Source organism: Cupressus sempervirens, chromosome 9, assembly GCF_028749045.1.
Source record: "Cupressus sempervirens isolate cs-2001-9-10 chromosome 9, ASM2874904v1, whole genome shotgun sequence".
Lineage (NCBI taxonomy): Eukaryota > Viridiplantae > Streptophyta > Pinopsida > Cupressales > Cupressaceae > Cupressus > Cupressus sempervirens.
The window spans coordinates 818,097,785-818,169,873 of NC_143126.1; the positions used below are offsets into that span (position 1 = coordinate 818,097,785).

Below are 72,089 nucleotides of genomic sequence, written 5' to 3' on the forward strand. Positions count from 1 at the left end.
GATGATGTATAGGAATAGAGATAGGGGATCTCCTTGTCTTATACCTTTTGAAGTAATAAAGAATCTTTCAGGAGTTCCATTAATAAGAACTAAAATTTTACTTGTTTAAATGCATTGGTCTATAAGATTAATCCATTCATTCAAGAATCCGAAGGCTTCTAGTGTTTTGCATAAGAACCTCCAATCAACCATGTCATATGCTTTTTGAATATCCAATTTCATGAACATGCTTGCCATTTTATTCTTATTGGTTGTGTGTAATGTTTCTTGTATAATGATTATTCCATCTAGAATTGATCTTCCTGGTACAAAACCTGTTTGTTCTTCTGATATAATCTTATGTAAAATTGGTTTCATTCAATTTGCTAAAATTTTGGATATGATTTTATAAATGGTGTTGCATAGAGCTATAGGTCTAAAATCCCCTGGGGTTTTAGGATCATCTTTTTTGGGTATTAAAGTGAGAAAGGTATTATTAATTTATGAAAGTAATGATCCGCCATTTCTTGAAGCTTCAATGGCTTTCCAAAGATCAGTTCTGATAATATCCCAACATTTTTGGTAGAAGAAAGCTTGGAATCCATCTGGACCTAGGGAACTATCAGGATTCATGTTGAATAGAATAGTTCTAACTTCTTCCAAGGATATGGGTGCATTTAATGCTTTATTTTCTTCTACAGAAACCACTTTTGGTATGTTTCCAAGCATTTTTACTTGAGCTCTCATGTTTGAACTATCAAAATTATTTAATAGCTTATTGAAATGCTCTACAAATATCTTTGCTATATTCTCCAGATTTTTAGTGATAGAGCTTGATACATCTTTAATTTTTATAATTTTGCTTTTTGTTATGTTGTAAATAGTGCTATTATGAAAATATTATATATTATGGTCTCCTTCTTCTAGCCATCTTTCTCTTGATTTTTGCCTCCAAAAGAGTACTTCCTTTGCAAGAACGTTTTCCTGTTTTGCTAGTAGGTCTTTTTCTAAGACAGAGGTCTCGTTATTCATACCTTTTAAAATTACTTCTGTGTTTAATTTTTTAAAGCTTTCTTCACTATTTATTTTTTCTTTAAATATATTGTTGAATTGTTCTTTATTCCACTTAAGTATGTTCTCTTTAATCATTTTCATCTTAGATACAAATAGGTACATTTTGGAGCCTTTAAAATTGCCTTGATTTCACCATTTTCTTATGAGTTCCATGAAATTTTCATCTTAAAACCACATTTTTTCACATTTAAAAGGATTTTTTACAGGTTTAGTAGGTTCTCTAAATTCAATTCTAACAGGATAGTGATCACATCCTACTATAGGTAGCATTGATGCTTGTAAATCTAACTCTAATTCCCTTAATTTACCTTTGAAAAAGAATCTGTCCAGTTTCTCAGCTATAAATGCAAAGTGTTTCCTTCTATTATTCCATGTGTATTTGTCCTTGTTAATAAGAATATCAATAAGATTATTAATGTCCATCCATTTTTTAAATTCCATTGATGCTTGGGAACTTTGTTGGACACCTCCAAATTTTTCATCTAAATTTATGATTGTATTAAAATCTCCACCTATAAGAATGTGTTCATTCCTATGATTTTTTATAACTAGACTTATTTCTTCCCATAGCAGTTTTTTATCTATGTTCTAGGTCGGTCCATACATGCCTACTAAAAATAGTTGTAAGTTAGTTTTTATGCTTTTAATTCTGCTACTCGTCCAAGAGTTAGTCAAGTGTATTACATTTAGAATTACTTTCTTAAGATTCCAAATCATTCCTAATCTCCCTAAGACTCCTCTAGATTCAAGTAAATTGATGTTCCAATTACCTAATATATTTTCTAGCTTAATTCCTTCTTCCTTATTCAATTTTGTTTCTTATATCATTATAATTTCAGAATCAAATTGTTTTAAATTATGTTTTAGTAATCATTTCTTGCTAGGTGCATTTAAACCCCTAGCATTCTAGGTAGTGATCTTAATGCTTCCTTGGGAAGGATCTTCCCCTTCCCTGTGTTAAGTAACTGACTAATATTTTGATGTTCTCTTGCCTGCCCATCTGCTTCTTTGAGTTCTTTTAGCAACTTCCTTCTTCTTTTATCTTTCACTTTTCCATATTTAGGGGAATTTATGTCTTCTTGTATCATCAAAATACCCAGTTGCTCTATGTTCTCTTATGCATTTAAAGCACTTTCAGATTGCTTTCCCTCTTTCTCACATTTTTCTTAGTTTTCAAATTCTTACATTATTTGTTTTGCCAATCTTATTTGATTCCTTGTATGAATATCATCTGCTAAAGCTGGACTACACTATGTTCTATCTAACTCCATACCCTCTGATGGGACTCAAATTTGCATTCCCATTTTGAGTGTCATTCCAAACTTTTGAGTCACTTTGTGCCCTATAAATGCATTTTCTTTCTTGTGTACTGGACTATTGTTTTAAGGCCTAAGAGGTGTTTTATGTTTCTAACACCTTGCATTCAACATGTCTATGCATTCTATAATGATAAACTGACATTCTGAGTCATTCTGCAAAGTCCTATTTTGAGCAGTGTTCATTTCTGCATTTTTTTCCTGTGTCAAATAGTGATAGGAGGCTCAATTTGAATTTGATAATATTGTACTTGGTAATTTTTCATGACTCACCACTTTGGGGTTGTTTAGTATGCATATTAGTGGATCTATGTTTCAATTTTTGAGTCATTTTGATATGTTTTGACTAGGTTTTGAATTCCTCAAAGTTGGTTACTTATCTCTGTCATGTTGATGCATATTTCTCAAAAATCTGGAAGCCTTGTTTGACCGATTATAACTTTGACCTAGTTGACCCTACTCAAAAAATTCCTTCTGCATTACATTCTAGAGGTCACACACTTGCTGTGTTCTGGATTTGAGCTTGTGATGAATCTGTTTGATTAGTTTTCAAACACGATTTTGAATGCAATTTATAACTTTTTACTAGTGTCATAAAATGCAGATTGGTTGGTACCTCTATTCGGGATGTTATAACTCTAAATTCATGATTGCTTGGATTAAATGGTTTGTGCCACTACATTCTACTCCAAAAATACTTTAAGAATGCTAGTTGTAAACCTTGATAAGTTCGTCTACACACTTTCCCATGGTCATTCCATTTGAAAAAAAACACTTTTCTGTTGTTGTCCCATGTTTGTAATTTTGGGTACCCCACTTTGTGCGCTTGCCAAATGCATTCCGTTATTCGTCATGATCCCAAATCACAAAATTGTATTCCCTCATGGAAATGAATTATTTCCCCAGTTTTTGAGACCTCAAGTATCTATTTTCCCTATTTTCAAAGCTAAAACCAAACACATTTTATGGTTTTCTGACAAGTTTATTTATAGGCAGTTTTAACTAGGCAACTTTGAACGTCAATATCTTTTGACTGAATAATCATCGTGAGATGAGATCTGGTAGAGTGCAAGATTGTGGAACAAAGTATTAGCATGTCAACTTTGAGAGCTCAGATGTCTGTTTGGGTCAATTTTAAGGCCAGTCGATAGGCCTTGTTATTAGAAAATCATAGTTTGCGAGAACAAGGTAAACAATTTCTAAATGATGGTTTAGGGGTCAAATTTGATTCAAATCAGTACTTGATGTTCATCATATCAGTTTGTAGTGTTAGTTGTTTGAAAATGAATTTTTTTAAGTCGGACCTGCTTTAGGGCCCAATTAATTTCACCAAATAAGTAAAATAGTGTGGATTATAAGACGACCGCAAATGAATGCAAAAAATTCAGCAAGTAAGATTTAAATGAGATTACTGATGAGGACATAAATGTTGATGAAACACATATTTTCGTCAACTATGAGGTTGATGCTAGTGCAAGGAATATTGATATCCTCGAGAAAAGTTAGGAAGCCCTGAGAATGGGTTGGATAGGCAGTTTGCAAAGGGTGCCAAAGAAATTGCATATGATGGTGATTATGAGTCACAAGCATGCCGATAAGGCATGTTATAATAAAGGTAGAATTTTGTAAACTATGACAAACTACATAATGAATTAGGAAATGTTTTTGTAAAGGCCATTTAGGGTATAAATGTAGGAGCCTCTCATAATAGAAAAGTGAGCTCTACTTTCTTGCTCCTTCTCCCCATTTAATATACTCACCATAGTTGAGTAAACACAAAGACATGTTTCCTCGATCATTCAAGCCAGCTGCATGGCTAAACCATGTCATCAATGGATGATTTTATAGTAACCATGCAGAGAGTTTTCTCTTCACAACTTCTCCAACTAATGATTATTAACTGGCCCATGCCATTTGGAAACATTGCTAGTTATGTTAAACCCTGTTGGTAAACGGATTTGTCACTGTAGAAATTTTCCCAACAGAGTGTACGTGGCAAATCATTCACAACAATTGGATAGGCCTTTGATATCTGGCCTTCCTCTGCATTTAGAGGGGCAGCTCCCTCATGAGATGAAATTTTTGTTTTTTCAATAAAAATAAAACTTAGACAATAAAAAGGAAACCACTAAGAGTGCATGCACCATACGACTTCAATGTTTCCATAAAAACAATGTAAATTGTTAATGAAAGCAATCAAGAACTATGCTTGAGAACTATCACTCACACAATGCTAACTCAATGATTCACAAATACTCACACCATACCATGAAAATACTCATATGATGAATCAACACTTCAACAATTTAGATTCATTAGAAAGAGAATGCCAAATGTACTTCCTTTATTTCTTTGCACCAAGAAAGTAAGAAATAATTGATTACAAGAACAACAATTGTACACACTTTCCAAAAATTGCTTTGTTATAAGAGCATAAGTTTTCCCTATCTCCAAGTCCAAAAAGTCCCCTATTACATTGAGTTTTAGGAATTTATAGCTATTCTAGAATAACTAACCTTTCGGGTTCGTAACTACTCAAAAAGTTAGAGTTTGGACTACTCCAAAGATAGTTCGTAACCAACTCTAACTTTCAATGCTTAACTACAGTTAGAAAAAGTTAAGACATTGACCAAAACCAAAGTTAATTCTAAAGTTGACCATTTTACAAAATACACAAAATCCTAAGACAACTTTATTCTAACTTTTAACTACGATCACTGATATTTCCTGAACTCACTCTTTGATCTGTAGGTACTATGAGTAGTTGAGTCAAGTTTGCCTTGTACGCTCTAAATGATTTGATGACTTGAGCCAAAGTCTTATTTTTAATGATGATTAAACTTTGCATCTTTAGCTTGCATAGCTCATGTCTCTTTCTAACTTCATCCAACTCTATGACATAACCTAGCAAGTTTTGAGTACAGAAGTCTAATGCCACTAAGAGATTGCTTAATCTTGTTATAATACTAGCATCTAAACTTTGTTTACTACCAAGTTTGGTGCTTATTTTTGCCTCTATGTATTCCAAAATGGAAGATATGTCTGGATTTTGAGTGTGTTCGCTAATAGGAATACCTTCTACAATCATTGGTATATCCCCCAAGGCTTTCTTTTTCAGTAACTTGCAGGAGTTCAAGAATTGCTCTCCTTCACCCAATTGTTGATTCATGCTATCATTCTTCCATCTAATATTTTCTAGCCATATATCAATTTGCTCTTCTTCTCCAGTGCTGATTAACTTTAGTGATTTGACTATATTGCTGTCCATTCCTTTAATCTCTACTAAATTAGCATCAATTTCTCTCTAGAATGTTTGTTGTTCCTTAAGAGTTGTCAGCTCCTTTTGAATGCTTTGTTGTATATGATCTGCTTTGGAAAATGCAACCTTAACATCCTGAAATAAGCTTGATGCTCATTCTTTCATGCTTTTTACCCATGCTTTCACCATCTTGCCATAAGTTTGACATTCTCCTATGTCTTGAATGGTTTCTTCATCAAACATCTTCTTGGGATCTCCTATGATTTCTATAGATGAGCTAGGATCCAAGAAGGAATCACTAACCATCAATCAAATGCATGAAGAAAGTGTTCAAACTTGACGTTTGAGTTGATTCTTAGCTTGCTTATCTCTCCTTGACTGTTTCATTAGGACAACAACTAACACTTAGAAATTGTGTTCTCTTCCCTCACGGGTAGTCTAGCCTAGGTTCACTTTAGTGATGCTGAAATCATATTCATTTGCCTCATTTATGTCGTTCTCTATAACTGGTTGTGCAATTTCAACAAATAAGTTTCCTAAGGTAGGATTCACTACCAGTCTGGAATTCATTCTAGTCTTTTTTTATCTTTGCACCTTTATGCATTAAATCAGCTACGACATCTAGATTTGGTGCTTCCAATTGAATCATCCTTTTCTTCTTTCTCTCCAAACTTTGTTATATCCAAGAAGTTGAAATACTGGCAGATGGGCTAATTACTGAAGGAGCCTGTAGGACTGTAGATGATAAATCCAAGTTATGTACATTTTCTACAACTGGCTCCGCTTGAGTTGCCTCTATACTTTCGAGAGACAACGAGCGTGAAGGAAATGCTATGGATTGAATCATCTCATCTACAAATGATGGTAAAGTGTTCATTTTGGGAGCTTCATCTATCATCTATTGAATTGGTTTTAAAGTCTTTTCCTTGGGTTTCGATCTCTTCTTCCTAGTGACTGCATTGAGTTCACATGCTAAAACTAGATTAACTCCTTTATCCAGATCTTCACCATCACCTCCCCCTTGTGTGTTATGTAAAGAGCTCAAGGAAGTAGGGATAGAAGATGGAATGGTTGAAACTGATGTACCTTCTTGAGAGTTATTATTATTCTTTGCACTGCCTCTTCTTATTGATTTAGTAGCGGTGACTTCTTTGACTTTATTCTTTAACCAATTTTCAGTTCGTTGAATCACAAAAAGGTCCTTTCCTTTAGGTCTTTCAATTCTAGTAAAGACCAATTAATATATGGCAATTCTAATAATTGTATCTGCTCAAAGAAGAAAGGATTAATCAAGTTTGAACCATCTTCTGTTATGCCTGTCAATAATTTTTTGTACTGTGAGTCTCATCCAGTCCCTTCTCCTCACTTCGAAATCATTTTCACAATTCGCTCAATAATCTTCCATTGTAGGGAAATGGAGATAGTCGGGTCCAAGTGCTAAGTTATTTTTAACATACCTGCTGACATCAAATGGGAAGCGACCATGGAAAGAGTGTAAAGTTATGTTCACCATGGATCTCTCGATATTTTGAGCATCCAAAGAGGAAAGACAACTATAGTGTCCAATGCCAATTGGGAAAGGAATTGATCTTTTGTTCCTGCACTTTTTGTTTACCTGGCCAATTTGCCTATAAACTTCTGAAAGTACCAACCTGTCATCTACGAAGCAAAGCAACATGAGAGGACAATCTTGAAAACCTCTTATGCAGATGTAAGTGAATCAGGGGTACTGTATGAAGAAGCTACCATAACTACTAATGAGACTAGCTGCTTCAGAAGAAATTCGAAGTCCTATATCTCCTTGTAGCTCCTTGGCAATGAGTATAGAAAAAGCATCATTCACCCTGTGGAAGTGTGCATTGCTCTATTTTAACTGCAACTGAGGGTAGTAATTATAAATTTGTGTGGTTAAGCTATATTCCCCATAAGGATTAAGACCATGCCATGACTTCATACTAGCAATTGCATACATTAGGTACGAGGACACGTAAAACCCTTGACTTGCATTGAATCCTGCTAACTAGTGATGGAGGGCATCACTAATAATTTCTCCCCAATCTATAAATTGTTTTCTAGTGGTGATGGTATTAATGTACAAGAACATCCAATCCTGAAAATCTTTAACTGTCTGATTTCCCACTACTCTATTGAGAAAAATTATCATATTAGATATGCCTTCATTAAAGATATTCCTGCATAACACTCTGGGCAACTATGACTGTCCTCGTCTGGGTTGATCTAGCCAACTCCTAGCAATGGAATTTAGACATGTTTTCTTATTTTGATGGAAGTATCCTTGGGCACCTTCTTTAGATATTTCTATGAATTCTTCTCTTACTGGCAATCTGAAGGTGATGGAGATAGATACTGGATCTAACCTTGCAACAACATTACCCCTCAAGGTCTTGATGTCCCTAGAATTTTGATCATATGCATTGATACATTCTAAAACCAATTCTGCACATTGAACTGCAAGTGGGTGTCATCTTGCATGGGCTAGACCACTTTCCAATGTTCGATGTGCCAGGAGTAATTTATCTTCTCTGCTCATCATTTTCTAGAAGTTTGCAACTTCTATATGTCCCATCTTTTTGTCTGATATTTTGGGAAGTGTGATTTTTAATATCACAGGAGGCTCTTTACCTTGAAATTTATACCTCATAGTATCGCTTACCAAGTACTTTGATCAACACTCCTTTAGTCTAATTTTAGATTTTGAAGCACACAAATTCACTTAAAGTGTCATAACAATCAGTTCACTTGCCTTTCCCTCTCTAACTCAAGTCCACTACTTGATTTGAAAGGCCTTTTCAATTGATGTTGTCTTCTTTTCAAAGTTCCCAAGTATATGCAGGCCTTTGATCAATTGATTTTCTTATTGCCTTATTAAGCATTCACATTATAACATAACTAATCCGATAATAACCTATTGTTGAGGCATTTAATCAAACAAGTCAGCAGCTCTATTAGATGAATGCGAGCACTTTCAAATTTGGCATTTTGTCAAATAGTTGATAGGCTTTGTCATCAACAATTAATCCATGATACTGGGCATGCCACAAGTTCTTTCATTTTGCCTGCGGTTCCTTATTTTGGGGATTTGAGACACATAATCCAAATTCTAACATATTATGTCTTGCATGTTAAATGATTCACGTAGTAAGCATTTTGATTGGTGTGTAATCTTCATATCGGTGGCTTCCTTTATATCAAACAAATCAATTGATGTCCTCTGTTTGTTGCGCAAGTAGAAAGGGAATCATGATGTAGATCTGTTGCATGTGTTTCATAGGATCATGCTGAATCAACTCAAGTCTTTGAAGATGTCAATCCATGAACACCATCTTTATACTCTGGCGCTCAAATACACTTCGATTACAACTTCTCTAAGTCAAACACTCATCAATTCCCACATTAAAATCACATCACATACTATTGTCTATTCCATTGCGTATAGATTATAATGACAAAGTCTATAGTGTAGATGCCAAACCATCGTTTCCATTAATGTACACATTCTATAACTTGGTTTTCATCAGAAGAATACTAGCAAACAAAGACAAGTTGTTTCACTCATTCAATGTTTCCAAATACTGATCGACTCTATTAATGAATAGCCTGTCACAAAAGAGGTCACATCCTCCTTGAGGTGATGCCAAGTTTAGTCCATATGAAATTCACTTATAATCCCTTCCCAAATGATTGTGTGAGTGACTTGCTATGAGGATGCAAAGTAGAATTTTTCCACCTTTCCTCTCTCCTCAAGGCTAAATTTGAGGTATGATGATCTTCACTAGTTCATGCCCTCCAGTTCTATGTTTTAGATGCCATGAGTTGCTTAAGACCGGGCTTGAATGGAAAAACACACCTGTCTTGACTTGTCTAAGGTTCCCACTTTTCTTCGCCTGTTATTACTTCACACGATATGCATGCTCTCATTAGTTATGTTGAGTGGAGAAGTGGAAAGACAATTTGTCAAACAAATCATCCACTGGCTGACCACCATTCTAATTGATGCATATTGTCTAAAACCAACCTTGAATGAAACCGTGCGCCCGTGTTGCATATGAAGAATGACAACTTCGTGCCTGTTCTATTTATCAGATGACAATAATCAAATGATTTATCAAAGCTACATATGTGCAAAGAGGACAATAATCAGATGATTCACGTAGCTGATCTATGTCTACGATTTGGTTAAACAATACATGTGCCTCGTCTTGCATGGGATGACTGAACAATATGTATTTCAAATAGTGCACCCATTTATATTTGAAATCTTCCAATATTTCTCACGCTCATCATTTCTTCAAGCAACTCACGTGCCTGGTCAAATGTCTATTTACAACTCACAATGCTATTTCAGGAGCAAATATAGAATAATACTAAGCAAAATATTAGATAGAAAGATGATGAACTAATTATGAAAGTGTATTCCAATAAAATATGTGAATCATGAGTAGATAGTGTCACGCTATGCAATAAAGTGGAGAAACCAGTTGGTACTTTGAGGCATTCTATCAAAAGTTGGTGCCTTTGAAAACACAATCTTCACCTTTAAATTCACCATGGCTGACCTGCGAGTGCCTTCTCTACAAATAAAACCAATCTTTAAAATTTTATCAGTGAACTTTATTTCCAGCCAATAGTTGCTTTCAAGTTGAAGTTTGGGTTGGGAGGTTCGGGTTAGGATTAGGTTAAAAAGTTGGAGTACGTGGAGAAAGAAGATTGTGAATGAGAGAGGGCAAACTCAAACTCAAACCCCAAACTTCTCTCTAGAAGTTGGAGTACATAGAGAGAGGTCGTACGGGAAAAGATAAAATATTGAGGAGAGAATGAAACTCAAACTCAAACCCCGAACTTATTTCTACAAGTTGGAGTATAGGGAGAGAGAAAAGTATGAGGAGAGAGAAAGTTGGTTTAGGTGAAAACTAATCTCTCTCTTTTCGAAATTAATATAATTAATCCTCCTTCTAAAATGTCTAGGTAACAAATCCATGAGTGTACTTGAGGGGCTTGGGAACTGATACATGATAAAGACTCCAACAAGGTTGTGACTTTCACCATGCAAAGAACCAATCAAACTGCACGAATACTTTGCTACCTACTACCGCTACAAGGAGGCCATGCGTGGAAATAGAGAAGTCCACAATGATGTAGAGCATCCTGTAATGGGCACCCCTGGATGTCCCAAAAAACTAAACCAAATTGCTGAAAGGAATTATGTCAAACAGTTTGCATTCAACTTCTTATTTCTCCGTTTAATGTTTTAAACCCCTTATAACTCCAAAAATCAAACGTTTATTATTTGTTGTGTTTCGTGCATGGAATTGGTATCATACAACATAAACAAGAAAGAAACTACAATGATATGCAAAGTGGAAATGAACTGCTGCTAATAAAATGTTATTTTCAGAATTCATAAAACCAAATACATGGCAGATTTATCAACTCACTAATTACTTCAGCAGTATTGACATAATACTCTAGCCCATGCTTACGAACTTGCTGCTACAATACTTTGTCCTCCAATCAGTCCACTACCTTCGTAATACCATTCCCTCCAAGCGGCATAAGCGTCAGACAAGTAGTGAAGAAGATATGAGCAAAATATCAAATCTGCCTGTCGCTGAAAATGCAACTAAACTACCTGATAACGAAGCCAATAACAAAGAATTCCAAAGGCCAAACCCCAAGGGAATGACGTCTAGAATGTTACAAGAGAGGATAGACGTCCTCAAATGCCAAGAATGGAGCTGCAACTCACACACCAATTTTTTCTCATATTCAACCTGCCTAATGAAGCCACAAATGCTTCCTTTTATTCTATTTCCAAGGGTCCGCTCAACTCATATGGGCAATGTGGGATAAAAGATGTGTAATATAAAACATATATTAAAATACCCCTTATGTCTCCCTTGGGTACACATCACCATAAAATAAATATTAAAGTAACACTTTAATATTTTACAATTAAATTAGACGTTACTTTAATAAAACTTCAAGCATTAAAATGTATTAGCAATCGAACTCTAAATAATGCGAGTGATAGCTCATCGGAAAGCTCTCACCGAGGAGTATCGAATCCAATCACCAAAATTGACCTGCACTATGTCCTGTCGACTTACTAAAAATAGTAAGTATGCCTGAAACTGAGTAAATCAACTTCATTTTGGCCCAAACTGGAAATGACTAGGCCAAAACACTCTAAGATCCCATTAAACCCTTCATTAGCCCTCGGGACCATGTAGAACAAGGCTAATGCACACACACTTGGTCAACTGCTAAAATGGGGACATTACAGTCCGCCCCCCTTGAAATTGCTTGTCCTCAAGCAATCTCAGTCCAGCCTGCTGAATAACCTGCTCACTCTCCCATGTAGAATCTTCCTCCGGCAGGTCTTTCCATCTGACCAAATACTCCTTCACTATCATGTTTCTAAGCTTCCTCTCTCTGGTGTCCATAATAGCCTCGGGTACTAACACAAGCTTCCCCTCCTCATCCAAAGGGGGTAAATCTGCAGAAGGCACTACACTCTAACCAATGGCTTTCTTAAGCCTAGACACATGAAACACATTGTGCACTCGATTGCCCTTTGGAAGCTCAAGCTCATAGACGACTTTGCCCACTTTGCGAATCACCCTGTAGGGACCATAAAATCTAGGTTTCAACTTTTCAGCTCCGCTCTTCTTGAGCGATGACTGTCTATATGGTTGTAGCTTCAAGTAAACCATATCCCCTACCTCGAAGCTACGCTCTATTCGGTGCTGATCAACATACAATTTCTGTTGATTCTGGGCCTGTTGTATATTCTCTTTGAGCACTTTTAGGATGTCCTGACTATCTTGTAATAAGTTTTTGGCTTTGGGCACTCTACTGTCCCCCAAAACTAAATCCATGAAGCTAGGTGCTTCATAACCATAGAGTGCCATGAAAGGAGTCATCTTGATGGACATATGATAAGTGGTGTTATAACAATACTCTCCCATATGCAACCATCTGATCCAAGCCTTTTGTTGTGTAGTTACATAGTTCCTCAAATATCCTTCCGCCCATTTATTCACAATCTCTGTTTGCGGATGATAACTAGTGCTAGGTGTAAGATCTGTACCACACAACCTAAACAACTCTTGCCAAAAAACACTCATAAACTTACTATCCCGGTCGCTGACAATGAATCTGGGCAGCCCATGTAACTTGAATATCTCTTTAAAGAAAAGATTTGCCACCTGTGCTGCTGTGTAAGTGGACGGAATAACAAAGAAGTGAGCAAACTTCGTCAAGCAGTCCACCACCACATAGATGCAATCCCTTCCCTACACTCGTGGTAAACTAGTGATGAAGTCCACCGAAATACTTTCCCATTTCCTATCAGGAATGGGCAAGGGCTGTAATAAACCTGCAGGAAATGTGTGCTCTCCCTTATTCTATTGACAAACCACACACTCCCTAACATACCTCTGAACATCATCCTTGAGCCCTTTCCATGAAAACCGCTCTCGAATCTGCCTGTAGGTCTTGAAGACCCCCGGATGTCCAGTTGTGGGTACATCATGAAATGCCTTCAGTATCGCCTCTCTCAAATGTGATGACGAAATCAAATAAACCCTATCCTGAACTCTGATCAATCCATCTATTACCTCATAGCGATCATCCTGTATGGTACCTGAAATCAATCCAGAAGCCCAAGCATCTCCCACATACTCTGCTATAATCCGATCTCTCCAATCTCCTGAAATTTCTGCCAGAGCACATAAATGAGGTCTCCGAGATAAGGCATTAGCCACCACATTTTTTTTACCTTTGACAAACTCTATGTCAAAGTCATAAGCCTGCAATTTAGTCACCCATTTTTGTTGCCGGTCATTAAGATCATGCTGGCTCATGAAGTATTTAATATTGTTGTGATCAGTCTTGATCACAAAATGTCCACCTACCAAATATGATCGAAATTTGGCCAATGCATGCATTATGGCCAACATCTCCCGGTCATAGACAGAATAACTTTTCTCAACTCCCCGGAGCTTCCTACTCTCGAATGCAATGGGATGCTTCTCTTGCATCAATACTGCTCTAATCCCATCACCTGATGCATCACAATGAAGCTCAAAAGGCTTTGTGAAATCTGGTAGAGCTAGAACTGGACATGAAGATATTACCTGCTTGAAATGCTCAAAACACCTCTGTGCTGCCCCTGTCCACACGAAGGCTCCTTTCCTGGTAAGATTTGTCAAGGGTGTAGCAATCTGTGAGAATCCCTTAACAAACCTCCTATAAAAACCACATAAACCAAAGAATCCCTTAAGCTGTGTAAGGTTTGTGGGAGTAGGTCACTCTACAATAGCTCTAATCTTTTCGGGATCAACCTGAACGCCATCTACACTAATGATATGCCCAAGGTAAAGGAGCTCAGTCATGCCAAACTCACATTTAGATTCTTTGGCATACAATGACTCTCTCTCTAGAATAGATAACACCTCCTCCAGATGATGTAAGTGCTCCTCCCAGGTCTTACTGAAGACCAAGATGTCATCAAAGAAGATCAAGACAAATCTCCTTAGCTGCTTCCTGAATACCTGGTTCATATAACTCTGAAATGTAGCGGGTGCATTGGTTAGACCAAATGGCATAACCATGAACTCAAAGTGGCCATAGTGACATCGGAAGGCTTTTTTCTCAATGTCCTTTGCTCTCATCTTGATCTGATGGTATCCGGATCGCAAATCAATTTTGGTGAACAAGCATGCCCCATGCAACTCATCAATCAGCTCATCAATCCTAGGAATGGGATACCTGTTTTTAATTGTTTTCTTATTCAATGCCCTGTAATCGATGCACATGCGCATCGTCCCATCCTTCTTCTTTACCAATACTACTGCTGAAGCAAAGGGGCTCTTACTGGGCCTGATATGCCCCATCTCCAACAAATCCTTAATCGCCTTCTCTATCTCATCCTTGTGTTTCTTAGGATGACGATAGGGAGTAATCATAACTGGTTTGGCTCCCTCCTCGAGCTCAATAACATGTTCCATCCCTCTTTCAGGAGGAACCCCATGAGGAATATCGCTAAATACTTTAGCGTGTCTATCAAGTATCTTCTGGATATCTAGTGGATGACTCTTTTCTTATGGCTCTGGTGAAGTTGGCATAATGTAGCACTCCGCAGCCCACTCTATGTCATCATGACGAAAAAGTCTCTGCATTCTCCTCAAGGACACTACTCTGCAACCTCCATCTGAAAGTCCTCTAAGTACCACAGTTCTGCCCTCATGCTGGAATCTCATCTCCAATTTCGCTAGATTGAGTGTGAACTCAACTAGTGAAGCCATCCATGTCATGCCGAGGATGACATCATAATCTCCCATGTCCACAACATAGAACTCATCCTCCAACTCATAGCCATCTCCAAACCTGATGCAAAGATTAGATATCTTCCGAGTGCATAATAACTTATCACCGTTAGCCACCATGACTCTAAACCCATCATGCTCCTCTGTCTGTAACCCTCTCCTGGCTACCAACTATGCATCTATGAAGTTATGTGTAGCCCCAGTGTCAATAAGAGATATCACTTTCTGCCCCTGGATAGTACCCCTGACCTTAAATGTGATTGCCTTTTGGGCCCTTGTCAAGCGTGCCAACGATCTATCATCCTTAGGAATGTTGCTCTCCTCTATAGTGTTACCCTCATCTGAATCAGAGTGCTGATCCTCCCCTTCTGACTCTGACTCTTCTGCTGAAAAATACTCCATTTGATTTGCCTTAGCCTTGAGAGAACATTTATGAGATAAGTCCCAAGGCTCTCTATAATGGAAGCACAGCTTCTTCTTTCGAAGTTCATTCAAGGTTTCATTGTCTAGTCCTTTTGATCCTTCTTTGGGTTTGCTATACTCTTTCTGAAATGATTTTTTGTCTTTGTCCTTGCGGTAGGAAGAATCTGTTGAATGGTTTTTTCCTTTGTATACCGAAGGGGCTAAATCTCGTGCCTTTTTAGTTGCTTCAGCTAACGTGAGTGGATCATGTCCCTTCACCCAACCTCGTAATGGATCAGCAAGACCATCACAAAATAACACCACCAATCTCCTAGGAGAGATATCAGTAACAAGTACAGACAAGCGCTGAAACTCAGCAATGTAAGCATCCACAAAACCTAACTGTTTTAACTGTGCTAGCTCCTTGAAATGTAACCCGAGATCCTTAGTGCCAAATCTCCCAATCAATGTTTCGGTGAATTCCTCATAGGATGTAATCTGATTATGCCCCAAAGTCACCATGCCATGATGCCACCATTCATGTGCAATGCCATCCAAGTGCATAGTTGCATACTTGATAGCCTCCTCCTCAGGCATAGGATTTAGCTACAAGTATGTATCTACCTTCTGCACCCAAGCTCGTGCAGTCATCTTCCCTGAAGCATCATAATAAGGTAAAGAAAGTTTTCCAACTTTCTTCCTCAACTCAAAGTTTTGATTCCTCCCTCCTGCTTTAGGCATGTGTCTCATCCTCAAGTCCATATAATCTCTAAGAGAAATATCCGCCTGAAACTTTGGTCCACTAGCCTCCCAGTCCCTCCTGAACTGATCCTGTAACTCGGTAATCTGCGATTCGTTTACTGGTTGAACCGGATCTCTGTGTGGGAAAGTGGGTAGAAGAGGTCTTGAGCTCGCAGTCCGTGCTGGGCGTGCAACGTGTCTAAAGTTATCAACCTCATTCCCATTGTTGCCGTGTCCATTATTACCATTAATGTTATTCTCAGGACCATTGTTGTTGCCTTGGCCTCCATGGTTATTGTTTCCCCCGTTGTTATTGTTTCCCTCGTTGTTATTGTTTCTGTTGTTGGCATCACCTGGATTAATATTGACACCCATCTGTCTAGCCATGAGCTGCAACATCATGTCCATTCGCCTATTCTGCTCTTGCTGCATATGCTGCCCCTGCTCTAATGTATCTAGTAATTGTCTGAACAGTACCTCCCCCTAATCTGGACCAACATTCCCGCCTCCGCCTAATCCTATATTCCTATCATCTTGATCACCCATATTATTGTCTCAATCACAGAATATCTCCTCTGTGTCTGTATGGTTGGATTCAATGTCCACTTGCACGGATGTACTAGACTGTTTGCTTTGCAAGTCTGAAATCCTATTTTGTCTTGCTCTGGTATCACGAAAATTATAAGACCCCTGTCGCATGCTCAAACATAAATGCTTAGCCTGTGTTTTTTTATTTATTTCTGATTTTAGTGTTTTGACATTTTGTCAAACACTTTTTTCCTCTATCTGGCTATTCCAAATTCCCTATAAGACCTCCACAGGATGGTAGGACTTATAGCTCTGATACCACTGTAATGGGCACCCCTGGATGTCCCAAAAAACTAAACCAAATTGCTAAAAGGAATTATGTCAAACAGTTTGCATTCAACTTCTTATTTCTCCGTTGAATGTTTTAAACCCCTTATAACTCCGAAAATCAAACGTTTATTATTTGTTGTGTTTCGTGCATGGAATTGGTATCATACAACATAAACAAGAAAGAAACTACAATGATATGCAAAGTGGAAATGAACTGCTGCTAATAAAATGTTATTTTCAGAATTCATAAAACCAAATACATGGTAGATTTATCAACTCACTAATTACTTCAGCAGTATTGACATAATACTCCAGCCCATGCTTACGAACTTGCTGCTACAATACTTTGTCCTCCAATCAGTCCACTACCTTCGTAATACCATTCCCTCCAAGGGACATAAGCGTCAGACAAGTAGTGAAGAAGATATGAGCAAAATATCAAATCTGCCTGTAGCCAGAAATGCAACTAAACTGCCTGATAATGAAGCCAATAACAAAGAATTCCAAAGGCCAAACCCCAAGGGAATGATGTCTAGAATGTTACAAGAGAGGATAGACGTCCTCAAATGCCAAGAACGGAGCTGCAACTCACACACCAATTTCTTCTCATATTCAACCTGCCTAATGAAGCCACAAATGCTTCCTTTTATTCTATTTCCAAGGGTCCGCTCAACTCATATGGGCAATGTGGGATAAAAGATGTGTAATATAAAACATATATTAAAATACCCCTTATGTCTCCCTTGGGTACACATCACCATAAAATAAATATTAAAGTAACACTTTAATATTTTACAATTAAATTAGATGTTACTTTAATAAAACTTCAAGCATTAAAATGTATTAGCAATCAAACTCTGAATAATGCGAGTGATAGCTCATCGGAAAGCTCTCACCGAGGAGTATCGAATCCAATCACCAAAATTGACCTGCACTGTGTCCTGCCGACTTACTAAAAATAGTAAGTATGCCTGAAACTAAGTAAATCAACTTCGTTTTGGCCCAAACTGGAAATGACTAGGCCAAAACACTCCAAGATCCCATTAAACCCTTCGTTAGCCCTCGAGACCATGTAGAACAAGGCTAACGCACACACACTTGGTCAACTGCTAAAATGGGGACATTACGCATCCACGATGACAGGGGGCTATAGTCGGCAACAACATGAAAGCTATAAGAGCTCAATGACATAGTTCAATGGGCAGTCCATGTTGTGGAAGCCAACTAGCTTCTATAGTTAGGAGCAGACATGACAGGGCAGGAGCAAATTATGCCAATGCAAAATACAGAGCTCAAACACAATATAGAATCCATGCACAACTATAATGTACTGACAACCCCATGTTTTTAGCGCAAAGTTTGATTTGTAATTCAGGAAGGCAAAAGTGTATAGATCCACGATAGAACAAAGCATCCACAATGAGGAAGGTTTGTAGGAAATATCCCATATTCATTGCGGGAGGAGTTTTTTATACTTTAAAAGAATAAACGCCACATGATTAAGTATCCACAAGGTGTTCACTTGAGAGACAAGTCACTGCTCATGTGGAGGGGCTTGCCATGGCTAGTTGGATAATGAAGTCAATAAAGAATTTGACTAACCAAGCACTAGAAAGGATTGCTACGTAGCAAGAGGTCAGAGGTAGTTCATGAGATCAAAAGCTTGGATAATTTGGGTCACGATTGCTACGATTTTGCATAAGTTCAGGAGGTTTCAAATTAAAGGATGAGATGCTACACTAGGATTTCAAATTGAGGGGCCTTGCAATGTTACGAGATTTCATAGGATCCCGAGGCTAATATTGATGTGTTACGAAGCTATGAAAAAATCATATGATTGCAAGATAAAACAAAGAAGGCCGTGATAATATGATGGGATCGTATAGTCGGGTAAGAAATAAAGGGTGAGATGTTATGATGGGGCCCGTTGTCGGGAGATTGTAAGGGAAATTTTTCAAAGGTAAGATAATACAAGGATGTCATGAGGTCGGGGAGGTGATATTTCAAACTTAAGATGTTACACCAATATTAAATCGCGAGGTAAAGTTTAAAATTTCAAATGTTTCAAAAAAAAAGTGTATAATCTTGTGTGGGAGCTACCTAGTGATGATGACAAATTGGAATCCGCCAAGTGACACTGGTGGATTAGAGAGATAAGAGGAAAATGGAAAAAGGATAAAATAAAAGATTTAATTCAGATTTTTGAACGCACATGATTTTCAAATGATAAGAGATTTGAATAAATTTAATGTTATTATATAGTTTGTACTATGTAATATTTTAAATTTTTCAATTTTTATACTCTGTTCATGGTTTGGGGCCTAGAATTTTGAAAGCACCATAGAGGCATGATTTTTATCTGAAATGTGTAGTGTAATATACCGACAAAACTAGGAAGAAATGAACTATCCATTTCTACAATCAGTTTTTGTACAGGTATTCTCCAAATGTAGCTATAGGAGGTTTTGTATTTTTGGGGCTCCTTAGTGATAAAGTGCAGATTTGATGTTTTTAGTTTGAATTTGGATAAGATATAGCCAGAGTTCATAATATTTGATTTCATTGACAGTTATGAGGGATGATTTGATTGTTTTAAAGGCAATTGGAAGCCATGAAGAGTTTGCTGACAATATAGTTGGATTTCATGGCAAAAGCAGAAGTGACAAGCCAAAATTAGATTTGAAGCTCCAACACATTCTATGATGTATATATGATATTTCTTCAAAGAATATTTTGTTGATTATCTTGAGGGATATATCAGATATTTTGTTACATCATTTATGGTTTTAATTGCAGGTAGATGAAAGAAGATCGGTTTCAACAACATCAGAATGAAGACAATTTTAGTGGGACACATGTCAATTTCAGATTCTAGATCCTGAAATATCTTCTCTTCTATATATCTTTCTTCTCTACTCTTTCTATAGGTTCCAATTTTTATGACTAGTGAGACCCCAAGGTTGGCTCTAGTTCTAGAGTTTTGATACCATTCTTAGTATTCCTCTGTTATGAATAGCAACAATGTATTTCTTTTGAAGCATTTTATACTACACAGTCATTCCTTGGTGTTATTTTCTAAGTTTTGATATACAAATGATGTATTGGTTTCAATAAGATTAATACAAGAGCTTCATTTTTTTTAGTTTCATTCTGATTCTCATCTCCTTCATATTGTCTACAATGTTTTGTGTTTAAGAACTAAGAGCTTAAACTCAATTGTAATCCTTTAAGGTTGCATGTTTGGATAGATTTGCTATTGGAACAAAGGGCCAAGTAAATGCTTATTTACCTTGATAGGGTTGCAGGTTTCATTAGGAGGATATTCAATATGTATGAGAGTTCTAATAAAAATATATATCTATTTGCAAGATAGATAAATATATCTAATGTCTGAATATATGAGTATATTTCAGGTGTCCATGTGTATGTTATGATTTAGTTGATGCCCAATGGATAAGGGACTAGTCAACTTAGAGATTGCATGTTCTCTGTTGTTGCATACCTGGGTTATGTTGAAATCCAAATCTTTAATCGAATATCAATTTACCTTTTTATGTTTTGAAGAACTAGAAGTGTGGGTCATTACTTATTTGCATCTAGTTTCCCTTTGGTTATAATTAGCTACTGTAATCAGGAAGTTTATCAACAAATCATAGAATAACATTGACCATTTATACTATAGGGGATAGTCTCGTAGATAAGAGTATCAAGTTAATAAGATCAATCCCTAAGGTTTGCCCACCTTGGCCCTACAAAGCCTAAAGTGAAGTGAGTCCTGATGACTTTGTTAATGTTGGCTCAGAACTAAGATTTAGCCTTGCTAAATATAGGATTTAGCTAATCCTTAGGCTTGTCCCTGCTTTTGTTTCCTGGTATCAGGTTTATATCCATTTGATATGTTCCTTACCAAGAAAGAACTCCAACACCCTCTCCTTGATCTATTATTGTTCCAATTTCAGTTGTTTGTAAATCTTTATTTCTCTTATCTTCATCCTCAATGATTAGCATGTCTCTTCTCAAATCTTCAAAAGTGTAATTATCTCTGCCTATTTTTAGTACTCGTTGTATTAACTCCTCTTTGTGTAAGTCACTACTATTATCAATATTGCCAAAGTAAAAAACTTGGATCAATTCATTAGTTAATAGTTCTAGGTTCTTTTTCTCTATCTCATCTAAAATTATCATTTCCCTCTCTTCATTCTTTGGTGCATCATTATTCAAGAAGTTGTGAAAATATTGTATAATAATTCCTTTTGTCTTATTTTGATCCTTTTCCTTTGTATTGTGCTCACTCATCTTATAAAAAGGAGATTCTTGAGTTGTGGTTGGTGTCTGCCAAAATTTGGTGCATCATTTTATTGCCTTTTTTTTAGTGCCTATGTTCTCTTTCACCAGTTCTCCTGTCTTTTGCTGTGGTGTTTCTGTTATTCCTTTTAAGCATTTAGCATTTCTTTGTCCTGGAGACTCCTTAGAAAAATGGAAGTTTATTTTCTGTCTCTTCAAGATTTTGATTGTTATTCTCCAAGATCTTTTTCTCCTGGAATCTGAATTCCTTTCCTGACATTTTCCATTTCCCATTTATATCCTTAATACTCTTTGTTTTCCTCTTTCTTTTTGCTTAATCTTTTGCTGTTATTGACTATCCTTAACTTCTTTATTTTATAAATATTATCTTCTGTTATTTCTTCTTTGCTCCTGTTGATTTATTTATCATTTTGATCTGTATCTAGAGTCATATGTGGGCTAGTGCCCTTACCCTCTTCCACATCTAACAATTGAATAGTTTCTTTATTGATTTCTAGAATTAAAATATTTTCCTTCTCTATGCTTTGAGCCTCTTTTCCTTTTCACTCTTGCAGTGTTTCCATTTCTTTCTTCTGATCCTTTTTGGTAGTTAGTATGAAACTGTTACCCATTTTTGTAGTTGCAGTTGTAGATGTTATTTTTTCTAATCCGCTTTCACCATCCTCCAATTTTGTTTCTACTTTCCTTGTTGTAACCTTACTAGGTTCCAAACAATCTATCTCATTTATGATCTTCCCTTGTTTTTCTTTTTTATTTCTAATATTAATCATGGGGAAAATATCTTTAAAATTCGATGTCGTTTGAAAAGTTTTAAATGATATCTTTCTCTCATTGTCTAATCTGATTATTTCTAATATTTTGCCTTCAAATCTAAGATATTTCAATTTATATATAGAGTTGTTTGAGATTAACTTAATTGTATTGTGTTCTAGATTTTTATTCTTATCATTAATAAAAATTTTAACAGTATTGCAATATTTATAAGAAGTATCTATTCCTATCAAATTACCAATTGAACGTCCAATTTTCCTAAGAATCTCTAGATGCATCAGTTCAAGAGGTAAGGATTGAATGGACATCCAGGTTGGCATGGAGAGGTTTAACTATTCTTCCTTACAATCTAGCACCCATTCAATAAATTTTATAACATAACCTTTATAATAACAATCAGAAACAAAGAGGAATTTTTTTTTCACATACTCATTACTACAATGTATATATATCAATCTATCAGAATGGTGAGATATACTTACCTGATTTTTATAGAATTCCTTTAACCAGCTAATGAGATTGGTCATTTCTAGTCTTGGCCCATTCCAAAACGCAAATACACTAAGCTTCTGACATTCCTACCATCGCTCTTCGCTTACCTCATTGCTTATAATCAAAATCTATTCTTCAGATTTATCATTAGTGGTTTGTGAAGTCATGATGGTTTGAATGGGGGAATGACATGGGTAATTGGGGAACCCATTCCTGTGATGTGGTGGGATATATGCAGGTTTAATGTGTGGTTTGGGTTTAGAATTTTCTATCTCTATAAGATTGGTTTCATGGGTCCTAGCATCAGGTTCAGAAAGAAATCCTTTCTGTTGGGAATACAAAGATAATATATTTTGTGCTGCATATTTGGTATGATTAAAGAAGAAAATTTGTTTGTCTAAGCTTGCACTTGAGAATGATATTAGGGCAAAACCATTCCAAGTCGATGTGTTGCCTACTTTGGAGAGATCATCTCCAATAATGTTTTGAGGAGGTACCAGAGTTTGACTTGCCTTATAATGATCTGATGAGGGTTGGAGTGGATTGACCTAGTTCTTTTCTAGTTTGGGTCCCACTCTGTTGTTCGTATTGACTTTTTCCATTGGTCAAAACCCTATTTTTTTGTATTTTTTGTTATTAACATTTGAGTGGATGCGCCTACATTTTTATTACAAATCTACTTATTGTATTTTGCTTGCAAAGTAATAATTTGCTTGGAATCATCATACCCAGTTAGGGCTTCAAATGGATTCAACGTTTTAACCGCAAACCAAAGATCTACACACAGAGAAACATTGAAATGGGGGGGGGGGGGGGGGGGCTGGTATCATGAATTCCAAACTTATCTACTTATCTGCTATATCTTCGTTGTGATGCTCTTGGTTGAAGCACTGGATGTTTTTTAAGTGCTTGTGGACTCTGTTTTGGACTGGTCACCATAGGTACTAATTTTTTGAAAGGCCTTATGTGTCTGGTTCGCTGTATATTTTTATTTGCAAATTTTGCATAATTCATAAAATCTGCTTTGCCTTCCACTTTTCCTACTGATTTTTCAAATTGATGTTGATATCAGAAGCCTATAGTAAAAAAATCATTTTTAGGCTCTAAAATTGAGTGGGTGAAAGCTTATGAGAAATATTTGCCATATGGCAAAAATTTGTCAAATTTATTCCCAAAAATTTAGAGAGAATTTAAAAAAAATAATTTCATCAATTAGAGTCCTTGAATTTAGGAGGTGAAACTCAAGACAAAATACAAAATAAAATTCATGAAAGCAACCACAACTCTATTTTTCATGGAAGCCTTTCTTCATAGGACCCACCCTAATAATAGTTTTTATTATTATTGAATTATTGAAACTAGGCAAAATTACAAAGAATAACAGCTGAAAATTGGAATCTATGTTCACCATAAGGTGATCTACTATTAGACTCCGCTCCACTATTGGATCCTCTCACCTACATCGTTTAATAATAGATCTAGTTACAGCCCTTCGTTCTTCCTCCTAGTGTCACGGTAATCTAACGTAAAAAGTTAGTTTCATACGATGATGTCACTGAGGCGTAAGATGACGTCATCTCATCATTCCACGTAAGCGAATGGTGTGACCCGGTCCACATGGCACTCTGCTTGAGTTCTACGCAAAACCAAAAGTCTTTTCTTTTAACAGCCGCACCGCGATCTCCAATCGGACGGCAACAAACTTATAATTAATTTACATGCTTAATCTTGAACCGTCCGATTGCTCAAACTTTACGGCCATTTACTCATTCTTAACACGTCCCTACACACTTTTTTAACAGGTGGCCTTAACAAATTTTGCGCTTCGTTATTGTCCACGCAAATGACCACAGGAATTACGTATACACAATGAATATGCACCCGATCTAGAGGTTTTTAAATATACAATTTCGGGATCAGTGCGCACAATTGAGGAGGTTACTAACTTTTGTTCGTGTATATATAATACGGGCAGAGAGCGTTGCAGTATACTCGTTGAATATACTACGTCTAGGAACTCTCTCGGAGAGTTTAGCCGAGGGTTTTGTTTCAATGGCACACGAAAGCTGGAAGAAAATGGAAGAAGAAAGCGGGCCGCAGCAGCCAGAGGGGCCGATCATGTGTAGCAACAAGTGCGGGTTCTTTGGCAGCTCGGCCACCATGAATATGTGCTCGAAATGTTACAGAGATTATGTTTTGGAACAGACAAAGGCGTCTAAAATTAAAGCAGCTGTGGAGAAATCTCTGGCAGGGGATTCAGAAACCTTGGTGGAGCAAAACCCTCGGGACACATACGCCGTTTCTGGGTCGTCTTCTTCTTCTCTTTCGTTGAGTGACGGGGTTTCGTTAGTCGCTGTCGAAGGAGAAAAGCGTAATGTTCCAAATCGGTGCGGTTCGTGCAGGAAGAGAGTGGGTTTGACGGGGTTTAAGTGCAAATGCGGGGATGTTTTCTGTTCGTTACATCGCTATTCTGAGAAGCATGATTGTCCTTTCGATTACAAGGCGGCCGGCCGGAGAGATATTGAGAAGGCGAATCCTGTTGTTAAGGCTGAGAAAATTCAGAAGATTTGAGATCAGGTTGGGGTTATCATCTTTTTTTAGTGGTACGGTTAAGGTTTCATTTTTTTTCCTGGGTTAGGGTTTATTGGTCATTTTTTAATTAGTTTTCTGGGTTGGAATTATTGGCCATAAGGCTTTTATGGTAAGAATTGTACAGTTTATGACTGGGATTTCTGGCTCTAGATGGGTGTCGAAAATTCATACAATCCTGAAAATTCGATAGGATTATTTCAATAATCAAAATTTTAAATATGTGTTGTGGCTGTCTATTTTGTTGAAATTAAGAAGAGAGTTTCAATCTTCAAATTTAAGTTGGTTGTTTTGAAGAGCTGTAAATTCTCCTGCGTTTAAGGAAATGGTTTCACTAAACTGTATTAATTTGTATATAACGGCCGTGAACCTATGGAGTGAATCTGGTAGACCATTGTTAATTATTTGTGATTCTTTCTCCTTATGTCAATTGGGGTTTGGAACCTGGTTACAGGCTAATTAGAAATTCTTTCAGGTGCGTTCAATTAGTTTTTCTGGACTTTTTTTTTTTGTCTCTTGGGTTAGGGTCGGATGGCAGGGGGAAGCCTCGAGGCTTGGTTAGGCAATCAGTGGATTTATGGCTAGGGCTAGGTTAGTAAGTGGATAGTAAAAAATATGCTACTCTAAAAGTTTTTCTATGCTGAACAGTTTCAGCTGAACTTATTGTAATCAGTTTTTATACTATTTTAATCGGTAAGTGGATGGTTAGACTGGTTATGCTTGTAATTATATACTTAAATTGTAGCTTATGGGTTATGAATTTCAATAACTAAATTTCTGGTGCTTTGTATCAAAATGAGTCGGGAATCTTTTTATTAATAATTTGTGATTGTGGTGAATCTGACAGAATTTTCGTAGTTGTGTATGAAAGGTAGATACAAATTTGACCCATTTAATGGATTAGTCAGATTATGTCGGCCTGCAGTATGCATAGTATTGTTGAGCTAGTTTGAGTTTGATCAAATGGTGTGTAATAATCTAAAGTAGTGAATAACAGCTCCACTATTCTGTCATATAGAATTAATTGAACAGAATAGGGTGGCATGGGTGATAGTGAATACCAAATTATATTGTTATTCAATTTTGATGAAGATGATAAAAGACATTCAAATTTTTTTTTCATATGAAATAACAGCTGTGTAAAATGGAGTTACGAAAAAAAATTGATCTTCAATGGGTTGGCACTTAGCATGATGAGTTCTCAGAAATATTCTTTTGCAATTATAGTGAGTTCTGAGAAATATTTTATTTGTGCTACAATACTGGGCAGTTATGATATGTTAAATGTATTGATTGGAGTGGATAACAGTAAATACCGAGTTTTATTGGTCTTAACATTCTTTGGGGGGTGAAACCTTCATGTTCATCGGATCATCCAGTCTATGTTTCAGGAAACACCACTATTCTTACGATTGTCTAAAATGATTGTTTAGCTGACACTCTATATGGATAATTCTAGACAGTCAGATGGTGCTGTTATTAAATGCTTGCAAATCTCAACTGGCAAGCTAATCACTGCTTGTTAAAATTAAGTACTGAATTATATATAACCATTGCACAATTCCGTTGAAATAGCCTATAAGATGGGTCAATTATTGTATCTCGGCAAAACAGTCATTGCAATTCTGATTGATTGAAGAAGACCCCGTTTGGTTGTTTGGTTGCTAGAATTTGGCATGCTCAATTTCCGAAAATTTCAAATCTGTTGTTTGGGTGCGCAAAATCAGAATTGAGATTTGGGGAAATGTGGATTTGATACCCCCATTTGACCCCAAGACAAGAATTCCATCTCCCATCAAAATACCTGTTATTTGGAATCTACTTTTTAAACCCGATATTAAATCGCAATGTGGATTCCAAATAAAGTGAAATCTAATTGAATTTGACATCTGGACAATTAGTTTATATTTCAATTTTGAGTTTGGTGATAGAGTATGATCGCCCAAGGGACATCTCAATCGTACACATTCGATGACACAGTGATCCGACCTCTGTGATCGATCAACCGAGCCAAGGCAAAAGTAGAATAAGCTTGTGAAGGGCCAACATTCGAGGGTTATGCTCCCATCAATTTATCAGCAAGTCCTTGGGTTCAGTTGAAATCCTGTTCAGCAGACATTTCCCTCTTTGGTATGGATTTGGAGCAGGCTGTCTCAAGTGGCTTTAAAGACTTGCCTACATGAACACCATCGTCAACCCACTCACCTCTCTCGAGCATGATCCCATAGCAGAGATTCAACTGGTGTTGCCTAGTGCCCACATACCTTCCACTTGTACATTCGTGTTGGCTCAACATCATCTGAAATTCCAACTTCTCCCTCGTGGACCTGCTGCATTGGCTCTGTCTACTAGATCTGACTTGCAACCGACATTGGGCGACATCACAGGATTGCACAAACAATTCATGCGGGCTCATTGGCTCATGTTTGCAGCAGAGGCATTTGGCAAAACCCCATCGCAGATAACGCCCAACCTCTCGAGCCATGTACGCATTTGCTGAGAACTGAGTCAAGTGGATTGGTGATAGTGATTTGGGTGAAAACTGAGTCAACTGGATTGGTGCCAGTGATTTGGGTGAAATGTGCTCCTCAAAATGGATTCAAGGGAATAAATTGGATAAAACATATGTATATCTTCGTTTCATTTTTGAAGTTTGCACTTTTGCAAGTCTTTTATAAGATTCAACTATTCTGATATACAATGCCAGATTTTTTGGTTTGATCCAAACAGGTTCAGAAAAATAAATTTCGAATATCAAATATTTTTGGATTTGAACCAAACGGTCCCAAATCAAATCCCCAAAATCGTAATCTAGATTTCAGGTTTGAGAATCTCAAATTCAGGATTCTGAATGCCAATTTGTAAATCATCGTAATTTAGATTTCAAGTTTGAGAATTTCAAAATCAGAATTCTGAATGCCAATTCGTAAATCATATTCCAGCAGCCAAATGGGCCCAAAGAATTGAGCAGAATAGAGTTTTTACGTCCTGAGACAAATATGTGCGGTTCTGTTGAATATAGAAAGAAGAAAGCAGGTTCAGCAGTTATTTGCATTGGGTATATTTGAGCTGTGTGATGTTGATTTGTGATTAGAGTGGCCATAGCAGGTCGTTATTGACTCAAGTGAACACATTGACTCAAGTGAACACTGAGTCATATTGGCAATTGGTAATGAAGTTCGTAAAAAAGGACCTTCAGGATTATTTGATATGATAGGCTAAGATTTCCTTGTATATGTGGCTTTAGTCAATTTGAGGGTGCCATGTTGGGCCGCTTGCAAATCTCACCCGGCTTTCTCAGCCCGTATTTGTATTAGGCACTCAATTGCATCAACTTCGATTTCTTCTAAATGAATGAAGTACCGAGGTACATGAAAAGTTGTGCGGTTGCAATAAATTTGGCCTATAAAATGTGTCAATTACTGTGATGGGGTAAGGCGGCGTATTAGGCACTCATTTGCATTAACTTCGATGTTTTCTAAATGAATTAAATACCGAGTTACATGAGAAGTTGTGCAATTCCAATGAATTCGGCCTATAAAGTGTGTCAATTACTGTGATGGGGTAAAGCGGCTCTGCATTTGTGAATGATTGTAAGAATTGATAGAATAGATGGGGTAAAGCGGCTCTGCATTTGTGAATGATTGTAAGAATTGATAGAATAGATGGGGTAAAGCTGCTCTGCATTTGTGAATGATTGTAAGAATTGATAGAATAGATGGGCATGCAGTATTACAAGGCCGAGTCGTGGCTTTAGTCAATTAGATGGTGCCATGTTTGAGTACAGTTTGACTGCTTGCAAATCTCTTATGATTCTCGGCCAGTATTTGTATGAGGCATTCAAACTTAGATATCTTTTAAATGAATTTAATAGCGAGTTATATGAAAAGTTGTGCGATTCCAATGAATTTGGCCCAAAAAGTGTTTCAATTACTGCGGTGGGGTAAAACGGCTCTGCATTTGTGATTGATTGTAAGAATGGATAGGATAGATGGGCATGCAGTATTACAAGCCCGAGTCACATTGTGCAATTCTGATGAATTTTAGGGAAAAAAATTGGCAGAGTAATTCTTTCTAACGGGAATATAACACAACACTTTTGTGTTCGTGATTTGTTGAATACGGTGGCCGGAGAAAATTGGCATCGAGTAAGGTGAAGAGCGAGTTATATTGGCATTCATTAATGAAGTTGACGAAAATAGATTTAATAATATTCAAATGGTCACTTGGGAATGACAGCCGTGCTGTTCTGATTTATTGAGTGAAAATAGTTTATTTGGTTAACTGGCGTGAATTGGATAGAAGGGGTTTTGATATACATATATATATATATATATATATATATATATATATATATATATATATATATATACATATGTATATATATACATATATATATATATATATATATATATATATATATATATATATATATATATTTATCGTGCAGAACAGCTGTTACAATTCTTGATTTACTGAATGTACTTATCGGGATAGGTTGGCATGGAGGTTACTAGAGGCATGCTGTGCAATTTTAGTGAATATTACTCAAAGGTATTCTGTAATTTTTAATTGGGTGAAACCGCTGAATGATACTGTTTCAAGTTGGCATGAGGAATCGCGATGGCGAAACAACAAGACATTGAGTTTGGAGTTTATCGTTCACATGGAATGAAAGGCTTATTGGGTTTCTTATTGGGCTCTTGAATGTGTGAGTTATCTTGAGATTCGGTTATGTATTGCGGCCTTGAATGTCTTAATGATGACAGGTTGAAGCTGAATTTTCAATGGTCTGTGAACGGACACCGAATCTCTCAATTGGTATGTTAATGAAATATGGATTCTATAAGATGCTTGTCAAAATAAAAGCTTTGGTAGAATTGAGATGATTGCTTTATTGTGCATATATTTTAGTCCTTCAAATAAATATTTTTGTTCATTTTTCCTGTTAAGCGTTGTGTGTGTGTATATCACCGTCTCCTCTAAATAACTTATTTTGAATATTTGTTTTTTGTTGGTTTATAACAATGGTTCTTGTTTAGCCTAGAGTCATATACGCCTTTCATGTTTTTGCTATACTTCATGAGTTTTCTGTTAAAAACTCGGTTGTAGTTTGAAAACAGCAGTTAAAGGCAAAATATTGTCCAAATCAGTTTCATTTCTCGTTTCTTCACTTGTATTTTGCTGAGGGGAAAAGTCGTGCAATCATTGCAAATTGATCTCGATCGTTTTGAAGCAGACTTGATGGGGTTTGAAGCACATTTGCAGCGGGTTTCGAGTGGAGTTTTTGAAGAGGATTGACATCAATGATTTGAGGAGGTAGGCTATGGAGGAAAGTGTGGATTTGGTTTCATGCTGGATGACATTGACTTGAATGAGTAGTAACTGGTAGTGCCAGGAGAAGGAGAAGCTAGAGGCAGAGCTATATCTAGGATTGAGGACAAGTCACAAATACTGAGGAAGAAGGCAATCATGGCCAGTGCAGACTTCTAAGATTAGACCCTCTAGTTCTACCTCTTCTGTAGTTTATATTAGAGCTGAGAAGAGGAAGATGAAATTGAAATTGGAATGATGTATTTATTTTTAGTTTTACATAAATTATTTACTATTTTGCTTTCAGCCATGAGTCTTCCTCTCTTGTACCCACTCTGTGTTCAAATATATCTAGGCTAAGCTTGTGTGATATTCATAAATTCATAATTGCTAATGAAATTATAAATAAAATCTTATTCTTAATTTATATAAATTCCTAATTGCTAATAAAATTATAAATAAATTTTTATTCTTAATTTGCAAAAAGTTAATAGGCATTATGGTAGCATGATATTCACAAATTCATAATTGCTATAATAAAATTATAAATAAAATCTTATTGTTAATTTGCAAAAAGCTATAAAAAGTATTTGCATGGATTTTCGAGAGTTTTTCTAGACATACAGGGCCCATATGTTTTTTGACATGCACAGCTGCAGGTGTGGCCGGGTCCCGGGTTCCTACCATAGGAGCCAAGGTAGGACCGAACTGGAACCCGGCCTCAAACAGGGGAAACTGGTAAATTAGTAATGAGTGCATATTTCCATTACTTTTGCAAACTGCTTCTAATAGCATTGAAGATAGATCAAGCTGATGCCTCCTGTGGTACAGGGCCAACCTTGCCAATAATCATCTACACCTTATCGTCGTTTAGTGTGTTGGATTTGTTATGAAACCGACAGTCTTCACTTGTTTGCAGAAATACATTACGATTGTTTAAAATGCTGAGGGAAGTGAGTCATTATTGTGTTAAGACCCTTACCAGGATAGAAATTCCTACAAAACTTCTAATGAGAGATAAAAATCGACCTGAGATTATCACTGCTAAATGTATTTTTGCTTGGTCTGACACTGGTTTGCAATCTAATCTGCAATTGAATTGTGTGTTGTATTTGTTATGAAACCGACAGTCTTCACTTGTTTGCAGAAATAAATTACAATTGTTTAAAATGCTGAGGGAGGTGAGTCATTATTGTGTTAAGACCCTTACCAGGATAGAAAGCCCTACAAAACTTCTAACGAGAGATAAAAATCGACCCGAGATCATCACTGCTAAATCTATTTTTACTTGTCTGACACTGTGGTTTGCAATCTAATCTGCAACAGCATTGCTAATTCGCCTTGTATGAGATGATTTCATCGGATGAAGTTGCGTTGTATTATATTTCGGTCAGTCCAATTTCCGTTACTTAATATGCTTGGTAAAATATTCGAGTTTTCTTGATTTGTAATCATCTAAATTTTTTAATATAGAATCCCTCTTTGCATTTAATTTCATAGGACATTCCTTGACAAGCTTGGGTGTTAGGCCACGGCCTAAGGTTTGGTATGCTTTCGTCTTCTAGTTGGCTTTAGTCATGCTTGTAAGGTTGGGTTGAGGCCCCCACTATAGAACTCGTACCTCTAAAGCATTTTCCTGGCTCCTATGGCTGGAAAAGCGACCTTAATCAATTCCCTTAAGGAACCCTACCTTTTCTTGACCATTTTTCTCGTGAGGGGGAGCCAATCACATCCTTTTATTATATTAGGGCAAATAAGGGTATCCTACAATTCTATGAGCCCTTCAGGGCTTCTTTTTAGCCTAGTCAACCGAACACCTTTCCGATCATTGGTTCGGAAGTGCTGGTTGATCTTATCGTTCATTGCCTGCCTTCTGAGAAACGGAGAATCTTACTTGAGATCTTGTGGTCCACAGCTGCACTGCACACAATGGCTAGCAGTAATTGTATAACTTCCATTCGCAACAAGTAGACCAGCATCTGATGCATATTTTGAAAAGCTTGAAGAGCAAGCTAGAGAATTATAATGCTTGTTCTGCCTTCTGAGAAACGGAGAGGACCATCCTGTAGGGTCACTTCACTATTGAATTGGTCCGTACGATAGAAATTGAACTTCATTCCCAACCAATTTATTAAATGTCTTGGCCTATCAAGCCCTGGGCGTGTCCAGTCTCAGGAAGCTACCTACCTGCCTACTTTTTGGACTGGATGAACACCTACGTCCATGGTCATTTGCCCCAGGTAGCACTGAAATCCGAACCTTGACTGGAGGTGGCTATAGGATCAGAGTAAGCAGCCGTTTTGTGATGCAGTAGATTCTGCTGATTCTTCTGTTGGCTCAGCATCCATTGATTCCTACTTCTCGGTTGTACTCATGAGCCTGTAGGGAGAAGGTCGAAAATCTTTCCTGTTAAAGAGGCATTATCTTAGAACTGCGTGTATCTAAAGTACCTTTTACTAAAATCAAAGAATAATAGCACGATGAACCAATGTGGGGAGAAGGCTCAAAATCTTTTCTGTTGGAGGCATTAGCTTAGAACCGCGTGCATCTAAAGCACCTTTTACTAAAATCAATGTAGTTGTATGCAATCCTAGAGCAATAGCACGATGAACCAAAAAGGGGTCATCTCCGAAGGAGCCTGCCTGCATCTAACGCACCTTTTACTAAAATCAATGTAGTTGTATGCAATCCTAAAGCAATAGCACGATGAACCAAGAAGAGGTCATCTCCGAAGGAGCCTGCCTGCAACTGCAGTGGACCTAAAAATTCTATATCTCGAAGAGCCAGAATGTGTGATCCCCCCACCCCCCCTAGCGGCATAGCTTCTTCCGAGCAAGCCCTATCAATGTGAAATGGATTAATCTATCGGGTCCGTAGAATGATTGGTGTGAGAAGGAAGCCGTTATTAGTGGAAAGCCAACCTTGAAGAATAGTTGTGAGCCAGCTGATGGCAGTTAATAGCCGGTAGGGGCACTTCTCAGGCACAATAGGGTCGATACTCCCCTTCATTTTGCCCCGAGAACTGTTATGAATAGATAGATACCTGCAGACTTATATAGGTTGAAAACCACTCCGGGAAGATAGCCCGCTACTCACCGGTTCGAATCCCTCTTTTCTTTCCATTTATTGGGAACTATATCACGGCCTATGTTTTCTTTACGCACTAATATTTACAACCCTAGAGTTAAGGTTAAAGTTGTATCCATATTATTTCTTCCCCCCTTCTAGAGCCATTGCAAGAATTGGTTGACCTTGATTATTTCTGCCTTCACCAGTACCATCAACCTCATTGAGTCTATCAAGGCTTTGTTTTACTTTTTAAATCTCACTTGATTTTCAAACCATATTGTGATATTGTTATCAGAATTTAAGTGTGTGATTTTGAGTCAAACTCATTGACCCATGTTTCATGAACAGTGATTCAACATGAATCCATCTCTCGTGAGAATAAATGAAACACTTAGCACTAATTGGATCTAGGTGATGCTTACAGGGCAATGTCTATGCCGGCATCAAAATGGCATTTTTAAATTAAATTTAAATTTCAGATACTGTTTATAATTGATTTTTATTTTATTTATTAAAATTGAAAAATTGCCGTTTTGATGCCAGCATAGACACTGGCTGCTCAAAGAAGTGAAGCACCGGGACTAATGTTATCTGCTTTCCCAATGCATCAATCTTCTTTACGCAACAGAATAATTCTATAATTCATTTAAGAGGTTTTTACCTATAATTCAAACCATATGTTATCTGCTTTCCCAATGCATCAATCTTCCTTACACAACAGAATAATTCTATAACTCATTTAAGAGGTCTTTACCTATTCCACTTGTAGATCAAGACATTAAGAGCAGTATTAGCTTCTCTGCCTACATTTTTCTGAATCTGTCGATTCTCAAAACGTATGTTTTGTTCTTCCTGAAGGCATTAATATTCTTTAGGCAACAGATTGTAATATTATATTTTAGTTAAGAGTTTTTAATCTATTCCAACGGTAAATCAAGACTTAGGATGATCTTTGCCTATTTATGTATTTCTGAATCTGTCGATTCTCAAGCCGTACGTTTTCTGCTTCCCCAGTGCGTCAGTCTTCTCTACAAAATAGATTGTAATTCTATAATTTGTTTAAGAGGTTTTTGTCTATGCTGAGGTTGTTTTAATCGAAGGGAGATGTTCATAACGACTCTTGGTTTGCTGTATGGAGATTTTGTAGATGGTCCATATACTAATGGAATGTAAAACCTTGTCGAAAGTATTTACTTCCAGCAATATAACTTGCAGATCTTATTGCGTCAATATTTAAAAGGTGGAGAGGAGGAGCAATGCAAAATGATGTCATAAGACGTTGTTTGCTTTGAGAAAAAACAACTCGTGGGAGAGTCCAACTTGGAAACCGACTTCCTAATTTCAGTAGCAAAAACTATGGTGGAATTGGAGGGCGAGATTTTGTTGAAGTTGAGGAGTTATACCCCTTTTTGCCACCACTATTTGTCTTATTGGCTTCATAGAGGAAAGGTGCTTTAATGGATGTAAATTTAATTGGGTAGTCCACTAATCATATGCTTCTTTCTAGAAATCAATTTATTTAACATTTACGACTTCACAAGTAAACACAAGTCTGAATTGCACATTTGGTTATTCCCAATGGTTGAGCCACTCTGTGAGTGTGTCCCGAGATTGAGCCACTCTTGACCATTAATCTACTTGGAGTTTTTGTTATAATCTTACTCGCTAGGTGCTATCCCTAAAATAGCTTCAAAGATAGGGCCTTACTCTTATTGATAGTTCTTCACATGGTCCTTCACTTCACAGTAGTGCTTCTAATCGAAAGAAGGCATTCCACTATAGGAAGTGGGGAGCTTTCTATCTCAAAATTGGGGTGGGGGTCTAGTTTCATTGTTTTAGCACTCGAAGTTGTGAAGAACAATCCTCCATTTTAAGTGTGGCATGTAGCTCTAGCTTGTAAGCTCTGTAAAGCCTATGTGGTAATATTATATAAGCTTTGAATATTGCATTTCTGTTTAATCAAAGGAATAGAAGACAATTTTTGTTCTTTTCGTAATTTTTGTGTTTGAGTTTATGTGTTTGGATGGTGTAGCCATTCATCATGTGGTATTAGAGAATGTGTTTGTAGGGGACCGTCACCTTCATTAGTATGTTGTTGGGTGTTGCTGGCATAGTCATTTCCTAGGTGTGAATATATCGAGCGTTGAACATGAGGCGATTTGGCATCGAGATTTTCGAGCGTAGTGTCTGAGTTTGTTATTGTCTTCTAATAGAGGTCGAGGTTGGCCAGTGTTAAAGAAAATGGTGTCTCAAAATTTGCAGTTATTAATCTTGTTCAGTAATTGTGAATATTTTGTCATCGGCTACAGTGCAACCTAGTGGAAAGCCCATCTGATTGCTGCCCTGCCCTGTCTTATAGTGCCTGACAAAAACGGACAATTACATTTTCCTACGCCTGACAACTACATGGTAAGTTTTATTTTCGTACATAGCTTTCAATTTTAAATACTTCTTCTATAAATTAATTTACGGAAGCCCTATAATATATAATTAAAAAATATAAATATTTGTTTTAATGAAATTGATATTTTTAAAATAAATTAATATTTAAATTTATGTTTTCAATTAATAAAGTTAACAAAATAAAAAGTAACATCATATTAAAAAAAATAAAAAAAATATATTTTTATTTGAATTGTTTTCACTATAGGATATTGGTATAAAATGTTAAAAAATATTAAATACTAAAAGTTATTTTCAGTGTATAAATCCAATCTAATATGATAATTACAATTCATTTTAACCAGTAAAAGAATAACTATTGTTTTAATTTTATTGAATAATAAAATAATATATAAATACTTAAATAAATAAATAAATATTAAAAATGACTATTTGTATTTCTTATTCAATTTGAAAGTAAAAATATTTTAAATAAATTTTAAAATTTTAAAGAATAAAAAAATATATATTTAAAAAAGAAAAATAACTAAATAATAAATAAATTCATGAAGCATATTTGATTTTATTATTGTCTTTTAGGAAACCCAAATCATTTGAAATAAAAAATAGATTTAAAGATATGTTTTGCTAGCGATTTTATGGTGCCAATAACTCATAATAATTTTAGACATTCTTATAACTCAAATTAGGTATAATCCATAGTTGAAATGGACGTTATGCCCATTCCATAATGCAGGGTTTGCTAATTTGATTAGAAAAAGTTGATTTGCGCTAATTACACATTTTAACAATTTCTAGAGGTAGGAGTAGCCTTATAGTTATGTAGGGTAAGTTAATGGAAAGGTAGGGTATTTTTAAAAAGTGAATTGTTCATATAGGTAACTTTATTAATAAAAATCCTATAGATAATCAATTTTAGTTCCATTTTTTTCTTATGCTTTCTTGTTCCTTTTGATTTAAAAAATGACATTTTTTAATGAGTTAAAAAAAAAAAATTATATATATTTGTTTAAAATTTAATACAGATAATTAATAGTGGCTTCAATTAAGAAGTAATAAGTTTAGTTTTAATAGTTGAAAATTATAAAAAAATAAATTTAAAAAAATATGAAAATATTGACATTATAGTTATTTCTGTTTTCACTTTTTTCCCAATCAAATTGTTAACACCGATTTTTCTTTTTTAAATATAAGTTTTATTTATATTTAAAATTTTGTATTTATATATATATAATTTTATTTTAAAAACACTCAAATATAAATATATAAAAACCTTCAATTTTTTTTATAGTACTTATTAACAAAATGCTGAATTTTGTCTCTACGATCAAACAGATGCAACTAAAGGATTTGCGCTAATTGAAGTTTAGAAGGTACGCTCGGTGATGATGTATTTTTATATTTTAATATTAAAATAAAAATTTATTACAGCTTTGGTAAAAATAATTTATAAGGAATTTATTTAGTTAAGTACAAAAAAGGAAACTTACTGTGTAACTATCTGAAAAAGACAGTGCAAGGCAAATGACAACAAATAAGTTGCACTGTAGTCGGTGCCAAATATTTAGTGTGTTTCACTTGTTTTAGTTAAAAACCCTTATTTATCAAGGGCCTTGTATTACGATTTAGTATTTTGATATGGATACTATAACCTATAAACTATATTTTACGCTAGGTGTTAGAAGTTCAAATTTCTTTCCTTTTTTTGATATGGTAGCTCAAGGCTAATCACTTTTTTCCCCTTGTGCATTGAATTTTCTTGAACTAATCCATATTTGTGAGAGAGCTTGTGGAGAAGATGCATTGTTATCATGTTGCACGAATTTTTTGAATGACAAGTTCTTCAAAGAAAATAGAGGTGAATAAATTGTTAGGAAATCATTTTGAGATGTGAAATCTAAAGATGAGAGTATATTTAATAGGTATTTAATAGATAAAGCTAACAACTTTTAGTTTGGGGTTTTAAGTGTCTATTTTAGTAGGGTTTTGACTACATAAATCACAATGTTATGATACACATACGAAAACCTCTCTCAAGGTGATAGTTAGAAGTTCAATTTTCTTTCTTTTTTGAGTGGTAGCTTAGACTAATCACTTTTTTCCACTAATGCGTTGGATTTTTTTTGAATTTATTTAGATTTGAGTGAGCTTTTTTTTGAGTGGTAGCTTGGTACTTTGTTATTTGGTATGCGTTGGATTTATTTTGAATTAATCCAAATTTCTTGGTATTTTGTTATTAGGTTGCATGAATTTTTTGAAGGACAAGTTCTTCAAGGAAAAGTTTGGAAAGTTTCTTGAGATGTGAAATCTAAAGACAATGTATATTTAATAGATAAATCTAGGGGATGATATTGACGATCTTGTATAGAAGATAGATACATTGTCATCGTGTTTCCTTCAAGGAAAATGGAGATGAATAAATTGTTTGGAAATCATTTTGAGATTTGAAATCTAAAGATGGAGTATATTTAATAGATAAACCTATGGGAAAGTATTGACGAGAATGTCTTTAGATTGAAAGAACTTATTGTGATTTCTCAATAGATGTAATGGGTTGTAGAAGAAAATTGGTGAGATATATTAAGAGAATCCTTTAGGGTTTGCATTCTTTGAAGATGAAAGAGGATGGACAAATTACAAACTAGTTAGAAGCATTCAACATTTTGGGGATTGATTTCATTGATACTTGTTGGTGTTAGGATGGACAAAGAGGAGAAATACCAAATATTGCTTTGTTCCTCGCCTAATTTGTGAGATTCATTTGCTATGACTATCAACAAAACTTTTGTTATTTTGGAGACCAATGATGATAGGTGTTCTTTTCTTTTGTTGAAGGGATTTGGACTAAGGTGTGCAATAGTGACAAAGATGCTGTGATAGTTTGTCGATAACCTAAGTAAAAGGACAAGAAGAATGAGAAATGAAACCTAAATCAAGGGCAACTGCAAATCTCATGGAGAGTCTAAAGGAGATGTCCAAACCCTTAGCAAATAACCACACAGTGGAAAACACAAGAAGCCACAATAAAGCAAAATCTGATACCAAATCACAACTCTTTATTCATAAACAACTGATTTCATGCAATATGCCAAGCTGTAAGGCCTTCCAGGTTAGGGCCAAATACAAACAACAATTACAATATCAATTCTGCAAGATCCAATTACCACACCATTTTTAACTAGTCAAGATCCACAACTAGATAAGAACACCAAGAAGAATCCACACATGTACCCTTTAGGTCTACCAAGCAATCCTCTAGTTCTCAAGCTGTAGCCCTAGCTCTTCAAAATTCACAATGACACTTCATCCCCTTTTTCAAGGTGGAATGATCATCATGCCAAAAGACTCTACAAGACCCCTTCTTATACCCAACTAAGCCACAAGTTAGCTCAACTCATTACAAACTAAATTAAATCCTTTACATTAAATATAGGTCGAGCCACAAGACTAAATTAAATACCCATACATAATTAAATGCCAAAAGTTGACTCACACACAACTCAACATTGACAGAAACCAAGACCAAACCGAGTGTCAGAAAAGATAAGCTGAGCACCAATAAATTCCCAAGCATTGCTAAGTTTTGGAGACCAAGCCGAGTTCCAAAGACTGTGCCGAGATATATAGACCATGTCGAGCACTAGTATCTATTGAACTCCACAACTTTAATCCAAAATCCCTCCAAACATGTAGGATTACAAGCAAGCCCAAGATGCTCCTGCATTGGACACTCCAAGTTCAAAAAGATGTTCAAGTTCAAAAAGATGTTCACAGTAGTTGGAAGAACATCTTTTGGAATTCAACACATAAACCCCAAATTGGTTCTTCACATACATATCCTCAAAGTCTTCAACTTGTACACTTTTTCCTTTGTTCTTCTTCTGCTTCTTCACATCCATCTTCGGTGTGCTACAGGTCTAATTTCCATACTAATATCCAATTTTCCTAGAATGTGCCAACTCAACTCGGCTACCAATACTTAGGGTCCTCCTATCAAGTTCTTCATTCTACAAAGGAATCAAGGAAAACTTCATGCCACCTCTCTCGATAGTAAACACATTCTTGACACAATCATGCACAACCCTGCAATCATACTGCCAAGCTCTACCAAGTAACACATGACAACTATTCATGTCCACAATATCACATAACACTTGATCCTTATAGTGCCCAATCTGAAAGTCAACAAGGCATTGCTCCTTCACTTCCAATGCATGTTCACCTTGCAACTAGCCAATCCTATAAGGATAAGGGTGTCTCACTCTCTTCAAGCCAAGTTTCTGAACCATCCCCTCAGCAACAAGGTTATCTATACTACCACCATCCACAATAAACTTGCAGACTTTACCATTAGACTTATAACAAGTCCTGAACAAACTAGTCCTTTTACAAGAGTCTAATGTCCTCTGACCAACTAGTACTCGCTGAGCCAACAAAATCTCTCCTTGCTTAGGCTAATTGTCTTGGACTACAACCTCATTCACAACAACAACTGTTCTACCAATCAGACATTCAAAAGATCTATGTCCTTTACCACATTTGAAACAATTACCTCTGCACCCACCTCCACCTGTCTTTTTCTTCTCATCAACAAGTTTTGGTTCACCTTCTGCACTTGGTTTAACTTGTGCCAAGCTATCTTCCTTCTCCTTCCCTCTAGCATTACCTTGATTTTTCCTCTTCAACTTATCTTCTACCTTTAGAGCATACTAATAAGCATCCTCAATTGAATAAATATTTAGCATACCAACCTCATATTGAATATTGAATCTCAAACCATTAATGTACTGAGCTACTTTCTCCTTTGACAATTCTTTGTGTCGAGACTGAATAGTTAACTTGTATAATTCCTCAGTATAATCTTTCATAGACATATCTTTCTGTTTTGGATTTTGCAACCTCTTAAACAACTCAAGTTCATAATCAACATGAATGAACTTAGCCTTCAATTTAGTCACCATCACTCTTCATCTAGTGATCGTCATTTCACCTTCTTCCTTTTTGTCTCTTTGCAATTCTTTCCACCAAAGAGCAGCATGTCCTTTCAACTTAGTTTGTGCCAACCTCACTCTAAGTGGATCCTCAATATCCTCAAGCTCAAAGTAGTCTTCCAGTTCACCAATCTAGTCAATCAAGTCTTCAAGAGTCAAAGTACCCAAGAAATTAGAAACCTCAATCTTATGCTTAGATTGAACTGAGATCAAGGTCTAGCAAATTGACCAGCCCTAGTTTCAATAGGTCTCTCCACACGATTTGTTCTGTCCTCACCACTAGATCCAGTAACTTCAAAGTCTTCAACAACTTCCTCATAACTACCTTCAGTACCCACATGCCTAGGTACGAGCACCTAAAGCACTCACAATTTCAGCAATCATGTCACTCTTCATCAATGCAATCTAAGATCTGAACTTTGCTCTAATCTTCTCTAAGATCCTTTCTTCCACATCATCACTAAGATCATCAATTGGACCCTCTTAATTGCTCTAGGGTCCAATCTTCTTGGAGGCATCTTTCAAAATTTTTGTAAACCCTAAGCAATAGATCCACAAATCTAGAAGATCAATTAGCTCCACAAGATCAACCTTCTTTGCAAATCTTGGTGCAAATTGTCTTAGCTTTGACGATCTATCCACACACACAGGAATAACCTTGCTTTGATAAGATCAACCAACCAACTAGATCTAAACTTGCTCTGATAAGATCAATCAACTAGCTTGATCTAACCTTGCTGATACCACTTGACATAGTGCAAGGCGGGAGAATCCCCAAAGGAGATGTCCAAACCACCAACAAATAACCACACATTGAAAAACACAACAAGCCACAATAAAGCAAGATATGATACCAAATCACAACTCTTTATTCATAAACAATTGATTACATGCAATATGTCTGACTGTAAGGCCTTCCGGGTTAGGGCCAAATACAAACAACATTTACAATACTAATTCTGCAAGATCCCACAAGATCCAATTACCACACACCATTTCTAGCTACTCCAGATCCACAACTGGATAAGAACACCAAGAAGAATCCACACATGAACCTTCAGGTCTACCAAGCAATCCTTTGGTTCTCAAGCTACAACCCTAGCTCTTCAAATTTTGCATCTACACTTCATCCCTTCTCCAACCTGGAATGAATCATCATTCCAAAAGACTCCTAAAGGCCCCTTCTTATACCCAACTAAGGCACAAGTCAGCCCAGCTCATTACAAACTAAATTAAATCCCTTACATTAAATATAGGTCAAGTCACAAGTCAGCTGCAACACTAAATTAAATATCCATACATAAATGAAATGTCAAAAGTCGTCTCATAGACAACTTGGCACCAATAGAAACCAAGACCAAATCGAGTGTTAGCAAAACCAAGCCGAGCACCAGTAAATTCCCAAGCATTGCTGAGTTCTAGAGACCATGCCGAGTTCCAAAGACCATGCCGAGTTCCATAGACCATGCCAAGCATCAGTATCTACCGAACTCTACAACTTTAATCCAAAATCCCTCCAAACATGCAGGATTGCAAGCGAGCCCAGGATGCTCCTGCATCATTATTTGTTGGAATTGTAGTCAAGAGACCCTAAATATTCACTACTTAAGGAAAATAGTAAGTGTGACAAATTCAAGTCCAAGGGCATATCCAAATCTCATGGAAAATCCAATTATTTGCTAGTACTGTAGTAACTAGCAATCACACCTTAAGGTGCAATGGGTATGCCGAAGATATAGAATAAAATATTGAGATTTTTTCCCATATATTATTGCAACTAATAATATGAGTTGGCACAGTAATTAGTGAATGATGTTTGTGCAAGATCTAGGTCTAAATAGAGAAAGGATAGGTAGTAAAAATTGTTATAATTCTTTAGAATAACTGAAGGGTGGGGGGGGGGGGTGAATTAGTTATTCAAGGTCCAAATGCCACAATAAAACTTTTTCTGTTTTCTCTACAAATCCTTAATGGTGCATAAGTGAACTTATCATGCATGCAATTTAAATATTGAAATAACTAAGAAAAGTAAACATGCATCACACCATAAGACTAAGAATTTGATAACCCAGAAACCCTCCAAGAATAAGAAGGTAAAACTGGGGTGGGGATGATACCCACAAAATAACTGTGCAATTGATTTTAACCACTTCTGATGGTCTGCCCTATGAAAAGCTTGCCCTGTTAAAGGCTACAACACATTGTTAAATGTGACCTTGTTAGAGGATTTCACCAAACTGTTAGGAATAGGCCTAGTTAAAGGACTTTGGAACATTCACTTGGAATGTCACCCTGTTAAAGGATTTACAATATGGCTATTAAACCAACCTAAGTCCATAGGTTTTATCTTAACTGTTACAATTGTTAAAAAGTAACAACAATGGTTTTGATCTGATTCAACTTACAACATAACTTGCAGATTATAGATCGCATTTCAGTTCAATCCTTTGCTTGGCTTTTTAATCACTTTAGTTCTGTTAGCTTGTCTTCCTCTCAAGCTTTGTTTCCTTGAGTCTTCTTTACTCATCATACCAATGCAATCATATCTGTGGTCATCCAGCGAAACATAGCATTCTTTGTTCTCTTACTCCTTAGCACTTTTCTTCAGCAGCTCATGATTTCATACTTTCTCACCACCACTCTTCTACTTCGTGACCTTATGACTTCTTAAATAGAAATCTGAAATATCTTTCCCGCTCAATTCTCCCTGTCCAATTTTAGGGTTTCAATGGATTAGGTAGGATACAATGTATCTACCCCATATTTCTTCTTCATCTAGAAACCTTGTCTAGCATCCAGTTGTTTTCGCTAAAAACCTTTTTACATGGTGTTCTGTGCCACTAGCTCATCACTCTTATCTTCTATCTGGTTTACAAACTTCTAGGTAACAACCTTGTCGGCTCAGATCTAGCGAATCTTCAATTTCAAAATAATGCAGCAACTCGACATTATTGGTTTACTGATACTCGACTTGTTCTGTGTTACTCGACACTTGTATCCTGCTCGGCATCTATATCTTTACTCGGCACCTGTTTCATGCTCGACACTTGTTCTTTGTTCGGCACTTGATATTTACTCGGCACTTGTTTTCTGTTCGGCACTTGATATTTACTCGGCACTTGATATTTACTCGACACTTGTTTTATGCTCGACTTCAACTAAGAATCTGTTTGGCACTGACTTGTTTGCTCGGCTCTCTCTCTCTAATGAACTTAGTTAGACTTTACAAATGACTTAGCTAAAACCTTACATCTTTGATATGTTTCAGCATGCCCATTCTCTGTGTCTTAGAGTATGTCATCAATACACTTTTTCATCAATGACTTAGCTGATCCTTGTATTTCATTACAACATCATAACTTCAACCTTTCTCTAGGTACTCTAGTTACATCTTATTGATTGCCTCCTTGTCAATCAACCAATTGATAGTATTTGGATCACTAAAGCAATTGTCATTCCTGCAAGTAGCAAGTTTGACATCAATGACAAAACAATGATTGAGAACATTCTTTACCAGTTCCATTACTTTTTATGTATAATCTCTTCAGTCATTTCCAACAATCTCCCTCATGATCGTTTTCAATCATTTCCAACAAAAATGCTTAGAAAACCTCTTAGATGTTATATAAAGAAACATAAACATTGTTGTAAACATTGACCACAAACCTTATCTGAAACATCCTAAATAATATCTAAACCATAATTGTAAATAAAATCCTTTCTTTAACCATATTCCTCAATCTCACCTCCATCTTAAACTTAACTATAACCCTAACCATAGTATTAAGCATGATAACCCTAAATCTTACTGACAAAAACTTAAACCCTAACCCTTACCTAAACATCAAACTTTGTTGGTAAACAAGATCACAACCCAAATGTGGAGAGCACGACATAAGCCCAAACTCCTATCCTAACTTCAAATTTTAACACCAACTATAACCATTAATTACACTCATGATATGAACCTTAAATATAACCACAATTGTAATCCTTGACCTTAATCCTAGCACTAATTATATGAATGAATATTAACCCTAACCAATATCGTAAACATAATCTTAATTCCAATCCTTAAAGCACAATCCTATCAAAACCTTAACTATAATCAGATACTACCTATTATATAAATCCTTATTATTACATATTACTTAATATTTTTTTAATAAATATCTAATAATAAATGATAAATAAAATTTAAAAAAATCCCTCCAACATTTAATTTTGATATCTTTTGACTATCTAATTTCATAAAAATATATAAATTGTTAATTATTTTTAAAGTCTAAATTAAAAATTTAAATGAAATCAAATAAATAGGAAATTAAAAATAATGTCTAAATTTCAATTTCATTATAATTACGAAATAAATAATTGTTTTAATTGCTTGGTAACAGTGTTTAAGACATATTTAATTTTTTTAAAATTTAAAATAATAATAATAATACAAAATTAACTTCGATATATGTTATAATTATATACAATTGATGAATTGTATAATGATAATAATAATATATAATTTTAAGTTAATCAATTTTTTGGGGTAAAATAAATAAATATGAATATTATTAATTTATATTAAAAAGAATAATATATAAAAAGATAAAAAGTTAAAAATATATAAATATCCTATGCGATGAGACATTCAATTTTTTTTCAAAGAGGGCAATTATTTGACAATAAATACTAAGATGGAAATTGTCTTGAAATAAATCTGATGGCAGAACTATATCATAAACAAGTATAAGACTTTGTAACATGTTATTAGAATTTTTAGAGCATTGACGGATAAATGAAAATTTTCAAATTGAAAAAAGGAATTTTTATTGTTTATCCGAAAGCTTTAAAAATAATACTTTAATTAAAAATATTAAAGATTACAAAATCTGAAATTAAAATTACAACACATGATCACACATAGCCAAACCCAGACTGTATTAATTTGTTGCCATGCATAGTCCAAAATAAAATAAAATAATTTTCTACTTGTCTTCTTGCTGCTCATTGCTCGGATAAATGACAACTGCCCGTAAGGCTAAGCTAATTTTTGACTCATAGCTTCTACTTTTTTCATCTTCTCGACGACGTTAGTATGAATCATGATGCCCTTTCTTCAAATCAAAATAAATGGTACAAATGTTTTCAATCGTCTTGCACATTGAACGTTGATTTTCAAATGAAGTTTTGAAACCTCTATATAAGGTATGCCTTCAGCGTAAATATGGATACTTCTAGAAAAGAAGAAAAAGGGGAATTTCGATAATGATTTTGACTTCAAGGAGGGTAGTGATTTGTGTATTGTGACTTTGGTTGCTCACACATGTAATGATGTGCACGTAATTGCATGACTAATTTGTCGAGGTGCATAATTTCATATAATTTCCAATATACAATGGTTTTGTGAAATAATATTTATATGGAGGCATGGTGTACTTGGGTGATGAATTTCATTGAGATATTGTTGGTCGTGGTTAAGTTGAAATTACATTTTTTTGATAGTAGGATAAAAAGGTTTCATGGTGTGTTACATATTTTTGAACTAGCACAAAATTTGTTAAATAAGAAAAATAATAAATCATGTGTATGGTGATTGTTAGAAGTGTGAGATTTGGCACAATGAATAAGTTGGATCAATGCATTATTGAATGTAATAGTATTTTTCTGAAAAAGCAAGTTTTTAGATACCTATTTGAAAAAAAGGTGAGAAATTCACCTTTAGTAGGCAGTCATGAATTTTGGGCCCCTAAGGGTGCTCTTTTTATTGGTTCAAAACCTTCATAGAAGACTATTATGGCACTAAAGACTTTGCCACACTTGAGAAAACAGTCTAAGAATCTTAAAAGATAACCTTGTTGAAGGTTTGAATAATTGTAATTTTGATGTCAATTTCTATGAACATTGTATTATTATTTCTTTGATCGGTATGGGCAACATTATTATGCATTTAGTTTTACTCGAGATCCCATGAAGCTTGTGTGTTGAATCTTATAACGTGTGTGTTTTAATAGATGTTTCTTCCAATAGATATTTACATATATAATTTATTGATGATTGTAGCAAAAATGACATGGGTATAACTTCTAAAGAGAAAATTAATGGTTTGTAGTCAATTTAAAGAACTTATAACAATGGTTGAGTTGCCAGTTAGAAACAAAATAAAATGTTTGAGGACTGGTAATTATGGTGAGTTTTCCTCTAATTATTTTGATAGATTTTATGAAGTTTGAAATTAATAGATAGGAGACAACTCTATTTTCCTTAATAACAAAATGTAGTTGCAAAAAGAGTGAACATGACATCGACACAAAAGGCTAGAAGTATGTTGATTGGTGGAGTATGGAGTATATTGTGTCTTGGTTAAAGCCATTATCACTAATTGGTATGATATGTTGATTGGTGATGGAGTATGGAGTATAGTTTGTCTTGGTTAAAGCCATTGTCAGTAGTTGGTACCTAATTCTCATATCTTTTATGACAACTCTTGTTGATAAAATATGTATGGAAGTTTGTTCAAGTCAGAAGCCTTTAATGAAACATCTTAGATTTTTTGGTTGTGAAGTATATGTACATGTCCTAAAGAATAAACAAACAAAATTGGGGAACATGGTTGTGAAATTGTATCGTCTTAAATTAGAAACACTCCAATTTAATAAAGGTTTAACACCTATTTAATGCGATATAATCATGCTCTCTCTCTCTCTCTCTCTCTCTCTCTCTCTCTCTCTCTCCCATCCTTTCTCCTAGGTGGAATTGAGGTAAAATCTAACAAATCCTCTGTAAAGATCCTATTTTCATGGTGTTAAGCTCAAGGTAGGATCTATTTTCCCCTAGGTCATTCCTTTCCACTCACCTTTCCACTCCTGACACTAAAATAAGATTTCCTTGACATTTGGGCATGATTTCCAGATTTTGAGACTTGCTTTGGGGTCCCCATATTGTCCTTGAGGTTTGTGCACTTGGTAATGAAGGGTGCAATGCATGCCTGATGTGTTAAGGGCACATTGCACCCATGATAGGGCCTTATTTTGGCCCTTTTTGTCCGTGTCCCATGTTTTAGATAATCAGGTACAAACTCCTATGATAGTTGGCTTGCGGTAATTAGTTGATTTCAATCTCCATATAAACTCTTCCACTTCATTTTTCAAATATCTCATCTTCAAGTGTTCAAGCATCCACAACTTCAAGAGCTCAAGCTCTCAAGCTCTCAAGTTCTCTTCAAGCATTCAAGACATTCAAGCTATCTCTCCAATTGAAGATCAAGGACTCATACATTCAAGCTATTGAAGGAGTTCATACAAGATCTAACACTTTGATATTCAAGATCTCCCTTCATACACTCAAGATCTTTTGTTGCATCTTTTACATCAATCCTCTCAAGAGCTACATTTATCTACATACATTCCTATGGCGAATTTCAAGCACATTCATACACAAGGTGTTGATGTCACTTTGATTTCCTTTCTAGGGTTTTGAAGTGGAGGAAAATCTATTATATACACATACTTGATTACATGCCAAATTCAAGAGCATATTCATAGATTAACATTACTTCATGTTAGATCTATCACCACTACTTGCTAGCATTCCATTTCAATTATTTCAATTTAAGGTTAATTCCTAAATTGGGGTTTGATTGAGGTAAACTCCCTAAAACAACAACCAAAAAAATCTTGTTTTATAGGTTTTAGATCTCAGATTAACAAACAGGTTGCAGATCTGGATACCCTTTTTGTCATTTATTAGAATTGTGAAATCAGAATTAGTGCTGCACATTTGATCAGGGCCACACTGCACCCCTAATTATTAGGGTCGTACTGCACCCTTGATCATCAGGGTCACACTGCACCCTTGATCATCAGGGTCACATTGTACCCCTGATGTTCTAGTGCCCCCCTAAAGATTCCATCAAGGTCTCATTACGCCCTTGAATTTTTGTGAATCAATTTCTAGGTTTTGTCCATACCTTAGTTTTAAGTATTAAAACTAGGAATCAACCCTTTCAAAGGCTATTTCACAACCCATTTTTAGGTTTGTATCTTACAAGGCATTTCATCTTCTTCTCTTTCATTTCTATATACTTCATCATTTTTTCATATTTATATATCTCAACTCTATATTTCACATCTTCTTGCTTAAACCGTCTTAAGATGGAGGTGAGAGGGAATTAAATCCAAGTTATTCACTCCTTTTTGGTTAGGGTTTTGCATTGGTACCTTCTTTTGTATCAATCTAACCTAATCAAAGGGGTGGACCTTGGTCTTCCCCCTTCTAAACGTGTTGGAGTGATTACTTCCATTTTACCCCATTGCATAGAAATGTATTAATATTGTGTACAACTTTGGTTGAAAAGGATACAAATCTTGAGGAACTTGCTTCACATATGATAATACATAGTAGAAGTGTAATTTTTGGAGAAACTAAGCCTCCTAATGTTTGTATTGCAACCTTAACATAGGGAGATGCAATTCAATTTCCTTGTATGTTTGAAAGAGTTGAATTGAGATCCTTAGATAGACAAGAAGTTGATAAGAAAATTTCTTGAAAGGCATTGACTTGATGTTTGAAGATGTATTTTTTCTTTGAATACTAACATGAATGGACCAAGATCTATAGAAGAGACATTAGGTATGAATAATGTAGAAATTTGAAAAATTGACATGGATAAAGAATTAGTAGCTTTGAAAAAGAATGATACATGGATGTCGTAACATTAATTCAAGAGCGAAAACCTATAGGAAGCAAATGGAGGTATTGAGATTTTGGTTGTGAAAGACTACTCTTAGGTTTAGGGTGTTAATTGTTGTAGGATATTTTCTCCGATTACAAAAATGAAATCCATTACATTTTTGGTTTTAATTGTTGTTGCTTGTGATTTAGAGATTGAGCAAATAAATGTAAAAATTGTCTTCTTTCATTATGATTCAAAAGAGGAAATTTATTTGACACATTCAAAGAAATGTGGTAAAAAGGTAAAAGGAATTTGGTTTTTAAATTGAAGAAATATTTGTACAACCTTTATAAATTTCAAAATGATTTCTATTTGGATTAGATTTTTCTTTATTTTTTGTGTCTATTTGAGATGACAAGGAAGTATTTATATGTTGGTGGATGTTAAGCTTCACGCATTCTTGATTTGGCATTTCACCCCCCTTTAGTTTTTTGATGTAAGAGATAAGTTAATCAAGTTTACAATTTGACCTTCCTTTAGATTTTTGGCCATAACTATGAACATGCACCTAAGTCCTAAAATATGATAGTTTTTCCAAAGATGGTTGCATTGAAAATACACTTATTGAATTCTATGTTATGACCATTCATGTTAACTTGATTTCTTCCATTGCAATATGATAGTTTTTTCAAAGATGCTTGCATTGAAACTACACTTATTGAATTATATGATATGACCATTCATGTTTTTTTATTAAGTGTCAATAGGGTTTGAAGGGCCCCTAAAACCCAACACAAAGTAGGTTTTTAACAAAGGAACTTGTAACCCACATCGAAATATATACAATGAGCTCCACACCATGAAACAAAGAAAAGGAAAAATAAGACAAAAAAGAAGAAGGCATAGCCAAACAACTCACAACCCCCCAATACACAACTTGGTAGACAAGAAAAGAAAAGCAATCGTACACCAGACTCCCTAGGAAGAAAGACTAGTAAGAAAATAAATATTTTCCCTTAGATCCATGCATGTGGGATCTAAGAGTCATGCCGAATGAAGGATATGGTTTCTTTGGATGTTTACCTTTTACAATAATCCATCCATCTTCCACCTTGGTTGCCACAACATGCCAAGCCGCTAAATCCATAAACTTGTTAGAGCCAACAAGAAATGGCTCACCTAAGGAAGCAAAGCCAACACTAGCTGAGACAATAGGCTCCCTATGAGGGGTAGAGACAACACCAACCGATGACACCAAATTTTCTACTATAGCAGGGGCAATGGACACAATAGGAGCAAGATGAGAAGTAGAGATTGTTGGTCCCAACTAGTACTGTTAGGGAGGAGAGTGAATTAGTAGCAATTCTAAAATTGGTCACTTTTTCCAACTTTTCTAAGTGTATTAACTAACACAACAACCACTTGATTGATAATACAAATGTAAATGCTGTAAGATAAAAGTAAATAAACTCATACACAAGAGCATTCATTAATAGACCCAGACACACACTTTGTACACAAAAACCTTTGATGTGAGGATGAAAACCATAGTGGGGATAATATACCCACTAGCCTTTTACTGCAGATGAAATTTTTTCCTGGTAAGAGCTACAACTTGTTCCTTCTTAGAACACATTTTGTTAAGAATGCTAGTAACTTGTTAGGATTACAAACAACTTGTTAAGACTATCTGGTTACAAGATTTGGCTCTCCTTCTAAGAGGCACTTGGTTGAAGGATTTACCATATGCTTACTATTGAAGCATGCTTGGTTAAGAGCTTACAAGATGATTACAATTATTTGAAAGCAATCAAAATGTGATCTAAAAAAATAGCACTTCCTTACTAGATTGATCTACAGTGTATACCTCTTGAGATATCATGTTATCCCTTTTCTTATCTAGGCACACTTGATGATATCTGTTGTTGTACTTGGCTTTTTTCTTTTCTATTAACCCTTGTCTACAATGCATAATATTGCATCTAGTTGGATGTGGCTCTTCATTTTTGGTCTTCTCCTTAACAAATTTTATCTATCACTATGCTCTTCCTTCTCACTAATCTTGGTATGACATTCTACCTTCTTTTGGTCTCTTCTATCTTCTCCAGTTCTCAATCTCTCTATTTCTGCATTCTTACTTGTTCATTCCAACCACACACTTGAATCTGTGAAGTTTCCTCTTATCTATGGGTGTGGAAAACCTAGGAGAACATCCCACTCAAACTAGTGAATTCAAATTGCTGAGCGGTACATGAGAAACCTGTGACACCTAAGACGTAGGGTCTAGATTAGTGGTGTAGTCCATCTATTTTGGTTCTTACCTCAATTTGTTTGTCCTCTCTACACTTTTCCATTCTTGTCAAAGTGTAGACCAAATTTGAATTCTTTCCATACTTGCATTTCCATGTCATATTGGTGACTCCTCATGCTAACTGTGATAGCTTCTACCTTGTCTTATTCTCCTGTGCAAACCAGTGAATATGTCTACCGGTACACATGAGATGACATGTGCTCTTTGACCAGTTTCCAATCAATGACAACACACTAAATCCAACTCTACTACATTATGTCAATATGACCAATTGGGTCAAAATCTCCCCCTTTTACATTTATGGAAAAACATATACCTTGGCTTGGTTGGATACCAGTAGAATATTACCAATGAGTGGACTTAGCCATTTTATCCCCCTGTGATGTATCTCTGACTTTCTCTCTTATCCCAGCTATTTCCAAGGTCATCTCCCCTTATCATTATTCCTTCATCCCTCTACCTTTGCTTCTTTCTACTAAATTCTTTATCTCCCCCTTTTTGCTATTCTCATTCTTGATCTCTTCATTTTTCATCTTCCCTTTCTTATTTCATCTCCCCCTTTGATCTCTTTCAGATTGCTTCCAAATCAACTCTCCCTTTTTTCATCAATGACAAACGGTAATTTTACTCTATAGCTTCGAGTCTTGTCTTCCATGTATCCAGTAGTTTGCGGAGTGCTTGAGTTAGAACGGTGAGTGCCGGTAGGCACTATTCCATTTCTTCAATGGTGTCTCTGAAGCTTGTGGATAGTAGCATGTCCGTGTCTTGAATATGATGTTGGACGGATCCTATTATGGGAAATAGGAAGCATTACAACTCAAAGAGTGTGGAGTTCCTCTTGTGTTGTTCTATAGTAACTTGCTTGATCAATGTAAGATTTTCTTGAATTTGACTGGTGTACACACTAGTTGAACATGTTGACATATCAAAAGATGCTTGAGTGGCTTGAAGTCCCTTATGTGATTTTTTCAGTGTCATTTAGATTGATTATAATTTTTTTTTGAATATGATATTTTGTGGAGGATTACAAAGATATCTTTCAATAGCTCAATTGCAGTGTTGCTTGCTTCTGTAAGTTTCTGCAAGTGCTTCTCAATGAGTTTCTTGAGCTTTTCTTCTTTCTTTCTCATGCTAAGGGGACTAGTTACATCACTAATGCTTGCATGCTTGAGTATGTTCTCTAGTTGATCAATAAGATATGTTTTAGGATCATATTGCACATTACCAAGTACTCCTATAATCAACGTCCTTGCTTTGATCAAGGTATGTGTATGCTTCTTTCTTATACTCACTTTCTTTACTCATGTGAGTTTCTTCAATAAGTTATTGTTGTGATCAAGTTCCTAACCACCCAAGTCCATTACTCTACCAACATACTTGTCTAGTTCATTTTGAATTGTCTCAAGATCCTCTATTTCATGATCGTGCCTCTCAGATAGTTCTCTATCTTCAGAGCTTGAAGACAACGATGATTTTTTTCTCCTCTTCGATCTTTTCCCTTTGGATTGTTCCAATTCAATGCTTCTTAGTTGCAATCCTTTTTGTAGATGTGGGCTTTAAGAGGCTTTGGTCTCCTTTGGTGTAGAATGTGTGATTGGTTGGTCATGTTCCTTTAGTGCATTATTTTCTTTTTGTAGATGTTTCTTGGTAGTTCTCTCTCTTGGGATTCTTTTGCCTTTGTCTCCTTCTATGAACTTTGCTAATGAGACTTTCTCCATACATGGAATTTGTGTTGGCTTGTTTCCTTCTTCCCTTCTTTCTTCATGCTAAGTGGTGTACGATTTCTCTATTTCTTTTTTCAGTTGCATTGTAGCTATCTTGGAATCATCAACTGGTCTTGGTGTTGGTAAAGTCTCTTGGAGTTTTACTAGCCCTAGTGTTATTTCATGCTCTATATCCATTGTACCTTTGGCTATTGCATATTTTTCTTCTCTTGAGGTGGTTAGAGGATTAAAGTTAATAGGTTCTTCATCTGTTTCTTCAACATATCCCTCAAATTCTATTATTTTGATGGTTCCAATAGATGTGATTGTTTTCTTCTTGCCCTTATCCTTTGGATCTGGTCTTGTTAGGGTTTTATTTGTTCTACTAACCTTTTTACTCATACTAATTTTTCTTGGTTTGTTATCCATTTCCATATTTTAATTACCTTGTCAAACATTTCTCTTTCTCTTCCTATTATGACTAGTGCAACATTTGTGTGTGTTAAGAACTCATTGATACAAGCTATTGTGTAGATTTGCCTATTTGAGGGTGCAAATTTTGGTTTCACTTTTGTTAGTGCATCATCAAGAATATCTATTAGTTGTGCAATGATAGTTCTCCATTTATTGATTATGATATCTACCAATCCTTTTGGTACCACCTTTTTTTACCACGTTTGGTGTTCTATTGTAAGTCCTCATGCTTACTAGTACTTCACTTATTACACTTTTTTGATCTTTTTCAATCATAAGTGCATATATGTACCTTATTATATTGTAGTTTCCATTTTGAATAATATCATTGAGTATGACATTAATAGAGAGTGGAGGAGTGAGATTGTTACCTCTTAATGCAAGTTTCACCATTCTCGATGATGGTTCACTTATGGATGGATTCAATCTTTTCTGTACCGGTGTTGGTTTCTTCTTGATCACTTCTTTAGTTTTCATTCTCTTTATTCTCATCTTCCTCACTCAAATATGGTTCCAGTGAGGTTGTTTCTCTTCCCAAATCTATATTTCTTTCTCCACTTTCCTTTTTCTTAGGGCTTGTGGCCTTGGTACCCATTGCCTTATTCCTCTTTCTTGCTCTCTTGGCTTCGTTTATATTTTATTCCTTATTTCTATCCTATTTATTGTGCTCCTTCTTACTGTACTGGTACCTTGTATTGGTAACTTTTTTCAATAGGGATTGACAATACCAATTTTATGGCAACCCTTTCCTTCTTTTCTATTAGTACATATTGGAAACTAGTGAGCTAGTGGGTTCTTGACTTCATAGTCTGTATCATGCATGTGTTTGTCCAAGCTAGAAAACATATATCATTTCTATATTCCTCTATTAGGGTAAAGGGTATCCTTTCCCTTTTCCTCATTACATACCGAAAGCTATCAAAATACCTTTTGAATATATTGTCCTTGTTATCTCCCAACATCATATAAGACATACGTATTTGTTCACAAATTGGCTTCTCTTTAAACCAACTGATTATGCCTTATCTAGGAAATTCACACACAAAGTAGAAAAATACACATACCAGAAGAGCTCCAAATTTGAATGGGTGAACCTTCAGGTTTTCCTTGATCTTTTTTAGGTTCAACATTAGTTTTTCATATAATCACCCTCCTAGGTCAAGTGGTGCACATTTGTGAGTGATTTGATATGATGCATATACCACTCCACAAGGTACAAAGTTGGAATTTCTTGAGAAGTATAGTTTGTACACAATTTCTATTGCGGGATACTTTATCTCAGGGTCATGATTTTTACCAATTTCTAGTGCTCTCCCTACCTTCTTTTCTTCGATCAACCTTGCCACTTCATCGAGTGTGATCTTGCTTGCATTTAGTCTCGTCCCTATCTCATTGAGCCTTATTATCTTCAAGATTAATCATTTGATAATTTCATAAGGCTTTTCAAGAAAAATATTCTTTCTATGAACTATTCTTAGTACCAGTCTCACCCAATCCTCATGAATGAAATCGAGGATTTCTATTATGTGGTGTAGTATTGTGTTCATCAGGTTTTTCCACTCTTTAGTACATTGCCTTCCAAGAATATAGAGAATGCCTCATACACTTTGTTTGCTCCCAAATCCATGATATTTTCCTTTAGTTATGCACCAACATCTTCTACAAGTAGAACATTTACAAGCAGTGAAGATAACATAGCTACATGGTTCCTTGTGTTGCCCTTCAGCGAGGTGACTACATATTCTAGTTTTGAAAGTTCATTACTAACAAGTTCGATCTTATGAATACTATTTTCCATTATGCCTTTTGTTCTTCAAATTTTTTTAGTTCCTCTAAATATGGTTTTGCATACTCACAAGTTCAAATATTTTATTGTTGGTGGAAATGGTGCACAATTGCTTAATTGGGTTTTTCTCAGAACTGTGCTTAGCTCAAAACTTAGAGTTTGCAAAGTGATTAATCAAACCCCTTTTCACCTATTTATATCTTTTATGAACCATTTTTAGGCTAAATGAGAAATGGTAAGTACAATTCTTAACTACCTATTCTTTCACAATTACAAGTCACCCATACAACAACGATCATAATCTCAACATTCTTTTGCCTCGATATAGGCTCCTTATTCTTATTTCATGCCTTCTTTTAGAAATTTTGGATCGGGACCAATATATACTATGTCCTTTGGCATACAACCCCTTCTAAGCCTAGATTAGCTTAGTTGGCCATGGAAGTCTCATTAGTAGTAGCTGAGCTTCTTACTTCCTCTAACTTGCTCTTTGCTCTCATCTACTTTTCTTGCCCATATCTTGTTGAAGTCCTTTCTGACTTCCTCCTTCTCTACTACCTTTATTCTTCCCTTTGTGGTTTAGGTTGTGCATTTGGGTCATTTTTCTTGATCTAAAATCTTTGGCAAGATGCCCTATCTTTCTATAGTAGTAACATGCAGTTCTTGTTCTTCTCCACAGTCCTGAGCTATTTCTTTGACTGGTTCTTGTTTGCAATGCTCAACCATATGTCCTCTATTCTCATAGGTTGATCATACAAGTGTGTTGAACTTGTTCATCTAGTTGGGATTGAAGGTTCTTTGTGACTTTTGATTTGTCCATTGTCTTGACCTACATACTCAAGCCTTCTATCCATACTTGTTACAATAGTAACAATACCCATCAAACCTTCTCTCATGAGTATGAGATCTGACATTCTCGAGAGGGGTACCCATACTAGTTGCATGTGTTACACTACTCGTAGAAGGTATACTGCTCATTAGATGCAACCTTTCTATGCCAACATACATTTGAGGTGTGACCAATTGTACCACAATAAAGGAAGATTGGTTTCTTAGGTTTCTTACCTTTAGATAATGTTTTATCTTGTTCTTGTCTGGTTTGTATTTTTCTCTTTGATGTTTGACTTCTTTCAATCTTTTTGAATCCTTCATTGCTAAGATAGGTTGTGTCTTAGGTCCTTATTTGAACTTTGAGTTTCTCATCTATCTTCTCATATCTTTCATTGAACCTTCTTAGCTTCTCATTTCTTTTGTTGGTTCTCTCTAGTTCCTCTATTAATCATTGAATCTACTCCTTTTGTTTGACATTTTCCTCTTCTTTTCATTTTTCTTCCATGGCTCTACTTAGTGTTCTTTCAACCTTTTCTAGTGCTATTGAAACATCACTTTTCTCCTTTTTTGCTTGACTCAATATTTTAGATGTTTCATCCAACTCTCTCTTTAGATTTGTAACCATATTGCTTAATTTCTTGTTGTCATTTGTGAGGTCTAAGATAATTTCTTTAGATCCATCTGAGCCACTTTATTCTTTCATATGCTCAATAATCTTATGGCTCTCACTAAGTTTCTTTACAATTTTTTTTCTTTTTTCTAAGGACTCTTTCAACTTTTCCTTCAGGTCCTATAATGTTAATAACTTCTTTGTATAAATTTTTGTACTTCATGGCTACTCTTTGATCTTCCATCAAGCTGCAAGGCTTGCAACTATTAGGGTCCAAGACCTAATACCAATTGTTGGTCCCAACCGATACTGAGAGGAGGGCGGGGGGGGGCAACAATCAATATTGATTCTAAAACCAGTCACTTTTTTCAATTGTTCTAAGTGTATTAACTAAGACAAAAACCACTTGGTTGCTAATACAAATGTAAATGATGCAAGATAAAAATTAGTAAAATCATACACAAGAGCATTCATCAATAGACACACATATTTTGTACATGGAAACCCTCGATGTGAGGATGAAAACCACAGTTGGGATAATATATCCACTAGCCTGTTAAACCTACTTGGCTACAAGATTTGGCTCTCCTTCTAGTAGACATCTGGTTAAAGGATTTAACATATGCTTATTGTAAAAACATGTTTGATTAAGAGCTTACAACATGATTATAGTTTTTGGAAAGCAATCAAAATGTTATCTAAAATAAATAACATTTCCTTGCTAGATAGATCTCTAGTTTATACATGTTGAGATATCACATTCTCCGTCTTGTTACTTGGGTACACTTGATGATATCTATTGTAGTACTTAGATTTTTCTCTTTTGTACTCACCCTTGTCTATAGTGCATACTACCATGTCTGGTTGGATATGGCTCTTCATTTTTGGTGTTCTCCTTAACAACTTTCATCTTTCATTTTTTCTTTCCCTTCTTACCGATCTTGGTATGACACTCTACCTTCTTTTGGTCTTAGCTATCTTCTCTAGTTATCAATATGTCTATTTCAACATTTTGACTTGTTCATTCCAACAACACACTTGAATGTGTGAAGTATCCTCTTATATATGGGTTTCAAAACCCTAGGAGAACATCCCACTCAAACTAGTGCACTCAAAACTAGAATTCTAACTACTAAGTGGTTTACAAGCAACCTGTGACACCTATGATGTAGAGTCTAAAGTAGTGGCATAGTCTATCTATTCTGGTTCTTGCCTCAATTTGTTCGTCCTCTTTGCATTCTTCCATTCTTTTAGAGTGTAGACCAAATTTGAATTCTTTCCATACCTTCTCTACCATGTCATATTGGTGAATCCTTATGCTGAATATGATAGCTTTTGCTTTGTCTTATTCTCCTATGCAGTCTAATGAAGATGTCTACTAGTACACATGAGATGATGTGTTCTCTTCAACCGATTGCCAATAAATGATAACACACACATTCCAATTCTACTACATTATGCCGATGTGACTGGTTGGGTCAATAGAGACAATGACCACAATAGAGTCAACTAATAATTATTATCAAGGACAATAGTCACACCTTCAATGTTGAAATTAGATGGAACACTAACAATTTCTGTAGAGGAAGTACCATTCATCTAAGTAGGGTTCTTAATCACTATGTAATGAGTATTAGAAGCCCCCTTCCACCAAGTGGAAGATTTTTTTGATTTGGATATCACTATCCCACAATTAGCTGCAACACACTCAATATTGAAATACTTTTTGCACCTAAAGGGATACCCTCATAGTCCTACGATCGAACCCAAGTAACCTTAGGATACTTCAACTCAATCTCTACAAGAAAACCCTTAGAAGTATCAATATCAACAAGAATGCAAGAAAATTGGAATTCAAAGCATATACGAGGAGACCTTGTCAATCATTAGGAAATATCCAAGAGCATCAGCTAATTCCTCCAAGAGCATCACCTACTTCTTGCAAGACTTGGTCCACCAAAAGGTGAAGTGGGAGATAGGGGAGCCTAACCCAAATAGGCAACCTAGATAAAATTTCCAAGGAAGGATTGAAATATGTATGCCATGGCTTCATTATTAGAGGGAAATGATTCTCCTAGGTAAAAAGATTCTTGTAGAGAACAATTTGTCTATTCAAAACATTCTCAAACTTAGCAACAAAAACCCTTAGCTTAATGGAAAATGTGAACTGTATCTGAAATAAGAGGTTTCTAGTGATAAGAAATCCACTGGTGAAGAAGAGGAGGAGAGGACCAAAAAACCCTAAATCTGTAAATAATAACACATGAAATAAGGTCATATGCCATAGTGTTGATCTTATCCACAAAATCCTTATTCAAAGTGAAATCAATAGAGTGAAAATCAAGTAAAGGAGAAACTGCAGATTTACTAGGGCCATTCATAGCTTTCTCTACATAGTAAGCAAGGGATCTTGTCGAAGAAACTTTAACAACACATTTCTTTAAGTCTTGATCCTATGTGAAGAAAAAGGAGCTATAACAGGCTTAGTATGACCATCAACCAATAAACCTAAAGGCACAAAAGCCTTTACACTAGCAACCAATTTCATAACATGCCTAACTTTTGTTGAGGAGGAAGGTGCATTATGACCATTCATGTTACACTGAATTGATTTCTTCAATTGCAACTTAGTTGAGGAATTAGGCCATAAAGTTGATACAAAGGATTAAGCCACTTACAATGTGATCCAATGCCATTTTTCCTCAACTCATAGTAGTCAACAATATAATGGATTATAGAAGGATGAGCTAAATAACCCATGATTACAATAGTGACACCCATCTCATATGATAAATATAAATAATTACCCAAAATATCACTGACATGAAGCAATTAGATGAAGACACCACTTATTTATTTGTTAAAATTTCCTAGTAGTTCTTTAGGAAAATAGAAATATCTAATCAAATATACATGGGGTGTATGGAAAAGTGAAAACACGGCTTGAAAGAGTTGTTGATATCTTTCAAATACTACATGAACTGTGAAATTCAAAGATCATGTAAAAACATTATGAACTTGGGAGCCAAAAATGAAAATGAAAATTATTATATATTAGAAGGAGATTTATAAATAAGCTATGAAAAAATATGTAATGTATCGAGAAAATATTCAGAAGATAATATTTATCCAAAAAAAATATATTACATGAGAATGAAAGAGGGTAGATGAGACAAAATAAATACCTTGTGTCTTACTAGACTTAGGGAATTTGGAGCAATAACTATTTGTTTTCAATTCAACTAAATTCATACTTAGCATAAAGTAGAATATTGAAGAATATTTAAAAATTATTATCATTGCTAGGAGATTCAATATTACATGAGAAAATTCTTCTCTTTTGTGTTCAATTTCTGTGATGAATTGATGACCAATCCACATCTTCTCCCACATTTTTTATTCTCATACTCTTTCACAACAACTTACTTGTCTAATACATCTCTTACACTACAATAAATATTTTATTCACATGTAGGTTTTCAAATCCATCTTAGTTTCTTTTTCTATATATTATTTTCTATTGTTTCATTCCCTTTTCTCTACACATTGGAAAACATAATACCAAGAACCTATTTTCTAACACTTTTTTTCTATCCATCTTGACTATCACACCATGCCTTCCTTTACATCACAAGCCATTCCACTATCTTTTCACTTCCTACACAACCAAATCCTTTCTTTCTTTCTTCTTTGTGTATACCTTTTTATTTTCTAGTAACATTTATTCCCATGCCATAAATTTTATCTTTATGGTGCATGTTTTTTCATATTCAATTCAATTTTCCATCTTTAGGAATGTAGCATCTTTCAAATTCTCAATGTAGAAAAATATGTTCTTTTTAGATTTTGTCACTTTCTATACATCTCCAGACTTGCTTCTCATATGAGTTTTCTTTTTCTTAAATAATTATTTTATAGGTATATACTCAAGTTTTACCTCATTGTCCAAAAATATCTCCTAATAAGTGATACCAAATTGAAATGTGTTTAGTCCTTGAATATAGTATATAATTCTTTAAATTATTAATTCCATTACCATTGTCACAAAAATAGAGGTATCTTCATTAAATAATATTTCAATATCCTTCAAAGTCCATTTCATACATAATATATATGTAGAACAAGATGAAAAATAATATATTCAACTTCCATGGTAGATAAAGATATCAAATCTTGTTTCTTGTTTGACCAAGAAACTAAATGGGTTTCAAGATAAAATGCACACCTTCTTGTACTTTTCTTGTCATCCCCACAACTTGTCCAATCTACATTAGTATGAGAAATGAGAAAAATTCACAATTTCTTGGGATACCATAATCCTTTGTCTTGTATGCCTTTAAGTATATTTTCTCAATAACATGTACTTCTCTTAGATCTTTTTTTCTTCGATGTATGATATACTTTCTAGTTTTAATTTAGTAATATTTTAATAATTGATAAATGTCATCAATTTCAGGCGATTCAACATCTTAACTTATAACTAGTAGCCATAGGAAAAACATATCATTTATAATTTTTCATTCCAAACTTCTTTAATATTTCCTAACAAAACTTGTTTGTGAAATAAAGATACATGTTTTATGATTCTGATTGACTTGTAACCCAAGAAAGAAATTAACTTCCCTAATCATAGACATTTCAAATTCCTCTACATACCATCAATAAAATTCTTGCACAAACCATCATTTCTTTCAAAGTTTATATCATCTACATACACTACTACAATCAAAACCTCATTTTCTTCAACTTTGAAATGAATATTGCTAGCAATAATACCTTTTTGAAACCCTTGCATACTAAGCTATGGGGATGACTTTAGTCCATACAACTTGTGATCTTCAATTTGTAGATCACATTGAGCATGTTTTGATGGAAATAAGGTAGCACCTCACAACTAAGAGTTCGAGGGAGAGAGGTGAATTAGTTGTGTCCAAAACTCAACAAACATGTACCAAATTGCATAATTTAAACTTTAAACCATACATCTAACAATTAAGCTTTCGACCAAAGACCCACAACATCACATGAACACATAACTTCATTTTTTAGCAAGGAAACCCTATTAGGAGGAAACCCCAATAGAAATGAAATCTAAATGATAATGTACACAATTAAAATCACCATACCCTATTAAATTATCACAATGAGACTGCACATGCACTCAGTCACACTGCCTAGAGATCACTACTCAAATAAAACAAGAGTTGACTCACTGCCTTGCAACATTAATTCATTTGATACTAAATTTTGACAAAAAAATCATCAAAATTATGGCCCTGCAATGTGTCGTCATTTCAATTTTGATAGTAGACTATTGGAAATGCGAAAATGGTAGATTGTGAGACCATAATTCTACGCCATCAAAATTTGGTACCCAATGTATAAGTGTAAATCTTTATGGATTAAAATTCATAGTGGAGAATAATCCACAAGTCATGAATTGTCCTATGCTAGATTATTTCTAACGAAATACATTATATATTTATCTCAATTAAAATTTCTCTTCATACCTCTTAGCACATTCACCAATACATCATGTGAATCAATTGTGTCAAAAACTCAACACATACATGCCAATTTGTAGAAGTTTAACTTTGAACCTAATGGCAATATGGTCAAATAGATATCTTGATGGTTGTCATTTATGGCAATATACATTCAACATTTCATTTATGCATTTAGAGTTAGAAAATTGTCTAGTGTTAGAGAATTTACAACAACACAAAGAACATATATGATGTGTACGGATGGATCATTGATAGTTAGCTCATGTGTAGTTGAGGAAAGCTTCATGACAATATCATGATGATGAATGCTAGTGAACAATATCATGTTGACGAGTGCCCAGTTACTTTGAAGAGGCTTAACAAATTAAGTAAGATCCCTTAAGATATGGAATAGTTGAAGAAAAACCTAGAAGAAGCTCTTGAGAAGATTGACCTTCTTATTGAAGAAAGAGATAACCTGAAAGATAGGTATGAAGATGCAAAAGTTTTCATTGGCAAGTTAAAAGATAAGATTGATGAATTGGAATCTGGCAAGGAATCAATTGCATAGACTAGTGATAATGATAAAGTTGGAGATCCTCAAAAGGAAAATGAGATCTTGAAACATGAACTAAAAATTGTTGAACTTAAGTCTTAAGAAAAATAGCAGCAAGAATGAGCCAGAATTGAAAACTAAGAATGTAGATCTTAGATCCTAGTTAAGTCAAGTTATATTTGAAATAGATACTATCAAGATTGAACATGCCGAGTTAGAAAAGTACAACATTATTGTGAAAGGATAATTGACACAAGCTAAGCAATAGTTATGAAAACTTTATTCTAGTAGTGAAAAGATAGATCAAAAAATATTTCACCACATACTTGCTTATGAAAAGACATGACTTGGATATTTGATTGGAGAGAAATCAACCAAAAAAGTTGAAATCAAAAGAGAACCAAATCAAATTATTGATCTAAGTAAGGTAGAATCAAGCACATCAATTGAAGTATCAAAGGAAGTTGAGTTAATTAATTTTTTAGTTAAACTTGACGAACTTAACAAAGAAGGACAAGTTGATAAACCTAAACAAGATGAACTACCCAAGGAAGTAAGGCATGATTTTAGAGGTAGATGATTCATATATAATGAGGTTGGACACATGTAAGTCTTTTAAACCCATTACTAATATCTATTTTTATAATTGTCATGGTTATGTAAATAAGGCAGTAGAATGTAAGAAAGGTAAGTTTGATGGTAATAATGAAAATAGTAGAATGTCTAGTAATACTAACCCTATAGGAAATGAAAGAGGAAGATCACAAAAAAAATCCAATGATGGAGAAAAATATAAGGGAGAGAAGAATCAGTTTGTGTGTTACAAGTATAACAATCCTGGACACATTGCAAGGAATTGCAAAGCACCTGAGAATCAAAATGGAACTAATTAGAGAAGAAATGCACTTGTATATCAGTTATGTAATAAATTTAGACATACAATGAGATATTGTAGAATGGATAGAAGGAACTTTAATAGGAATCCAAACAACAACATAAATGATAGAAGGAATTATAATGATAGCGACGATAGTAAGAAGGAAGCAATTAAGGAACATGTTGATGAATTCAAAGAAGCATTTATGACAGCTAAAGATCCAGAAAGGTCTTATATAGTTTTGGAGGAACAATTTTTTGATGCACCTAATAAGACATTGAAGTCACAAATTGTTTGTGACTCACCCTACCTAAATTAAGTAGTTATAGTTGTGGTAGTGCATTAGTTGGCCAGAACTGATGTTAGAGAGAGAGTTGGAAGTTGCACAGTTAACAAGAGGTTAAGGACATAGAGAGAAGGCTATGGTCATTTTCACAAGTCTTGATATGATCCCAGTGAGTAGGAATTGAGAAATCAAGTTTATTGGTAAACATAAACAATATTTGAATATGCAGTAGATACACATTTAATGCACAATGTGATTTGAAATGATTTAAGGACCGCAAGAAAGATTGTATGTACCATTTGTTCATGTGAAGTATCTTGAGCAAATTGGAGAGCGAATTGAAATGTGAAGTGAATATTGTAAACGAAAAGTTGCAGAAGCCCTAAATTGCATTTTAAAGGTATTTTGTGAAGTTTGAATCCAATATTTTAGTGTTTATAGTCATAATTTCAATGGCTAGTCATAATGTGTATGATGTGAGTGATAAACCATGATATGAGTTTAAGAAACATCCATTTGTTTCATTATTGGATGATCTATTAGGTGCATTTTTGGAAGTTTTGGAAAATGTGTTACATGTTGAGGATATAAGAAGTTATATTCACTATAAAATAGAGAGTATAAGTGATGACAAAATTCATCGAGACCTAGGAACCATGAGCAAAAATGACTTATACTTCAAGTCTGAGTATGCACACCTAGAAGATTTGAATTTGGTAAGGTATATATTTTATACATAGTTTGACGATCACAATTGGACTCAAATCATTTTGAGTAGGGTACACGATGATATGTTGTGGCTAGGTGATGCGTAGATTGTTATTGACAATGACCTTATTCACAAGGTCACAAGATTGAGTTATGAAGGTTGCAATCCTATTAATGAGAAGAATGTTAGAAAGATGGTTGAGATGAACCTGAAGACTAGGTTTGATGGAAGAAACATGAAGGTTGACTCCATTCAAGACAAAAGAGTAAAATTACTAAGCAAGATATTATGGTACAACTTAAACCATAGATCGAGGATTAACTCAGTACTAGATGAATTTCTTCAAAAATATTTTGTAATGGATATGCAAGGAAGAAAAGTTAATTTGTGTGAGATTATCAGATTGCAACTATTGGATAACATTACAAAGATTAAGAAAACTGAGAACACAGTTTTTAGATTTGAGTCCTTTTTTACTCATATATTCTTCTATGCTACAAGGAAGTTTCTTGGATTGATATGTCGGGATAAAAGCAAGTGCACACTGAAGATGGTGACTTAATGCTACAAATTTAAGCTAAAAAATGTCAGAAATGACGACATTGATAGGATGATGAAGAACTTTTAGACTGAGATTAAATTGAGGTATAAAATACCTCCCTCAATGGTAGAGAAGTACAAAGAAGAATTATGTTTCATGGTGGAAATAGATAACACCTGCATGGAAGCAGTGATACCAAGAGTAAAATTTATAGATCCTATGGGAACTGAGATGAATGTTGAGCTCATAGAAGGGTATGCGTAGATCATACTCTAGTTAGAAAGGGACACAAAATTCCCTAGATGGGGTACTTATGAAGAAAATATGAGAATAGTTCATTCAAAACTCTACAAAAAGGAAAGAAAGAAAAAGGTAGAGAAAGAGATAGATTCCATCCTTAAGGAATTTAGCATGACTAGGAAATAGTTTGATGAGATTAAAGGCATTGCGTTAGAGATGACAGCTAGTGGACAGACTAAAGTGTTGGCAACAACTCCCATTGCTATTGCAAGACCTTTAGAAGGAGTGATAGTAGCACAACCTTGTGTACATTCCCTTATTGAGCCTTATGTAGCAGTTGCACAAGTGCAACCAATCAAAAAAAGGGATGAACAACCTAGGAGGCAGACAAAGGCAGAAGCACCTATTGCATAGAGAAAGTTTGAGAGATTGGTAATGGTAAAGAAATAACCTACACCATCAGCCAAGAAAAGGGTCAAGAAAACCATGAATAGACTAGGAAAAGTAGAAATAAAATTCAAGTAAGTAGTTCAAAGAGTTCTGAGGATGAAGCTAAAGATAAACCTTTTGAACAAGATGTGTAGGAAGCCAGGACAAAAACTAAAAAAAGAGCTTGGAAACCCAAGGTAGAGAATCTAAACATGCAGATAATTAATGATAATAATTTTGTACAATTAAATAAGTACTATAGTATTTATAGCAATATAGATATAAGGTAGTTAGAGAATGCTATTTTAAGGAATATAATTTTGAAGAACAAGAAGTTTGAGAATATATAGAATAAGGTACTTGAAGACCTATACAATAGGTTAATTAATAGGAATAAGAGAGTGTTAGAAGAGGGTATAAGTATGAAGATCACATTAGTAAATGATCTATGTGATGTTGACTCCAAAGAGGACTCAAATAGAATTTTGAAGGGTATTGAGCCCTTGTTGAGGAACCAAAGAAGAGTGATTCTTCTGATGGGAGGAAACTATGAGGATGTAAGGAAAGAAACAGAGGATACAATTGTAAGTATATGACTACAGTACCTAAGGTGAGTGTGTAGTCAAATCCTGACAACTCAATATATGTGCAAGTACATACACCTTCCAAGGAAGAGGAAGAAGTAGAGGAAACATAGTAGGCATCTTCACCACCTCAAATTGTTATGGCTACTGAATCCATGAAAGTGGGTAGTACACACATAACTATAGATACAAAGGAGAATCCTTTTGCAACATCTAGCCAATCCGTTGTTGGCAATATCATTGCATACACTATCTCCGATGATGAAAAGGAAGCAGAAAAGAAGAAAGAAGATGAAGAAAAGAAAAGAAAAATAGAAGAGGAAAATAAAAAGGGAGAAGAAGAAAGGAGGAAGAGAGAAGAGGAAGAACATAAAAATAAAGAAGAAGATGAAAAGAATAAGAAGAAGAAGAAGATGCAAGAAAAGAAGCTGAAGAAAAGAAGAAAGCTAAGGAAGAGAAGAAAAAGGTAGTTGTGCATATGCCTACGATAAATTTAGTAGCAACAATAGCAACATCAACAACAATATCAATTCCATTAGATGATGAAGATTAGAAAGCACAGGTGAGCACCTTAAGCAAGCTATTTAAGAAGAACAAATTTGTGAAGTGTTTGGAGAAGACTCTAGCTAAAGTCTTGGATCAAATGCAGAAGATAGTTACCACAATTGTAGTCAATCCAAACTTGTAGGTAAAGGCCAAAGAGTTGGTGAAGACCTTTTATGGGGATTCACAACTTTAGGAGAAGTAGCTTCTGCGCAAGCACAAGTGAAGCATGATGCATCACTATTTCATACAGTATGCACAAATGTCAAAAATGATATGATAACCTTAGATGATTTCATAAAATATTTGAGGAGAAGAATAGATGAAGGTAATAAGTTGTATGGACAATGCACAATGTCAAACAATTACCTATCAGATTTGATAACAAGATTAAAGGACAAATGAGTGAGATTTATATACTCACTACCAGATTGTAGCAGCCAGAGGATAGAATTGAAGCTTCAAAGCTCAGATAGAAAAGATCTACAATGCTATCAGAAGCATTGAGTTTGACAAGCAAAAGGTATTAAGGAGATTCTCTGTTCTTTGAGAACACTTATCATCTAAATTTTTCATTTTGTAGAGGTAGTTGGAGGAGTGTCTTGCAGCTAAGACATCCTATGAAAAGTTTTCCTATACTAACTTGAGCACAATTGAAGTGACATCGTATGCACTTTGCACATTTATTAGTATATTTGATATAGTAAAAGTGAACTGGAAGGACTTTGACAAGATGAAATATGATTTTGCAGATTACATTTCCAAAATGACCAGTTGATCGAAAATAGGTAACAAAGTTTTGTAGATACAATTTTTGACACCTTTTCTGTTGATGTCAAAGGGGGAGTGTTATGTAGAAGGAAAATTGTATAGATGTAAATGTATATGTAAGGGGGAGCATATGTATGTATCAATGTAAATGAGTGATAAGGAATGTAATGATCCATCAAAATATTAATAATTTTTTTATGTTTTGAAGGCAATTGTGTGCAGTTACTTTTATTTGTTTTTGTTATGTATGGCATCATTTTGGGACTTAGCAAATTTTCCCAAATTTTTCCATCAATGCCAAAGGGGGAGATTGTTTGCAATATGGTCAAATAGATGTATTGATGGTTGTCATTTATGGTAACATACATTCAACATTTCATTTATGCATTTAGAGTTAGAAAATTGTCCAAGTGTTAGATAGTTTACAACAACATAGAGAACATATATGAAGTGTATAGATGACTTGTTGAGAATTAGCTCATGCATAGTTGAGGAAAGATTCATTATAGTATCATGATGACGTGTGGCAGTGTGCAGATGTGTACATATATTATGATGTGAGCTTTGATTAAAATACCAGTGCAGGTATTTAACAGTGCAAAACAATGCATATCAGAGAATTGGATTGTACAGTCTTAGGAATTATTTTGGTTACGAAATAATTACTAAGTTATGATGAGCCAACTATGTAGATATTATTCTATAATTTATTTTATATTATGTCAAGTGTATAAACACATGAAGGTCAACTGAGCAGAGTTTTGTAATTATGCAAGGTATAAGTAAAGATCTTATCTTGTGTAGATAAGTGTGCTATCTATGATAGACATAAAAGTGTTATGTGATGCAAACTACTATGCAAAGAGATTGAAATATTTGTGAGCCTTATGTGATGTGAATTTTGATGTATGATCAGAACAAGTGCTAAGTACAATAGACATAAAGTATTGTATGTATATCTATCTTGAGAAGAACTAAATTAAATAACTGTATGTTAGGGTAGTGGGCTCTTCTTGCATACATTGTATTTGTTCTACCAAATCCTAACATGGTTGCAACAACTCCAAACATGGTTGAAGCTTCTAACAAGGCCTAGTCTCCTAACAGGGACTCGAGACACTATATGTACTTCATAGACTCCTAACAAGGTCAATATCCTTAATAGGATCCTATTTTTTAGTGAATCATCTAGTGGGTATCATCCCCATTGGGGTTTTCCCTTTACTATGGTTTTCCTAGTTAAGAAATAATGATTTTATGAATTATCTATGCCTTCATAGCTACTAGTACACTTCAAATAAACTAAGAAAAGCCAATTCTCAATTGAACGACTTGACCAACTAATAAGAATTAAGAAACTCCTCTACATTTTTAGCTCTGCAAGACTAAGGCAGGTAAACCTGGATTCAACTAAAATATTAGACCAAACTCATCATAATGAATTCTAAGGAAAATAAGATCTCATCCTAAAGTTTAATATTTAAACTAACCAATACATTGGCTGATTTTTACCTTGATACTTCTAGAATAGAACTTTAGATGGAATAGATCACCATAATTTAAACAATAATTTAGAATTTGGCATTTGAGTTGTTTTATGAAAGAATCATAAGGGATGACATAATAATGCAAACTTTTCTAGAGAAATGACTAGTGCCTTATTCATTGTAGATTACCTTATGCAACCTATAAGTATGATTTATCAAATACTTTTGAGATATTCTATGACTTGATTTGTAAACACCTTTAATCTACAATCAATTAAAATTAAAATCCTAGCCTACTCAACATACCCTTGTGTTAATTCCATGAAAATTGTGAAGTATTCTCTAACAATTTTAATTGATGTTTGATCAAAGCTTAGGAACAACACACATAGATATGAAAGTATGCAATGAATTAATTTAGAACTTTGCAATACATAAATCCACAATTAAAAAAAATACAAGAGATCCAAAATGCTAATTGATTTCATTATCATTTCTTTCTCAAAATTTCCATACAACCAAATAGACCCAAAGATGACTTTACTAACTAGACACTAAGACCATTCTTTGTATTGTATTTTGAAATAAAGTATTACAACATAATTATGACATAAATCCTTTATTAAATCTGACTAAGAGAAAAACTATGCTATTGTCATTTTTCAAAATTTACTCAACCCTTCCTCAAGTGATCTTGGACTTCCTTTATAGAACATGACTGCAAAAAGCTATCAACCATTTGAGGGAAAAAACAAAATTTCTTAGCCAAAATAAAATATATGGATAAAGGGTATTGTAAAATAGACAATTGACAGTCTCTTCTTTAGGTGTAGCTCCAAAGTTATTACATTGATGTACCCACACCAATTACATGCAAAATCAAGGTACTCTAAAAATGATGATTGCCCTTCCTCTATTGAATAAACATAAATCTAACCAACTATATAACTGTCCTATGTCCTTACCTTGCTAGTTGTCCTTGATCGTTGATCAAGTCACACAATTGTAATTTCCTATTTGTTGGCCAAGAAAAACCTCTAACTGCCTCCAACTCACTCAAACACACATTCCATTTTGTGTTTGTAGTGTTTTTAACATCATATATAAATTTAACTATATCAACCTCAACTTTATATAAGCTATCAATGATATTGTTAAAACCATCAACATCAACACTCTCTTCAAAGCATTTTTCCACTTCATCAAAACTCTAAATTAACTCAAATAGTTCAAATCACTCTCGATGTCCCTTCATTATCTCCTCATCCTAAAAAATGATGGGAATCAAAATATTGTAACCTCTCAAAATGGTCAGCAACTTATTCTTTATTAGTTTCAACTTCCCATTGAGAAAAATTAGCAAATTACTAGTGTTCTCTAACATCTTTGTGGTATCAATGATCTTTTCTAACAATTTTGGTTCATACAACATGGAAAACTTTAACCTTTCAAAAAAAATATGCCACCCTAACCATTGAGTATAAAGAGGAACTGAGGAATGAGAGTGTATCTTGACAACTTTTCTTTGCATTTTGGAAAATCTCATGGGATTCATAAATAAGTGCAACTTATCCTTTAGGACATGTACTCTATGTTACAAAACCCTAAGTAAAGTGTCCTTTGCTACAATCTTCTTTTTCATATCATCATGTTGTATCTATTGCCTAATTTTACTATTCTTGCCAGATGTTGCACCATCAATCAGAATAACATCTTCTTCAGTTTGTGCTATAGTTTCAATAGAGTTAGAATTGACATTATTCTATAATGTCCCTTGTACTTTTTTGTTGAACTTTACGATCTCCTAACTAATGAACCTACAACATATGTTAGTATTTCAATAAAGAAAGATATAAATTAATAAGATTAAATCTAGTCACTAAAATTGTATGGAAGATTATAAGTGTTAGGATACAACCATAAAAAAAAAAAACAATTACATGCAAATATAAACAATAACAAAAAATAATAGATCGCACAGAAGAGAACACAAAACACCAAGATTTAATATGGTTCACCCAATCCTTGGGTTATGTCCACTAAACAACAAGTCCAATATTATTATGATCCAGTGATCACAATCTGTAACCCCTTACAACTCAATACCACCACAAGAAGCGAGTTTTGCATCACACCTTATGAAAAACCCCTAACTCTAAGCCCTTTTATACAAGAATTTTTATCGCTTTAGGGTTATAATTAATAATTATATGTTATCCCAAAATCCCAATAAAATAGGGTTCAATTTTTTTTTGGGGCGATGCCTCAAGCCCCAAAGAATTATG

At 35.0% G+C, this 72,089-nt stretch overlaps 1 protein-coding gene across 3 annotated transcripts; it reads left to right on the forward strand.

Moving 5' to 3' along the window:
- The first annotated feature begins 24,394 nt into the window (after positions 1-24,394).
- LOC149541197 (zinc finger A20 and AN1 domain-containing stress-associated protein 6-like) lies at positions 24,395-38,364 on the forward strand. 3 transcript variants are annotated; one of them, XM_089802202.1, is made up of 2 exons: positions 24,395-25,124; positions 38,162-38,364. In XM_089802202.1, the coding sequence occupies exon 1, from the start codon at positions 24,600-24,602 to the stop codon at positions 25,116-25,118; it is 519 nt and encodes a 172-aa protein (XP_089658328.1). In that variant the 5' UTR covers positions 24,395-24,599; the 3' UTR covers positions 25,119-25,124; positions 38,162-38,364. The 3 variants fall into 3 exon arrangements, with proteins under 3 accessions (XP_089658328.1, XP_089658327.1, XP_089658326.1); XM_089802201.1 differs by lacking the exon at positions 38,162-38,364 and adding an exon at positions 37,257-37,349; XM_089802200.1 differs by lacking the exon at positions 38,162-38,364 and adding an exon at positions 30,376-30,755.
- The last annotated feature ends 33,725 nt before the right edge of the window (positions 38,365-72,089 follow it).

Coding starts and splice junctions, on each gene's coding strand:
- LOC149541197 (XM_089802202.1), top strand. CDS start 24,600: ATGGCACACGAAAGCTGGAAGAAAATGGAAGAAGAAAGCGGGCCGCAG.